Source organism: Acartia tonsa, chromosome 13, assembly GCF_053477335.1.
Source record: "Acartia tonsa isolate MP-2025a chromosome 13, ASM5347733v1, whole genome shotgun sequence".
NCBI classification, from domain to species: Eukaryota; Metazoa; Arthropoda; class Copepoda; order Calanoida; family Acartiidae; genus Acartia; species Acartia tonsa.
In genome coordinates, this window is record NC_137272.1 from 43,768,157 (window position 1) to 43,840,245 (window position 72,089).

The window sequence follows — 72,089 nt, forward strand, 5'->3', positions numbered from 1 at the left end:
TTTTGTAAAAAATAGTTGAGACATCTTTAGGGAATAAATACAACTAAATCTTATAGCTTTTTGTTAACACTTTCACAATTTCATATTTAAAGAAGATTTTAATATTGCATGTAATATTGTTCGTAAATTCTAACTTTTTAGAATTATTGTATTTAAGCTGAATTTAGTCAAAACATTGGACTTTTACAATTACATGTCAGTTTCTTTGTTACTTTCAGTTTTTAATAAAAAAAATTGGTTTAGTGGACAAGCCTAGAGTAATGGTTATGGTAATAGAAGCCAAATGCCCCAATCATATGTCACTTTAAACATCATATCAGGGCTCCAAATAAGTATTCTACCATTTGTAACAACGATACATCTATCTCTATGAAGTGATTTTTTTATTTTATTTAATTAATTTCTTTTTTTTAGAGATCGTATTAATTTTAAAGCATTTTTATTTTCAAATACCATCAAAAATAATAACAATAAAAAAACTTAAATAAGTTTTAGATAATAATAAAAAATATATAATGTTTTTTTCTAAATCTACATTTTTATAAAGAAAATTAGAGACACCTAACGTCTTTAATTACAACTAAAGCTCTAAGTTTTTTTACACTTAAAAAACTAAACATTAATCATTAATAGATGAAATTAAGTGTTATTTTTTGTAAACTTTAACTTTAAAACCTAATAAATTGTATATTTCATTAAATTTATGTTAACTATATAAGAATCACAAATTCACTGCCTAGAGTTAGACTGACTAAACACACACACACATACGCGCAAACACACACACAAAACCGTCTGCTATAGAATAGAATGGTAGTATAGCATACAGGCAGTTAATAGAGTTATCTGTAGAGTATAAATATTTTCCTTATCTTGCTACTGTAAAAGGAGCTGAATTTAGTTAAAAATATGTTTAACAAGGATGACAACATTCAAACGTAGCGAAGAGCAGATATTCAGTGGTCATAAAGGAAAGGAAAGAAAAAGAAAGAATATGAAAATTTAAATTCACAAATGCTTTATAATATACTAGAATCTAAGCCCCTTGCATCTAGGCTTGTCTAAAATGAAGAACCATATCGGTTCAGTAGTTAATGAGATCTTAAGCTTCAGACAAAAGAAACTTTACTAGGATACATATATAGAAAAAGTCTTTTGTAGCATGACCGACAAACTAACAGTCCAAGTAAGTTGTATGAAGGATGCTCATTGGAAAGTTGTATCTTAAATAGTTGCTGAAAAATTTACAATTAGCCCATAGCATTACATTTCCACTAAAGAATAAACAAAGTGAACTACAGAGTAGCTTCGCTACTAAAAACTAGAAGTGTCCATATCTTTTAACCAATAACTTTAACCTACAGAAGGGATAATTTTCATTTACCTCTTTACTTTACGTTAAAGTCTCCCGTATTTAAAATTTTTTTCGATTTTTTTTGTCATTTCTCTTGGGAGGGTGGTGGTACCCTCCCCCAAAATAGTTGTAAACCTTCCCGGGAACCATGAAAATCTACCCTGTTAAGGAGAACCCGATCGGTTCAGCGGTTAGCGAGATCCTTCGGCACTGACACACAGATACACAGACACACAAACAAATATCCTGTTACTTGAGTATAAGGATTATCTTATCCCTTAAGATCCTTGGTTTTCATATTAAGTTGAGAAATCCAAATAATCCCTATCTATAATAACTCTCTTGTATACAGGCAGACTGCATGAGAGACGGTCTTTAAAATCTTATGATACCATTATAATCACAACAAGATATTTGGTTGGAATAGGTCAAAATGTATTGTGATACTAATGATTTTATTAACCATGGAAACCTTAATAACTGCATGAAATTTCTACCTGTTGGTTTAGTTACCCCTTTTTTCAATCCCCCCCTCTTAATCTCTCCTAGCCCCCTTTTTGTTTCCAACCTAACGCATAAGGCTTATGGCTCTTACTTTCATTTATTAGAGAAAGCGAAGCTTTTTGAATTGTAGTGTTTCCGTCTGTCCGTAAATTTTTAGATCCAAAAGCATGTTATAAATTTCCTGTATGTTTAAAACTTCTTGTTTTGTTTTTTACCCCGCCCTTTCCCCCCTGACGAAAGCATATAAGGCCTATAGCTCTTACTTTCATTTATTGAGAGCAAAGATTTGTGTCCGTCAGTGTGTCTTTTCATAGTATATGTTATAATCTACCTATATGTTTAAAACTTTAAAACTTTTTGTAAATCTCTTCCCCCCCCCCCCCACCCCCTAATAACGAAAACAAATAAGGCCTATGGTCCTTTATTTAAAGCGAAGATTTTTTCTTTATAGAGTGTCCGTCCGTCTTTTAGCATCTTTCCATATGTTTAAAACTTTAAATTTTTTTTGTATATAAGGGGGGGGGGCTTAATAACGCACACATTCAAAAAGGCCTATGGCTCTTACTTTCATTTATTAGAGAAAGCGAAGCTTTTTAAATTGTAGTGTGTCCGTCTTTACGTCTGTTTGTGTACATATTTTTAAGCTTGTTATAATCTTCCTATTTTTTTCAAAATTGGAATTTAAAGTATAATAATGAAAGTAAAGTAACTAGAAACAACTTAAAAGTACTTATTGGGTCATTCTGCACAAGGTTTACATCCCCTTGCCAAAACTCTGTGCACCCCACTGATACTTTTTTGTGGGACATGGTTCCTTAATTATCCTTATACTAAAGTAATAGGACGTTTGTCTGTTTGTTTGACTGTACCGAAGGATCTCGCTAACCGCTGAACCGATCGGGTTCTCCTTAACAGGGTAGATTCTCATGGGTTCTGGGAAGGTTTATAACTATTTTGGGGGAGGGTACAAACCACCCTCCCAAGAGAAATGACAAAAAGTCGAAAATTGTAAAATATATGGGAGACTTAAACGTAACATAAAGAGAATTATAGTAACATAAAGAAGTAACGTAGAGACTTTAACAAACAAAAACATCTAAAGTGCCACTAGAGGCCTCTGGGGGGCGTAGCCTCTAGCTGTATTCTATTAAGTAGTAAGGTTTTTTTTATGTGCGTTAACATCTTTCTAACTGCTGAACAGATTGAGTTCTTTATAGAAACTTTACACACTGGTCCCGAGATTGTTTTAAGCCATTTTACTTCCCCTAGATGCCAGGGCGCATCTACTAGTACTTATGAAGAAATATAAATTTCTATTTTTTTATTTTTGTAAATATGTGTACATCTGAGCAACCTGTGTTCTTTATTTTGAGTATTAGATAAAGTTATTTCCAGTATGGCTTCGAAACCGATTAATATCCACTGGATTAGAACTGGTTCCCAACCATATTAAAAACTTATGCATTGCATTGTATTACAGACTATTTTAAACTAATAAAATTAATAAAGTTTTGCTACCGGTCCTTCGGCCCATTGGATCTAACAAAACGGGCATTAATCTTATAATCTTAAATCTTAATATCCGCGAAAAGTTGTCTATAATACGATGCGATAAATAACTATCATGAAATTTGCATTCCTCTTTTAGCTTATGTTAAAGTTATTCAATTATTTTGTTATCTATGAGAAACTCCTAAATTTTATATAAAGTGTATGTTTCTTTATATATATGTTTTAATACTGATTCCTAAAACAACAAAGTACAATGTTTTAAGCGAATCATCTCTAAAATCAAGTCCTAAAAATGTAAGTATGTCCTTAAACATTATCCTATATTTATTCAGTTTTGCAACAAATATACTTACAATTTCGACTTTTATACATTTATATTCTGATTATTGAGTTCGGACACTCTACAAGTGTTAATGTTTGTTTGTCCTATCGTTTAAGACCTTTGCTCTTATGGATGTTGTGATCCATGTTTTTTTAGCAAATGGGCGACGAAATTAAATGCTCATCAGGATTTTTGAGGGAAAGCCCTTGTTTTCTGTAAGTCTAATAGTACGCCGTACAAAAAGGTAAAGTTATTCTATGGCAACTAAAAATGATAACAGCACGTAGAGCATAAGTGATAACTTTTACTCAGAACCTATTTAGTTATTGTTTGTTTTCTCGGTGATAACATAATACCTTTTTATTTTACGCGGTTATAAAATGACTCATACTATTTTATAAAGGCGGTTTCAGGCTATTTTATTAGGCAATTTTTCCACCCCCTCCATACCCCTTTTAATACAGAGCCTCTAGATGCAAGGGCAAGAGTCGTTAGTTTGTATTTAAGAGTAAATCGGTTTCACTTCGAAGTGCACAGAAAACCCTACCTCTTTATTTTGAACAAAATTGAAAATAAGGGGGTAAGTTTACTGTTTGTTTATTTATTACTTTTTGATAGGTTAAGTTAGGTTATATTTTATTGTTACAGTGTCTGCAGGGGTTCGGCATAGGAAAAAATACCGCTACATTTTTGTTTGTATAAAAAGGGTGGGGTTGAGGGTCAGTGCTCGATAGGTACTTTGATTGAATGTTCCAAGAGTAGTAAGTTATTCGAATTTCTAGCTGTTATTTCAGTTTTGACTAGCTTATGCTTTAAAGTGAAGCGGTGAAGCGTTATAAAAGCTCTACGTGTAGGTTTTAGGCTACTATTTGACCAGGTTAGTAAATACAAAATCTAAGAAAAAAATTTTCTTTAATGAAAATTGGGACATTTTTTACTTTTTATTTGTTCAGTTGGAAAAGTAAAAAATAATTTTTATAATCTTCAAGCTTTAATATTAGATTATAACTTATATCACCGATAGAGGACTATTATTGTATGTCATATATGTGCCTAGTGTCTTATAGACCAACCTTTTAACTGCACGACCCTTGTCTGGATGTCTGTACAGTGTATATAGTTTTAAGTTGCAACTATTTTGGGTCAAGGCATTCCCTTTAAAATATAGTAAATCTGACAAAGCAGTAGAAGGAGGTCTGTAGTTATGACGAGATTCAAACTAATTACCTAACTCACAAAATTTGCCAATTTGTACTTTAAAAAATAAGAATATTGGACTGTAAATTATACTTGTACCCAAAGTTTTATAAACGTGTTGTCTCATTCATTAGCTTGAAAACTTTGGGGACTTTTTAAAGTTTGAAGAATGGTAAAATTAGCAGTGTCAAAACTTTTTTTACTAATAGTCTAAACAAGGGGTAAATTGTGAAACATAATTGGGGCGGTACATCAATTTATCCCCCATTGGCTTGGCCCTTTTTCTTATTCCTTCTTTAAAATTTCAATCGCATTTTTATAATTGATAACTAATTTTACTATTTGAATGAAAGATAGAGAGAGAGGGAGAGAGAGAGAGAGAGAGAGAGAGAGAAGGAAAGAGAGAGAGAGAGAGAGAGAGAGAGAAAGAGAGAGAGAGAGAGAGAGAGAGAGAGAGAGAGAGAGAGAGAGAGAGAGAGAGAGAGAAAGAGAGAGAGAGAGAGAGAGAGAGTTAAGGAACAAGTCAAGGCGAAAGAAAAAAAAGATAAGGTTTTTTATTTGCTTTAATCATGGCCTTTCTTTGACTGGAGTCTAGAAATAAAGTTGGAAAATAGTGGGTTCTTTGTGATAGCAAAGAATGTCTTAAACTACAGGGTGTCTGTCGCAAACTGATTTATTTTTAAAACACTTATTACTCTATTTAATATTTAAAATTTGACTGCCTACTTCTGACCGTTTTATAGGAAACAGATAAAAAATCCGCAAAATAAACAGGAAAAAAATCTTCGAGACAGTACATAAGAGGTTGATTTTATTGAATTTAGACTTTGCTTTGTGAACTTTAAGATGAGTTAGGCACATTGACTATAGACATCCTGTTACTTTTATATGAGTATAAACAAACCTTTATTTAATTCGCCTTATATAAAATCTACATATTTACAAAGTATATTGAAAAACATTCAAGCTAAAGATAAAAAAATGCTACGGTATTTCTAGTAGCGTAGCTACTCTATACTTTATTTGTCTGATTGGTGACTCCTAAAATGGTGGGTCCACGTATTACGTGCATGACAAATATCTCGAGTTTTTTCCGTCTTAATTTCTTACGACTTTTTATACAGTTTTGTACTGTGGGAGGCGTAGTTAGACAAATTAGTTGGGGGGGAAAGTACAAAGTTTATACTGTGTTAACACTTTAAGGACAATAGGGATGAAAAGTAGAAAATGTTATTTATGAAAAAAAAATTATATTTGAATGTTGTAGATTAAAATGTATATCATAAATTAATTTTGAAATGGTATATAGAAAAGTAAAATCTTTAAAGGTTTAAATATAGATGTAACAAACAATATGATTCAAACGGCAGATTTTAAAAACTTTCAAAATTTCAACAATTGGACATGAGGGAAGTTAAAGACTTGAAATCTGATTTCTTTTAAAGCTGAGTAATAATTACTTAATGCATCGTATTATAGACAGCTTTCCTCGGATATTAAAAATGAAAAATTATCAGATTAAAGCCCTGGAGGCCCTCCACAGTGGTGAGGTAAAGTTAGAAATAAATTTAGTAGCCCCGATGAGTTAGGGCCTCCTGCACGGGTAAGGTTAGGTTAAACAAGGTGAGGGCTCTCCACAGGGATTAGTTTAGATGAAATTGAGTAGCCCCATAGGGTCAGGGCCTCCCACAGGGTTTAGATTAGGTTAAACAAGGTTAAATTAAATTAGGTTAGGTTATATTGAGTTGTCCCGCAGAGTTAGGGCCCTCCACATGGGTTGGGTTAGGTTAGGTTAGGCTATGTTAGGTTAGTTTAGTTAATGTTAAGTACCCTTGAAGGGTTAGAGCATCCGTAGGGTTAGGTTAGGACAGATTAAGTCAGATTAGGTTAGGCTAAGCTAAGCTAGGTTATGTTAGATAATATTGAGTAGACCCGTTAGGTTAGGGGTTAGGATAGAGTTAGGTAGGGTAGGTTTAGTAAGATAATCTTGGGTAACCCTGCAGGGTTAGAGCTGCTTCCAGGAGACAGGCTATTTTAGATTGAATTAGGTAAGGTTAGGCTAGTTTAATTAATATTAAGTATCACAAAAGGGTTAGGGTCCCCTGCAGTGGTTAGTTTAGGTTAAGTTAGGTTTATTTAGATAGGAATAGATAATATAGAGTAGCTTAGCAGGATTAGGGCTCCCTGCAGGGTTTAGGTAAGGTTAGGTAAGGTCAGATAATATTGAGTTGCCTAATGGGTTTGAACTCTCCGCAGGGGTTAGATTCAGTTTGGCTCAGTAAAATTAGGTTAGGTTAGGTTTAGTTATGTTAGTTATAACAGAAATCCTCCAGGGTTTACCCCCCTTCCCAGGGGTTAGGTTAGGTTAGGTTGAGTTAGATTAGTTTAGGAAATATTGAGTAATCCTGGCAGGGTTAAGGCCCCCCAGAGAGGTTAGGTACGGTTAATATTATTGGATATAAATTTGTGCATATACAATAAATTATAATAACATTATGATTTTATGAAATGATAACAAGGTAGACAACATCCATAAATACAAAGATCTGAGGTGGTAGGTCAAACGCACATCAACATTTGTAGAAGATAAAACTGCTTAAATACAGGATACTGTTTAAGGACATACTTACATTTTTAGGACTTAATTATAGAGAAGCTTCGGTTATAACACTGTACAATGTTGTCTTATGAATCATTATTCCAATTATCGCCAACTATCGCAAAAAAAGTTTAAAATCAACATGTTATGGACATACAGAAATTCTAGTAACATTTACTTGACAGATGCTATGCTTCCTAAATCGTACTTGACTTATATAGGAATCAACATACAAAATTCTTAATTGATAAGAAAAAATGTCTAAATTAACAAAAAGAGCTAACCGTCACGGCCGGACAGACAGACTGACCGATCGACCATAATTATAGAGAAGCTTCACTTTAAAAATTTCAGAATTCATTATTTTCAATTTATTTGTAATTAAAAGTGTTGGCGGTGTTCTTTGCTCAACTAGTCCCTTTGAGGAAAACCATAATTTTTCCATAAAAATTTAGCCATCTTTATTGTGTAGCAGTTAAAATCTTTAGCTTTTTCAAATACCAATTCTTACAGACGAACACATTAAAATTTGAGTTATAGAGTAGTTCTTCTACTAAAAAATTTATTTGGTACAATTAATTTGTCTTAACTAAAGCATTTGTTAAAAGCGAAGCTTTTCTATAATTAGGGTCGGTTCGTCCGTCCGAGATAGATAGCGTTTATTCGTTAATTTAGGCATGTTAGAATTGTCCTATCGATTTCAACTTAGCATGATGACTCCTGTAGTAGCTGGGTACGATTTAGAAAGCGTAGCAACTCTGTAATCATTACCAGAATGTCCGTACGTCCATTTTAAACATGTTGATTTTTCTACTTTTTTAACAACAAATTTTCAAGTGTTCTAATTATACGTTTGATCTGATTTTTTGTACATTGATTCCTGGGACAACAAAGAACAATATCATAAGCGAAGCAACTCTATAATCAAGTCCATTAATGTAAGTATGTCCATAAACATTATCCTGCTTCAAGCAGTTTTTTAACAAATTTACTTACAATTTTGCTTCGACTCTAAAACTTTTAAATTCTGATTATTCAGTTCAGATACTATACAAGTGTTAATGTCCGTTTGTCTTACCGTTTTAGTGCTTCACTTTTATGGATGTTGTCATCCTCGTTTAAAGTCAAAAATATATAACAACATTCATTTTGTATGTTTACTCACTGAGAACTATCGACAAAATTTCAAAGAATTTAATTAAATAAAAAAAATCTAAAAATTATTATTGATTAATATAATCTCGAAAGGTTGTTATTAAATTATCTTTTAAAATTGAATTTCTTTTTTCTTTTAAAAAATCAATACAACAATGTACCTAATAACCTTGTGTACTATTATCAATTTGAATGTAGAATAATAGAGGCGTTTCAAGGGGGGTGTACCAAAAAGTGGTTAATTCACCACCAATAATTAAACAGTTTTGATTGATTGAAAAATATTGATTTTTTATATATGTAAATTGTAATCATATTTTATTTCTGATTATCTTTCATTTCAACAGTAACGAGTGACTTTAGCTTAAGCGTCAATTTATTCGCAGGATATAAAATGTGTTCACTTTAAAGTAAAACGAGGATGACAACATCCATAAAAGCAAAGCTCTTATATCAGAAGGAAGGACAGTCAAACAATAAGTCATGAACATTAATTTCTAAGTCTAAACAAAATTGTACATACATTTTTTGTAAAATTGCATAAATATAGGAAACAGTAAAAGGACATACTTTCATATTTAGGATTTGATTATAGAGATGCCTTGCTTATAATACTTTAACTTATTTTCCTAGGAATAATTATTCCAAATACCAGATGAAAAGGATAAACAGCATCTTTTAATAGAGTTACTGACTTTCTGATAGATAATATAGAGTTGCTACGCTTTCTTATTCGTACAAAACTGTTCTAAATTGTGCCTAACTGTCATAGAAATCATCATGCAAAATTCGAAATTGATAGGACAATTCTAAAATGTCGATTTTTATGATTATATCATACAAAAAATGGTGTCAAAAAAGTTACAAATCAGCTTGTTTTAAATGAACGTACAGACTTTCTTGGTAGAGTTGCTACACTTTTTAATTCGTATGGACGGACGTACGGGCGGAGGGACCGACCCAAATTATAGAAATGGTTTTTTTTAAATGTATGCAGGAATAAATTAAGCTGAAAAATGAATCTTTTATTTGATTGCAATTTACTCTATAATTTAAAGGAAGCCTGCAAGAAATACCACGCTTTAACTGCTGAAAGTCTGCCACAAGTAGACCAAATACCCCAAATTTGAAGCCTTCAGCTTCTATAACAAAAAAGTTCTAGGCATTTTAAAATGACATTTTATGTACAATGGAAATTTTGAAAGAATTGCAATGCTCATGTTGAAAACTTTAAAATTAAACTACGTAGCCTAGAAACAAAATTAAAAGCTTATTTTTGTCATAAATTTAGGTTTCCAGTAACTAATTATATTTTTAAAATAAAAATACCCATTTTTATAGTCAAAATCATTAAAAAAAATTAAGTTTTACTTGCGTTGTACCGAATGTACTGTAGCCAATCAGAAGGCTGCATCAGCTTAACAACCAATCACAGCTAAGCTTGTATTAGTTTACCCCTTTGTTTCCGCTATGATTTTCGTTTAAAAATGCAATTTAAATCGAATTTTTTTCATAGATTTTGACTATGAAATGTGGTGTTTTTATTGTAAAAATGTAATCAGTTACAGGCAATCTAAGTTTCTGACAAAGATAAGGTTATAATTTTATGTCTAGGCAACGTAATTTAATATTGTTTTTTCTTTTATGAGCATTGGAAATCTTTCAAAAATTCCATTGTACATAAAATGCTATTTTGAAATGCCTAGAACTTTTTTGTTATTGAAGCTGAAGGCTTATAATTTGGGGTATTGGGTCTTCTTGTGGCAGTCTTTTAGCAGTTAAAGCGTGTTATTTCTTGCAGGCGTCCTTTAAAATGTCTTTTAGTCCGTCTAAAAGAGTGTTTGTTTTATAAAGAATTTCTGTATTTCCTACCCTTTTACTCAACAAACTTTGTTTTTAGTAGCGAAGCTACTCTATAATTCAAAATGTCCGTATGTCGGTTAGAGACAAAGTGGGGGGAACGTGATTTTCTCGGCTCCTATGACAGATAGAAGGCTGAAACTTTTTGTCAACATTCCCATCACTAACGAGCATAATTAACTTTAACACATGCATGGCGGTCGGACTGCTTTTAAGCAGGTTTTAGGCTATATTTGAATTTTTCAAATTTTTCACCATAACTTTGGTGTTTATGGTCCGATTTTCAAATTTTTTTTAGTTATGGATATCTAAATTAAATCCAGCATGTAATTTACTTTGACTGTTGGTATGTCAATCATCATACAAAATAAAATAAGGTTTTGTGTTTATTTTTTCCAGTGAATCTTTTCTTGATTTTAAATAATACTCTTTCATTCTACTTGTATGTAATTCCATCCACGATTTTTGTGCCACGCTACTTATGGATGTTGTCATCCTTGTTAGGTCCTTTTTAAAGATTTTAAGCTGCTGTAGTTTTCTTTATTTTTGAGGGTAGAAGAGCAATTTTTCCCAAAAAAAGTTTATTTTGTATTAGAATTCTCAAAATATAAACTTCAGTGGTGTACTTGGAAGCTGTCTGCCACTGCAGTTAGCGGTTGGTGGGAAAATAGCGGCAGATTTTTATGACATTTTAATATGTCATGTTAACATGTTAGTTTAAGCTTGGAGTTTAAAAATAGAATTATCTTATTCTAAAATTGCTTTCATAGGAGCCATTTAAAGTTTTATGCAGGTCATACCCAAAACCTGAAAATGACTTTAAAACCAATATTTTAAATTGAGATGGACTACTATAGAATCTTTTAATATATTGGTAATGTAAATTGCTTTGTTTAAGTAAAAAAAATATTTTTGTTCTTCACCTGTATGATCCTGCCTTGTTTGTTCACATCCTGTAACCCCAAGGATGGAGATGTGGACTCTCAGTTGTTTGTGTTTGTTTTATCAAGGTAACGACTTACGGTCGGAAATTTTTTAACAACCAGGGAATATGCACACAACCTTCTTGCAGTAATAGAAGATGATATAAAAGGTTAAAGGAAGCGTTCAACGCCCGTCACCCTCCTCCCCACTCAAAAAAGGAAGGGGTAAAGCTACCTACAACTGCCATTGTTTTCAAAAATGATTATATGAATGGTGTTAAGAAGTTTCAGGTGTCTATCTTGAATAGTAGCTGAGAAATCACCTTTCCCCTACTCCATTTATGACAAAGTTGAGTATAGATGGACATTTTGGAAATAGAGTAGCTTCGCTACTAAAAAAAGTGTCATGACATCCTAGATGTAACTCGAATTTTTACATTAGTTTCATACGAAGTTGTCTGCGATGTCATCGCTAATTTTTAAAATCAAATTGATATTTTTGTTATACAAAATTAAATTTCTTGATAATTTTAATTGCTTTTTAATACAGAATGTATATATTCTAAATATGAATTAATTTATTTCTACTAAGGCGTTGCAAAATTTTAAGTTTGCCAAATTTGAGATGTGCCAGAGAGCCGGACCCACCATTTTAGGGGTCACCGTCTGATTGTCATAGTCAAAATAGATTATAGTGTTTTAAATAACTAGCACTTAAAGGCCTTCTATTCAAAGGGAAAGGGAGGGGCAGAAAAAATAGATTTTAAAAAGTACCATGCCTTGAGCCATTTTATGCTTCCCCCAAAAAATTTCAATTCAATTGGTCCAGTGGTTAGCAAAATCTTGGTAGATAAACCAAAAAAAATTACTACTTTACATTAAAGGATACATTTGGCTGTAAATGATACTAGTACCCAAAGTTGTATGAGACATTTTGCTCCTTCGTTTTAAAATTGTGGGTATTTTTGTTTAAACTTGATGTATAAAACTAGTATTGTCAAAACTTTTAAAATATAAATGAGTTTTGTTTTTTATGATCAAATTAACGTAAATTGGCTTATCCCTTAAGATCCTTGCGCTTGGTTTTAAACCTACAAGTTTATCTAGTTCTCACAAATGGCAGAATTATCACTGTATCAGTATCAAACATTGCTGAGATACTAATGTATAAAATTATTTAATACCTATATTTGTGACAACAACGAGAACGTCTAATATCAAACATTTACAACACGTCTTGCTTAATTGCATCAAGATCCATGACAGATCTATAAAGGAAATAAACGTCTATAATTAAGCTCGAGTTCTCCAAGCATAGATTGTTTAAAATTCTATTTCAATTCTACTTTTTGTATCATAAATACAGTTTTTTATATCCTTGTTATTAATCATTTTATTTGCTTTTTAAAAGCTAAAGAAAGATAGAGATGTGTGGCGTCATTGATGATTACAAAATTAATTATTTTAATTTGAAGCAAAAGTCAAAAGTATGTTTTAAAACAAATATTTTTAAAATCTTATATAAAGAATGTATTTTTGTCTCAAGCTTAAAATTAATTACTACTTATATGATTGAGTTTCCCTTTATAGGGTAACTTCACATAGGTCCAAGGTTTTAGGACTTAGGCCTCTTAGGCCTTCATTTTTAGACCTAGGTCTCTCTGAATAAATTTTGAAAACAGGGCCCCTAGATACTAGGACCGCATGCGCTGGTATCTTATTTCAGACTAGCAGCTGCGAGGATAGTGGTACCCTCCCCCAAAATAGTTTTTAAAAAAACTTTCCAGGACCTATGAGAAGCCACACTGTAAAGGAGAACCATATATGTTTAGCGATTAGTGAGATCCTTCGGTACAAACAGACAAAAAAGGATATATATTTACATTACTTTATATACTCGATTGTAACATAATGCCTACTCGTAGTAGGAATCAAAATTTAATTAAAAAGTAGTAAAAAATTTAAAGATTATCATGTTGAAAATGGACATACGGACTTTTAGGTATATGATTATAGAGTTGCTTTTCTCTATTATTTGTACCTAGTTGACAAAGAAATCATCATTTAAGGTTTGAAATCGATAGGACAGTTTGAACACCCCAAGAGCTTTCCGTGCCGTAAGGACGGACGTACAGACAACCCTAATTATGGAAAAGCTTTGCTTTCAGAAATGTACTTAAAATATATCATGTAGTTTATAATTCAAATGTACATTTCTGTGGTCTGTAAAATTAATAGTTTTTCCAGTATGGCTTCGAAACCGATTAATATCCGCTGGATTAGAACCGGTTCTCAGCCATACTGAAAAATCATACATAGCATTGTATTATAGACAGTTTTCCACGAATTAAAAAATTAAAAATCAGAAGATTAATACCGGTTTTGTTAACCCGGGTCTCCAGCCCCTCGCGGCTAACAATACTGATTTAAATCTTAAAATTGTTTATTTTATTATCCGCGGAAAGCTGTCTATAATACGATGCGATTATTAATTATTATTATGAAAGCAAGGAAATTTGGAACTAAAATAATTGATTAAAGCTAATAAATTAATTGTCATGCAGTTTTTTTTTTACAAAATATACAGAATAATTTTTTTTACAACAAGGATGACAACATCCATAACTTCTAAAATCAGACACACAAACATTAACACTAGCAGAATATTGAGTTTTAATATAATATAAAAAAACAAAGTTGTTTATAAATTTGCTACAAAAATTGTTTAAATATTGTTTAAGGACATACTTTTTTTCAGGTCTTATTGTAGAGATTTTTCGCTTATAATACTACACCCTGTCGTACGTAATAATAAGACAGCTTCGCTCACTTAAAAAATGATATATATAAAAAACAAGGATGACAACATCCCTAAATAGCGAAGCACAAAAAACCATAGATTAACTGACGGACAAAGTGAGATATAGAGTAGATGTTCTGAGAATCTCAAAACGAGTAAATCACGAAAACTTAATGTATGATTGTAAAACATTAATTTTGTAGCATGGGCGATAGACAGTCGGACCAAGTTAATTAGAAACTGGATGCTCATTGGTACAGGGAATCTTCAACAAAAAAATCAGCTGTCTATCTTGAATAGCATGCAATTAGACTACCCCATTCCGTTTTTTACATACTGACTGACGGCTGGCATTTCGAAATATAGAGTAGCTTTGCTTATAAAATCAATAAACATCACATAGGTAAATTTATTAAGTATGTATTTTATAAAAATGAATTACATTGTATACTACTTTTTTTACCCTTTTACATTTTAAATTCGTTTTTAATAAATGATATGAGCAGTTTCAGAGATCCTAATGCACAGACAATCAGTCTTTTAGCTACATAACAAGGAAATACAATTTACAAAAAAAATGTCTCGTAAAATTTTACGGTCTTTTTTTAACCACATTTGTAAAATTTTGGTCATTTTGCAAATATAGTTACTCTATGACTAACTTTTCAAGTATTGCATTTTATTCATTCAAAAACTTCAGAAAAGTCAATTACCCCCCCTCCCATATAAAATTTAAGTTGTAGGAAGAAAATTTGGGGGGAATGAATCTTTTAATGGGAGGTTGAAGATAGTTAAAACCCTTCCCAAGACCTATGAGAAGCTACCCTGTAAAGGAGAACCATATCGGTTAAACTATTAGCGAGATCCTATGGTCAATTTTGTTCTTGTTTATCGTGAAAACATATTTTATACGTCCGGGTTGGTATAAAAGAATTTGCATTACAATATCAGGGATCTTAAGGGATAAGACAATGGAATGTTTGAAATGTTTGGAAATTACCAGTTTGTAATCGACCAATTCACTCAGAGTATCCAAAGTTTTTTGTTTTAAACTTTGGGTACTAGTATAATTTACAGTCCAATGTCCCTTCTCCCTGCATTAAAGGATATTTTGCGTAAAGTCACTTTTTACGCTAGAATCATGTGGCCAAACCAATATATTATAATATTGTAAATTTTATAGGTACCCAAAGTTTTATAAATATTATTTGTTGGCTTTGATTATTAATTGGTTAGTACACAAACTAGCAGTGTACAGAACTTAAACGAAAAATTAAATCTACATGATTGGTAAATTTGGTTAGAATTGTTGGGGATGTATATCAATTTATCGTCCATTGTCTTATCCATTAAGATTATTGTCAAAAATTCGTTCCCTGAAAAGTACATCCCAATCTATTCAGTGGTTACCGAGATCTTAAGCTTGAAACAGACAGACATTCATCATTCTACTTTGAATCATAAATACAGCTTATTAATATGAAAAAATTTGTAAAATTTAATGTTTTTTTTCATGGCAACTCTGTATGTATGAGTTATTATGGAAAATATTATGAATTCAGTGGTTATCGAGATCTTAAGCTTCAAACAGATATACAAACAGTATCTTTCTACTTTGTAACATAAATACTGGATGTTTAAAATGTAGAAAAAAACAGCTTTAAACTTTATGAATCAACCAATAAAAATTTACCATAGTCTCCAAAGTTGTTAAGCAACGAATAAGAAAACGTTATTATAAAACTTTGGGGACTAGTGTAATAAAAAGCCTATTGTCCCCTCCCTCTTTTTGGAAACAATGACAAAATTTAAAGTTTTTTTCATGGCCACACTGTATGTATGAGTTATTATAGAAAATACGCGAGTAAAAATCTACCTGTTTTAGGCCACATGAATCAAAGGATAGGTAAATACACACGAAAATTTACATTTAATAACTGCCAGGTATCTAAAGGGATAAGACAATGGCCGATAAATTAATGTACATCCCCAAGGATAATACACAAAATTACATCTTCTGTAGATTAAAATTAGTGGTTGAAACGATTGAACACTTAACTTCATGAATCAAACATCAAAATTCAGTATTCAAAAGTCCCTAAAGTTGTTGAGCCAATTAATAAAAAAAATGTTATTATAAATCTTTGGGAGTTGGGGAGGGAGTAGAAAATAGCCTAAAACCATTACAAGTCTAATATAAAAAAGAATATAGCCTAAAACCATCCCAGGACAAACAAAAAGCTTTCTTATAATGAAGATCCCAATCTGTTTACTAAATATAGAAATCTTAAGCTTCATATAATAGGATATATTATTTTATTAGAGAATTTTTAAAATTTAAACATGATTTGATTGGATTAGCTATCTAACAAAGATGTCATATTTAAAGAATTATTGACATATGACCTTTCAAATTGTATGTCTATTTCTAGTATTACAATGATTTTCTAATGATTGTAATCAATTTTGAAAATTACACTTTTTTCTAAATATTTTCTCTGTATTTCACCTTATTGTTATTTTTCTAAAATATTGTTAGTGTTTTATAAATGCACTATTTATGGTATTTTTTTTTTCCTGTTTTAGGTCAATTTTATCTTTGTTCTAAGTAGGAGTTCTAAGTAAATTTTTGAACATAAATATCAATTCTTAAACCGCTGATTTTTAGCGCTTAGTTTTTTTCTGTAGTATGTCAAACAGTGCGTTAGAGCTAACATCGAATTTTTAATCCTTTTTTTTGTGTTGTTAAAAGTGACTTTAAATTATATCTTTAGTAATTAAATTAAATAAATATGCTATTTTAAGCATTTTAAAAAATAAATATATAATTATTGTTAGAATAAGCTTGTTACTTTTTACAAGTGAAAAAAATCTAGGAAAAAACTTTCACCAAAATTTTCCCTCTAGTTATGAGTGGATATATAATTACTTGGATGTTGCATTAGATTTTTATGTACTCTAATAAAGTGATAATCTAAGCTGGCTAAAATAAAGATACCCCTCTTCTACATCCTTTTACCCCATGCCCTCCCCTCCTACTGGATGAACCAATAAATTGGTTCATATTAGCAACCTAAATTGACGAAAATTTTCCCCTGTCTGTCAATATATATCCATTATCCAAGTATTCTATATCCATTAAGTTATAAAACTTTATATGTTATGGTGTACATTAATTATCTTGTCCTAAAAAAATCAACGAAACGTAAAAGAGTACAAAATGTCAAAATTAGGTTTTTTTTTGTCTGTACGTTAAGATCTCACAAACCACGGAACCTTTATAGCAGATAAATTGACGTACATCCCCAATTCTGATACACAAATTTACCCCATCTACAGATCACGATTAGTGTTTGAAACGTTTGGAAACTAAACTTAATAAACCAACCAATCAAACTTCAATAAAATCCCTAAGGTGGGGTAAGCCAGCGAAAAAGAAAAAAATATTATAAAACTTTGGGGACTAGTGCAGTAACCAGTCCAATATCCCCTCCCTCCCTGTGTATTGTATATTACATATAACTAGTAAATAGGTGTTAGTTAAAAAGTAAAAGTTTCCACTCTAGTTTCTACTTTTTAAGGCTTAGATAAGTTTCTCAAAAAGTAATTTTAAAAGTTTTTCTTAAAAATATCCAATGATAAACACGTTCTAGCGATTCAAGAGGGAGGGGACATTGGACTGTTAATTACACTAGTTCCCAAAGTTTTAAAAACATTGTTTTATTCGTTGGCTAAAAACATTGGATACCTTTCATTGGTTGGTTCCAATTTATAAATGTTTAAACTTTTCAACCAATGGTTTTGATCTGTAAAAGGGGTAATTTTGTTTATCATTATTGGGGTATATCAATTTATTGTCCATTGTCTTATCCCTTAAAATCCCTGGTTTACTTAGACTTTTTTTGCAATGAACTGATGCTTTTTAGCAATACATTTTTCTTTTAAACTTGTTACGTCAATAAATTTTTAGTTTTTTTTTCTTGATTTATCTCGCTGTAACTTGTTTTAAAGTATGGCTTCGAAACCGATTATTATCCGGTGGACTAAAAAAGGTTCTCAGCCATACTGAAAAACCCTGTACAGCATCAAATTACAGATAATTTTCCACGAATATTAAAATAAAAATCATAAAATGAATACGAATTTTTGTTAGCCCGGACCTTCGGTCCCTCGGATCCAAATAAAATAGTTTTTAATTTTTCTTTTAAATGTCCGCGGAAAGATGTCTATAATACGATGCGATAAATAACTATTCTTGTAAAGTCATCCAATAAGAAACCCAATAATTGTTGCGATTTAAACTTTTAAAGTATTAAATGATGCGCTCTATAAAACCCAAAGATTCTTAGGGATAAGACAATGGACGATAATTTGGCATACATCCCCAAGGATAATAAGCAAAAAAATTAGGTATGGAACCAACCAATCAAAACTTTTTGGAGCCAACTTTTAAGATAAAACTTTGGGTACCACCAGTTTAATTTACGGTCTTATTTCCCTATTAAGAATTAAATTGTTATTTTGTCTTCAGAAAGGGAAGGGGACATTGGACTGTAAATTACACTGGTACACAAAGTTATTTTAAAACTATCTGATCTGTTGACTATAAAACTTTGGGTACTTTCATCGAATTTTCATCCAAATCAAAAGTGTTTAAACTTTTCAACCAATGATTTTAATCTAGAGAAGGAGTAATGATGTTTATAATAATTGGGAATGTACATCAATTTATCTTCCATAGTCTTATCCCTTAAGATCCCTGTTTTTTTCCTGATATGAAAATACAGGTGTTACGAGCTAATATTTAAGAACAGAGACATTTATTCAGAAATTTTTTAGCCATGAAGTTACTTTTACGTTTGCTAGCAAATTCTTTTTTTCTCTTATTTAGCAACTTGGCTGTGTTAATATTTCCGACGGCTGATATTCAAATGCCCAATTGAAAGCCGGCACAGGGTTCCCACCCTCTGTTTATAGTTTCATATAGCTCGTCGTTTGGCAGATGGCGGGTTCGAATCTCTTGCCAAACTATGTAATAGCTGAAGTTCTTCAAGTTTTACCTACTGCTGCTATGTCAGATGCCCGACATTAATAGTAAGAAAAATGTTGTGCAGTCAAAGGGGTGGTTGGCTGTTTTTGATTATGTTTTTAAATATAACACTTTTTTGAAAATTTTTAAGGATTCTTAAAAATTTAATTATCTTAATATTTATCTTTGTACGTTTTTATTAATAGTATGCGGTTTATTCTAGTATAGAATTGACCTCAATTCAGGGATCTTAAGGGATAAGACAATGGACAATAAATTTATATACATCCCTAATGATAATAAACAAAAATACCCTTTATGTAGATTAAAATTATTGACTGACAAGTTTAGGTTTGTAACCTACCAATCAAAATTTTTGTGTCTAAGAATAAGAAGACGTGGTTATAAAACTTTGGGTACCAGTAAAATTTACAGAGCATTATCCCCTCCCTCCCTGAAAATATGTGATAAAATTGTACATAGTAACTTAAAAAGGTGTTTTTATTTATTATGCACGCTTGTGTTGTTATATATACCCTATGTTTACACCATTTTTTAAAAGCGAAGCTTTTCTATAATTAGGATCGGTCCGTCCGTACGTAACGGTTAGCTTTTTTTCGTTAATTTAGGCATGTTAGAATTGTCCTATCGATTTCAAATTTTGCATGGTGATTCCTTTAGTCGTTAGGTACGATATAGAAAGCGTAGTAACTCTATAATCATTACCAAAATTTCCGTACGTCCATTTTAAACATGTTGATTTTTTTTACTTTTTTCACAACAAATTTGTATGTGATCTAATCATCCGATTGATCTGATTTTTGGTATATCGATTCCTGGGACAATAAAGTATAATGTTATAAGCGAAGCAACTCTATAATCAAGTCCTAGATATGTAAGTATGTCCATAAACATTATCCTGTAGTTTTTTAACAAATTTACTTACAATTTTGCTTTGACTCTTATTTACTAAGTATATTTGCAATAACTTTTATTTAATGAAATCTTCCAATTTTTAACATGTACAAAACGGCCTGCTTAATTGCTTCAAGATCCATGTCAGATCTATATAGAAAATAAATGTCTATAATCGAGCTCAAGTTTTCCAAGGAATATATGTTTAAAACTCATAGTGCTCCAATAATCCATAATTAACTCTCATTGCCCAGAACGATAAGACCCATTATTTTACTTTATTAAAAATAAATTCATTTTTTTCATTTCATGTTGCTATTTACATTATACTGAAGTATTTAATTTCTAATCATAAAAAAGATAATTTAAATTTATAATATAATAAATTTAAGAAAACTCTGTTTTAAAAGAATTCGATAGTGGCGACACTTTTTGTGTTCAAATATTAAACTAAAATTGTAATCATATTAACCCTTTGGCGATGGTAATGTAAAAAATATATGAATTAAAAAATCTTTTTTAAAATCATTTAAATTATTAAATATTTACTTTCTTTTTGATAGTAATGCCGGGTGAGGAAAATAGATTTATTGAGAAATAGATATGCATATAGAAAACTAGCCAATTGGGAGATAGTTATATCGAGCCAACTCTAGTATATTTATATTCTGATTATTTAGTTCTGACACTATATAAGTGTTCATGTCCGTTTGTCCTACCATTTAAGTGCTTCGCTTTTATGGATGTTGTCATCCTTATTTCTACATAATTCTTGATTTTTTATGATATTTCAATCTTTTTTATTTGGATTTTTTGAGGGTGATTTATCTTGGTTAGAAAGAGGTATCTGCTCAAAAATAGTTTTAATAAGTGGATCAATTTCTGTTCAGTGGTAAGTGAGACAGAAAGCTAAAATATTAAATTATCAAGACTTTACAATAGTTATTTATCGCATCGTATTATAGACAGCTTTCCACGGATATCAAAATGAAAATTATAAGATAAAAACCAGTTTTGAAAGCCCCGAGGGCCTGTTCAGAAAAGTATTCATTCAGTGATTTTAATCTATTTATTTCATTTAATATGCTTTTTTTTCGTGGAATATTGTGTTTCGCATCAAGGAGGGAGGGGACATTGGGCTGTTTATTACACTAGTCCCCAAAGTTTTATTATAACGTTTTCTTATTAGTTGGCTCAACAACTTTGGGGACTTCAGTGAATTTTTTTGTTACTTGTTTTTAAGTTGATTGTTCAAACGTTTCAACCCCTAAGTGTAATATACAGAAAGGATAATTTTGTTTATCATCATTGGAGCAAGATAGTACAGATTTTCTAGTTTGATAAGGATTACAGCATTAATTCAGAATCGTCTAGTTAAAACTGGGAGTGAGGGGACATTGGACTGTAAATTACACTGGTTTTAAAGTTTTATATCTTATTATTTTATATCTTATTTGTTGTCTCAATAACTTTGGGGACTTTAATTTATTGATTGCAAAATATAGATGTGTCCAAAGTTTTTATGCAATATTTTTAACCAACAGAACGGTTATGTTTTTTTTAAGCAAATGCGATGACCCACCTATTTAAAGAGTGTGATTTTCATTTCAGTTTGATATTTGATATCTCCTCGTGAAAAGTGAAAAAGCATAAAATTAATTTGTGATTGATGGGCAGTTAATCAAATAGGGTAAAAATGATGACTTATCAGGGAGGGAAGGGATATGGAACTGTAAATTACACCAGTACCCAAGGTTTTATATGCAATTTATCTTATTTGTTAGCTAAATACTTAGAATACTTTTTTTAAAATTTTGATTGGTTGGTTCCACGAATATGTTGAAACTTTCCAACCAACAATTTTGATCGTCTATCCTTGATAACAAGCGAGTAAATTACCTCTTTTTATGATGATACACAAAATTACCCCTTCTGTAGATTACAATTAATGGTTGAAACGTTTGGACACTCAAATTAATGAATCAACCCTTAAAAATTCAATAAAAGTCCCCGAAGTTGCAAAGCCAACAAATATGAAAATATTATTCTAAAATTTTGGGGACTAGTGTAATAAACAGCTCAGTGTCCTCTTCCTTTCTGCAAAAATGTTTTAATATTATCTTTATCTTTCATTTAAGTATATGAATAGTTGTTAAAATTAATCATGTATTTCAATATGGGTGACGAAGAAAAGTTTTTTAACATTCGCTGAAATATGACAACTTTTTAGTTGCGAAGCAACTCTATAATTTGAATATAAATTGGTCAAAGAATGGGGGCAATGTGATGTTCACAGCTACTATTAAAGATAGAAGACATGTTTTTGTTTGTTTTTACTAATATTTATGATGTTTTTAAATATTTTTTTGCTTTGCTTCTTATGAATGTTCTCATTCTTGCTAAATTCTAATTGTGGCTATTTTTTTGATTTTCAGCATATTCAGAAATTGGTCTAAAAATCTCTACTGAAGATTAGATAAGGCCTGTAGTGAAACATAAATCGAGTTTCGAGTTGATCGGCAATACTTGGGGAGGGAGGGGAAATAGTACTGTTAATGACAGCAGTACCCAAACTTTTTATAGCAGGGTTATCTTATTTGTTGTCACAAAAACTTTAGTTTCTTTCATCAAATTTTGATTGTTTAGTTCTAAACAAGTAGTGTTTAAACTTTTCAACCAATAATTTTAATTTTCAGAAGGAGCAATATGTTTCATTTATCAAGGATCTAAAGGGATAAGACTATAGCCGATACTTTTATGTATATCACCAATGATGATACACAAAATTACCCCTTCTGTAGATTAAAATTAGTGGTTGAAACGTTTGAACACTCAACTCAATGTTCCCAAAGTTGTTTAGCCAGCGAATAATAAAACTTTGAGGACTGCTCGGTCTTATCCCTTTAGATTCTGTCTTTGCCCCACCGTGTCTTGTTTTAATTTACAGGGAGGGAGGTGACATTGGGCTGTTTTATAAATTGGTCCCCAAAGTTCTTGATACCGTTACCCAATTCGTTGGCTCACCAACTTTGGGGACTATATTGAATTTTGATTTGTTTGATCATTATTTCAGTTTCCAAACGTTTCAAACACTAATCATAATTTACAGAAGAAGTCGTTTTGTGTATCATCGTTGGGTATGTACATCAAGAATTTATCGCCCATTGTCTTATCCTTTTAGATCCTGTTTTAATTTTCCATACTTCAGGAAGGTCAAGTAATGACGTATACAATTTTTATCATTTAATTTTGTGTATGAATAATGTTTTCTAGTACTTTTAAATCATGTATACCATCGTATTACAGACAATTTTGCACGAATATAAAAATTATGCACGGGGCTAACAAATTTCGTTTAAACCTTATATTTTTTCTTTTTAATATCCGAGTTAAGTTGTCTATAATACGATCCGATAAATAACTATTTAGGATATTATGAATCATTTTGAAAATATCTTATTTCATATTTTATTCATTTTTTTATTACTATTTTTTCCAAGCATAGATAACCTTGGTAAAATTGTAGTATGTTTGTCTTTCCATCAACAAACATTTTGTTTGTTACTTGATTTTAGAAATATGGTATAATATGCAGAATCCAGATTAGAGTAAAACACTAGAGGGAGAAAGGGTTTAATAACTGTATCTCCAGATCGCAATCGTCTTTTGCAACCTTCCTATTGGGTCATTGAAAATTAACCAATGTTATCGCTTATATTAACACAGTTAAGTAGTAGAAAACTATAGATCTGTTATATGCAGCTTTAAGAAAGAATTTGCTTTTGAGTTAGTATTTTAAAAAATAGGCTATTAGAATTAATTTTTCTTTGGTATAAAGCAGTAAGGATTTTTGGGTATAGTCCCTTCCGTGGCAACGCACCTTAAGGGGCGATTTTTCGTATTTTTCACAGTAGATTTTCTAATATTTCTAGCCCCTGCGGGGCCAATTGCCTAACCCTGTGGGGCAATCACCTAACTCAATATAACCTAACTTAACCTAAAATAAGTTATAAAAGCCATTTTTAAAATACGACGAATGGCCCCTGAAGGGGCGTTGCCACGAAAGGGACTATTCCCGGATTTTCTTTTAATGCTAATTATGTCAATATTGTTTGACCTACTGTATTGTTCATTTCAGAGAAGCTTCTTAAATGCTAGACTAATTTCCTCAAACATAGCATTATAGAAGCTAGGGGCGAAGTCACTTAAAATTATGTTTCTAACATTAATATCTTTTATAAAAATAGCGGCTACGCCCCTAAAGACCCTGAGTGACACTTGAGAGGAGGGGGTTATTTTTTTTGGTGAGGGTCATTTTTTCTAGGGTTGATTTTTTCTATTGGTAAGGTGGTTGTACCCTGCCCCAAAAACCTTAGAAACTTCCCAGGACCTAAAAAAAGCTACCCTGTAAAGGAGAACCACAAAGGTTCAGAAGACAGACAGACAGGCAGACCGATAGAGATACTGTTACTTTAATTTAATGATTTTTATTAGTTGATTAAATCTTCATGTTATTTTTTTAGTATTTGAACTATCATGATTTTCTTTATGGTTTTAGTCTTAACATGATTTAGTTTTAATAGATTCAAAACAAGAATATTAAGCTGTGAAACTTTTCATGACAAGTTGAATATCGAAATTTAATTCTCGATGTACTGTTATATTTATCAATTTTTAAATCATCATTTTCTATTATTATTCATATTTTTATCTTTTTTTTATGACTACTGCTCTCAGTTTATAACTCACTTTGTATGTTTGAACATCCATTTTTGTTTGGGCTTTGCTATTTTTTGATGTTTTCATTATGATTTTGATTTTCAATGCCTTCTTAATCAGCCTTTAGACTTGTAGTAGAGTAGCTTCGCTATGTAAAATTATGAAAAGTTTGTTGGGCGTGGCGGATTTTTGCCACGCAAGTAAAAGGGTAACAATTTTGGAGAGATAGTATATTGGCGTTAAATTTAATCTATAACTCCCACACCCCCAAAGGACGTCGATAAGATAAGAGGGGTCATTACCCCCCCCCCCCCCTGAAAAAATTAAGAGATAGGCTAATTTCATGTTTATTGTCATATCCCATTATCCCTTGTAAAAATGGGTGTTTTATATTGGTTTATCTACCCATTACAACAGATAGAGACTTTTAATAATAAGTTTTAATCTGGTTGAATAAGAATAAATTTCGTGTAAAACAACATAATATAGTTCAAAATATGGAAAGATTGGGTCTTTAGAGTTCGATCAAACAATTTAAGGGAAATATTTACATTATCTTATAAATCAAAATAGCTGATTAAATGATTTTTATTTCTATGCACCCATTATTCAAAATACTATGGTAAACACAAAGGCATGAAAAGCTTTAAATGTCAAAGTTCATTCATTATAAGTTCATTAAAATTGACCTTTCTGTAGCAGCCCATTATTTCAAACTTTCTAGTTGTAAAGCTATCCCATAATTCACTTTTTCTTGTACGTCCGCAAGTTAGTACCTAATTCTACGTAAGAATGTGATTTTCTTGGCTACTATTTAAGATAAACAGCTGAATTTTTTTGTTAAAGAATCCCTGTACAAATGAGCAACCAGTATATGATTTACTTGGTCTGTAGGTCTAGATTGTTGTAGCTTCGCTACTTATTAATGTTGCCATACTTGTACATAGAAGAATAGTTATTTATCGCATTGTATTATAGACAGCTTTCTGCGGATATTAAAATAAAAGCTTATAAGATTAATTCCAGTTTTGTTATTATTATTATGATTTTTTATTAAACGTAGAAAAATAATAGGCGAGGCATGATTTTTTAGTATGGCAAAGAACCAGATCTAATCCAGCAGATATTAATTTGTTTCGTAGCGATACGGGAAACAAGATTCTTGAATCATTTTGAAAAATCCATTTGACAAAGTAGTGTATTTTTCAGAAAATAAAAAATATTTAAAAATGAGGTGACAAAAAGAAGAGAAACACAGAAGATAGAAATAGAAAAGTGATAAAATGGATGATCTAATAATAGATAAGGTAAAAAAATAGATAGAGCGAGGGGACAATGGGCTGTTTATGACACAAGTCCCCAAAGTTTTATAATAACGTTTTCTTATTTGTTGGCTCAACAACTTAGGGCTCTTTTATTAACTTTTATTAATTGGTTTATTAAATTGAGTGTCCATATGCTTCAACCATTTATTGTAATCTACAAAAAGGGTAATTTTGTGTATCATTATTGGGGATATACATCAATTTATCTTTCCTTTAGATCCCTGCATAATATGTACATTATAAAGATTTTATCACTTGTATTATCGGAAGGAATCATATGTGATTTAATATACATAAATAAAAAACTTTGTTTGCTATAAATTCCTTTTAAGTTTGATTGATTATTGTGTTTGATTGACCATCTAGGTAATACATCTATCAGTAAGAGTATCTTCCCAATACCGAAGATCTTTATAGTGCCTAAAAAAATGACGTCATACAATACAAATGACCAAAGATAGGTCAATACACAGACTAAATTACCAATGGTATGCCAGTATACATTTAATTGACCAATGACAGGCCATAATGCTTCCCAATACCTCTCGGAGGTGTTTATGCTCCTCGAGTATTAGGCAAGGTAACACCCAACGGACAACCAACACTTTGATTGCACGACCTTCTTTTTGGAAGTTCTAACTGTGCATAGTAATCCGTTGTGCCTGTTGGCCAAGGCATTCCCCAATAATTTTATTTACACTAGTAGTAATACTCAGGAATTTACATCAATTTATCGTCTATTGTCATATTCATTAAAATCCCTATCGCTAATATCTAATAATCTATTGAAAATCCTCTGTAAACCAAACTATCATTAAACCTCTTTTTAATTGTACAAATCTAAAATTAATATTGAGTATTATTCATTTGTATTTAATTTGTTATCATTCGACTTTTGTTCAATTTTCCAGGGTTCGGAAGCCGCGCCTCAGCCGCGCATAAGCCTCAGTTTTAAACCTGCTTGTGAGCAGAAAAAGAAATTTTTGAAAGAAGGATTGTCTACTAAAGAGACAGTTTTATACATCCAGCTAAATTTTATAGTGATAAAATGACGATTTCACTGAGGCTTACACGCGGCTTACTCGCGGCTTCCGATCCCTGCAATTTTCAATTCAATATCTTTGAATTATAAAACAAATAGAATATACATATATGTATTTTAAGTCATTTAATTTTTTAAGAAGAGACTCTTTATTTATAGTACAAGGATTCTAAGGGATAAGACAATGGACGATACATTGATACACATCTCTTAATAATGATGTAATAAATAGGAAAAAAATGTATTACCCCACCAAAAAGAATTTTAAAAAGTAATTACCCTCCCTAATTTTTTGGGGTGTAGGATAATATCAAGGGCTTTGTAACATAGCGCGATGCCTATTGCACCCCAAATTTGAGAGTAAAAACTTTATATACAAAATATTTAAAACCCTCTAAATTTTGTTAGGGAGAGGTTAACCACCCCTTGGACGTCCCTTACAGTCTTGATTGAAAAGAACCAAATGCACTTAGTTTTAAAGGAATAATAAAGAAAATCTTTGCAACTTATTTTATAAATCAAAATCAATGAGTATACTCTTTAATTAAACAATAAACTCCTCCAAAAATCATAAGGTATTGAACTTTAATCATTTCAAGTGATAACAATTTAATTAAGTAACAAGGACAATGATGTCCATTTAGCCCCCAAAGTTTTCTTATCTGTTGTATTAACAACATTGGGGACATTTATTGAATTTTAAATTGGTTCATTAGGTTGAGTGTCCAAACGTTTCAACCACTAATTTACTAATCTAAAAGAGTTAATTTTGTGTATTATCATAAGGGATGTATATAAATTTATCAGCCATTGTCTTATCCCTTTAGATCCCTGCCATTTATTAGCGCTGCTGCAGCAAACATATCCTTATTTAAAAGTAACAGGATGGGGGTTTCTTACTTCTACCCCCTCCCCCCCCCAAAAAAAAAATCGTTGCTTAAAAATGCTCAAATCCCCATTTTTGTTTCTCAGTTTTTTTTTTGTAAAACTAAAAATGGAGGGTTGTCTCCCCCCTTCTTCTTCCTCAATAGGTCCTAGAGGCCTCTAGGGGCGTAACTGTTAGTTAGAGAAGGAGAGAAAGAAAGAGGCAATGAGAAATAGAAAAATAAAAATAAAAAAGAAAGAAAGGGCTGCAAAAAGTTTGATTCATACCTGTAGTGTGGCCCCCCCCCCCTGTATCAACACCCCTTTTAAATTTGAAATAGACCTTTTAAAACTACCCTCTGGCGAATTGCTGTGCACACCACTGCTTCATAAAAAAATACACGCTGTTATTATTTATTAAAATCACGAAACCTCTAGAATTAATAAATCTTTAATAGTAAACTAAAATTTAATTGTTATCTTAATAAAGTTATTAATAATTATGATAACTTTTGTATAGGTTATACAGTGCGTATTTAAGTAATTTTTTACCTTACAGACTTTTTAAGAGACAAGACAATAACAATAAATTGATGTAAATGCCCAATTAGATATACAAAATTACATAAATTTGGTTGCTAAATTTGGACACCATTGATTTGTACCAACCAATGAATATAGAAATTTAAATGATAAAAAGGAGACAAAATATTTGTAATATTATTTGTGCTGTTTAAGATCTTAGGAATAATAAAAATAATTGAATATGATATTAGGGTAAATCATATAAAATTTCCTAGTCTAAAATTAAGGGTGTTCTTCAGGTATCTAAGGGATAAGACAATAGCCGATAAATTGATGTACATCCCTAAAAATGACACACAAAATTACTTCTTTTGAAGAATAAAATTAGTGGTTGAAACGTTTGAACACTTAACTTATAAACAAACCAATCAAAATTTAGTATGAGTCCCAAAAGAAATATTTCATACTTAGGAAACCCTAACTCCTATGCTAGCCTGAAATGTTTTAGGATTAATCCTATTTGTCAAAACTTGACATCTGCCTTTTTAAAAAAAAGTAATATTTATATGTCTCAGTAGTTTAGAAAATACATAAAAAATTTTCATAAGGGTTTCTTGATTTTATATTACTCTTTCTATTTTAATGATCAATGAGCATGTGCAATATGATAAATGTGCTACTTATTGATTTTTATTTCTAGCTCCCTGAGAAGAGCGACTGATCATAAGCTATATTCATGATGTGGGCTGCGATACTTATTAATGTTCTTATCCTAATTCTACAAATTCTTACTAATTCTCACAAAATCTTCACTAAATCTTGCTTATTCCTAACTCTCACAAATTCTTCCTAGTTCTCACAAATTCTTCCTAATTCTCACAAATTCTTCCTAATTCTCACAAATTCTTCCTAATCCTCACAAATTCTTCCTAATCCTCACAAATTCTTCCTAATTCTCACAAATTCTTTCTAATTCTAAAAAAATTCTTCCTAATTCTAAAAATTTCTTCCTAATCCTCACAAATTTTTCCTAATCCTCACAAATTCTTCCTAATCCTCACAAATTTTTATTAATTCTCACAAAATCTTGCTTATTCACATAAATCCTTCCTAATTCTCACAAATTCTTCTAGATCCCTGAGAAAAGCAACTCTGACCATGAATCTTGTTAAAGATGTAAAATGCGCAACTTATTAATCTTGTCATCCCTGTATTTATTCTAGATCCCTGAGAAGAGCGATTCTGATCCTGAGCCATGTTCAAGATGTGGGATGCTGGCCAATGTGATACTCAAAACAATTTCCCTGGCAATTTTTGTCATTTTCCTTATCATATCTATGTATATTTTCAGGTAAAGCTTTTATTCTGGTGTTTTATCCCCCTCCAAACGACCATACATCTGTAACACAACCAATTTGTTTTTATTGTTAAAAGCCCTTAATTTGCCTATAATGCATTTTTTACAGTTTCTTATCATATTCAAGTATTTCTTCATGGTAGAATAAAATAATTTATTGGTAAAAACACAGCATGCTAATCAAAATTACAATCTATTTACATTTTTTGCAATAATAATTATTATAAATGGAAAAAATTAATTTATCAACAAAATGGTTTAGTTATGCAAAACAAGAACAACAAGTATAAATACAAATAATAAGAGGAATGTTGACAATAAAAATCAAAGGTCTAGCTTAAATAACAGCTGAGTAAATATCTTTTCCCAAATAGCATTACAGACAGACAGACGGATGAACTGATGGACAGACATAGTAAATTGTAGAATAGTTTTGCTACTAAAACAACAATATAATATCATAAAATGCAATGGATTTCAAATTTTCAGAGACTACCTGAATGTAATTCTGGTATGGGCGGAGCAAGAGCCCATGTGGATGGTCATCATTGTTTTCACCCTCCTCTTCACACTTGTCTCCTTACCCTTCGCCTGGGGATACATCATCGTTAATATGGCCGCAGGGTAAGACAAACTTTTGAACACCCTTTTATCCCTTCTATTTGGGGTAATCATTCAAATCTTACAAAATCTTACTTGTTCTCAAAAATTCTTCTTTATTCTCAATAATTCTTCCTAATTCTTACAAAGTCTTCTTCATTCGCACTAATTTAACCTATTTCTCACAAAATCTTCCTTATTCATGCAAAATCTTTCTAATTCTCATAAATTCTCCTTTATTCTAAGGAATTTTCTATCTGTTCTCACAAATTCTTGCTTATTCTCACAAATTATTCCTAATTGTTACAATTTATTCTTATAAATTATAAATTCTTGCAAAGTCCTAAATATTTATATTTAGGTATCTGTTTGGAGTCCTGTATGGTTTTATCCTGACTGTAGTGACAGCCACTCTAGGTGTTCTTATAGCACATATATTTATCAAGGTAAAACTAAATAGAATAGAGGAGACAAGAGTTAAATAGCTGTAACCCCATTGACTCTAAATACTTTTGAGATTTATTAACATTTAAAGTGTGAGTTTGTTGAACTTAGTAAGAAAGAAAAATGATTGTTAGACAAAACTTTTTTCAAAATTACATGTCATTCCAAATTTTCAAATTTTACATTTTTGCCTATTTCCCCTTTTAGTTTTTTTAAAATTTTTCTGTAAATCACTGAATGCTTGACCATAAATTTCTTTTAAATATTTTAAAAGGCAGAATTAAATGAGTGTTTAAAAAAGATTTATAATGATTAAAGTAAAGTTTTTTGCGTCAACTAATTAAAATAGTTTAACTTGATGCATTCCAAAAAGTAAATAGATTCTGTAAGTACAAAACAATTATAAAAGAGTTTAAGATAAGATGCATATAGAATTTTTAATTTATGTAATATCATCAGTTATGTCCTAAGGCTTTAAAGGCTTCACCCAACAAAGGGAAAAGTGACAAAAACACTATGAAGATGATGGAAAATATCTTATAGGAAATTATTTTTTTTTCAGTTGTTCCTGAGTAGTTATGTAAAGAGAATGTTAGGAACATCAGAATACTCCAGAGCTTTCCTGGCGGTCATCTCCAGCTCCCAGGTAGAGATAGAGTTATTAATTTAAAGAGAATGTTAGGAACATCAGAATACTCCAGAGCTTTCCTGGCAGTCATCTCCAGCTCCCAGGTATACCTGGATAGGTAGATAAAATACTCTAGGTATAGATAGATAGGTAGTTAGAATACTCCATGTGTAGATAGATTGTAGATAGAATTCTCCAGTTATAGTTAGATAGGTAGATAGAATACTCCAGGTAGAGATAGATAGGTAGATAGAATACTCCAGAGCTTTCCTGGCAGTCATCTCAAACTCCCAGGTAGAGATAGATAGGTGGATAGAATACTCCTGTCCTATTATAGACAGATAGATTTCTCCATGTATAAAAAGTTATGTAGATAAAACACTCCAGGTATAGATGGATAGAATATTCCAGAGCTTTCCTGGCGGTCATCTCCAGCTCCCAGGTAAAGAGAGATAGGTAGATAAATGCTCCAGGTATAGATAGATACAATACCTTACAATACTTTAGAATACTTTAGGTATAGATAGATAGAATACCCAACCCATGGTATAGATAGATAGGTAGATAGAACACTCAAGGTATAGATAGATAGGTAGATAGAATACTCCAGAGCTTTAATGGCAGTTATCTCCAGCTCCCAGGTAAGGATAGACAGATAGAATAACCAGTTAATAACCTGTTAATGGTAATAAGATATTTAGAGGAATGGTTAAATATGCTCTTAAAGGGAAGGGGGAATTTACCTCAAATTTTTGTCCCTAAACTTTTTAGCTTATTTATATATCCCAATATGTTTAGAATCTAAAATAAAACAAAGTTTTGCTACTTCTTTCGCCATTGGTCGCATGTATGTTCCATTTGGCGTGAATTACTGTCTTTGAGATGTCGTCTTTTCTTTTTCCTTTTAAATAGCCATTTTTATTTTTCTAGGTGGCAAGAATTGTTATTCTTTCTCGTTTAACCCCTGTACCCTTTGGTCTACAGAATGCCATATTTTCAGTCTCTTGGTAAGTAGTTAATTATTATAGTAGCTACTCTATAATATGAATGTCTGTAAAGGGGCGTCGTAGATCAGGGGTAACGCACTAAGTTACTGTGATGATAGTTTGAGTTCTAGTCCCCATGTGACAACGCGAATTTCTCAGTTAAATATATTCACGCAACTTCCCCTGGTTGTGTAAGAAGGGGATTATTGAGTAAGTTTGGATACTCAATAGTCACATACATAATATCAGTACTACTCTTATCCCAAGCTCCTCTGCGGTGAGCGTCATTCATTACGGTGACTTAATTTGGGACACCTGCCATACTCGACGAGGGTGAGGTAATAATGAGTAGCTCTCATGAGATAGAGATGTGCTTGAACGTGGAGCTTGATAGCCCTAGTGTCTCAGACTACTTAGGTCCAAACCCTAAGAAACTATGGCTAATCAATCAATCAATGTCTGTATGTATATTTTGTAAACTTGATTTGTTCGTCCATCTGTCTATTACGCTGTGCTAAAGCTTAGAATTTCGGTAGTTTAGAGGGAAGGAGGTTTTACCTTAGGCTTGGTTAGATTGGGTTTTATAGGGTACAGCGGCCAGACAAATTTTGCATTGTATATTGAAAAAATTTAACATATATAAAATAAATGTTCTTTACTTAAATTTGTAAATATAGTAAGTTCTAATATGTTTTTAAAGGAATTTATATGAATAGATAGAGATAGACAGACAAATTCTACTTTTTTTTTTTAAATGGATAGAAACCAAATAAATGTTATTTTACTTAAAGTTTTGTATATATATATATGTACTATATAGGAAGCCCTAATATGTTTTTACTGGAATATATATAAACTCACAAGAATTGAAAACTTTTGAAAGCAAAGCTTTTCCTTATTTAATATATGTTATAGCAAATTTGTAGGAATAGTTGTAAGAGTATTCCTGTAACAATAAAGTATTACCTCTATTAAAGTGTAGGGTCGTTTTTGAATTGATAGCTTTTAACTCGCAACTTTAAAGATATATATTTTCTCAGGGAGGGAGGGGACATTGGGCTGTTTATGTACTAGTCCACAAAGTTTTATATTACCGTTTTCTTTTTCGTTGGCTTAACAACTTTGAGGTTAGTTATTGAATTTTAGTTGGTTGGTTCATTAAGTAGAGTTTTCAAACGTTTCAACCACCAATTTTAATCTACAGAAGGGAATATTTTTTGTTTCTTCATTGGAGATTTACATAATTTAATCGGCCATTGTCTTATCCCTTTAGATTCTTGATATTTTCCTTTGAATTTGATTTAATATGAATATTTCTAAGATTAAAGGGTTACATAAAGCATGTCTATAGTTAAGTATCCTGTATGTAAAGCAATTTAATGATTTTTTTTATATTTCATTTAAACTTCTGCTGCTTTTTAATTACGAAAGTTTCTATGTCTATTAATGTTTTTTGTTGATCTTAATTTTTGCGTTAAAGAATGTTATCATCCTTGTTTTTGGATAAATTCTTCTTACAGTTTTTTCTCTCTCCAAGTTTAGCTATAAATTCAGTCACATACACCAAGGAGAGAGAGAGAGGACAATGAGCGATAACTTGACACTATACATCCCCAATGATGAAAACCTAAATTATCTCTTCTGTGGATTACAATTAATGGTGGAAAAGTTTATAAATTGAAGATTTGTCCCAATCAGATTTCATAACAGTACCCAAAGTTTTTAAGCCAACAAATGAGAGTGATACCTCTCATGAAACTTTAGCTACAAGTTTGATATATAATTAAATATCCCCTGCCTCTCTGAAATTCAGTCATATGCACCGGGGAGGGAGAGGACAATCATGGATAAATTAATATACAACTCTTTCTTGTAGTATACTTCTCTAATATTAATATTAACACGCAAAGGTTTAAAGGTTTTTTAGAACTTGCGGTTGTGTCCCTAGCATCTTATAGAAGTTCTGTATCTGAAAGGGAAGGAATTACAAAATGGCTTAAATAATCCAAGACTGGAATTTAAACAAAGTAAATAGCCTAAAACTATACCGGAACCTATGTGAAGACTCCTTAAAATGAAGAACTGAATCAGTTCAGTGATTGACAATATACAAACACTAAAGAAACAACAAACACATTACTTAAAAAGGATTGTTGCCTTTATCCTCCTTATTTTTGTGGATTTTTTCCCATTTTTCTTATTTTAGATAAGGATTATAGATTATTCTCGCAGGTGTTATCATTTAATATTTTGTGTGTGGTATGACATCAAGCCAAAATTCTATTATCCTAACTTGACCGTGTCAAAGTTATTATATAAGTTAAATAAGTAAAATGCCTATCGATAACTGACCACCCCTTTCATTATATTTAAAATAAATCTAAAATTAGTTTTTTTTAATGCCTAACCCATTTGGAGTCCTAACCCTGCGGGACACATTACAATCTTTCCCGATTTTGTATTACTTTTGCGGAACATGATTCCAGTTACGTCATATTTTTCTTTCCCGAAAAAGGGAAGGGGGGAAGAAAATATCTTCAAAAGAGATGGGGGAAACCCCCCTTTTTTTCCATCTCTTTTTTCTTCCCCCCTTCCCCTTTTCGGGAAAGATTGTAATGTGTCCCCTGCGGGGTCTATAATTAGTACCCAAATAACCTAACTTGACCAAAACAAACGAAAAACTATTTTTTAAGTGTAGGGAAGGGGGCTTCTTTGCTCGACTACGCACTTTTAGGGATACCCAACAGACAAGACATGCACTTAAAAATATTAGTATCACTAGCAATCAAAGCTAAGGTATCAAATAAAAGAAATATAGTATTAAAAAGCAATGATACAATTTGTGGATAAAATATTTGGACACTCAACAAAATGAACCAATCAATCAAAATTCAATAAAAGAACCCAAGGTTGTTAAGCCAACAAATAAGAAAACAAGGCTTTGGGGACTAGTGTAATAAACATCCCAATGTCCCCTCTCTCCCTGATTTTAGCATAGTTATGATGATACTTCTAAACTCTAATTTACTCACTTTGGGTTGTGCAAAAGTTGTAAACTATGAAAAAATTAGGTGTGTGTGGTTGTTTCTGTGTGTGTTGGGCCAGGGGCAATGTTTGAGGTGGCTTTAGGGCATCTTCCTCCCCCCGTACTTTCTTCTTTACTTCAAGGCTTTCAGTGATATTGGATAGCCCTCAGGGAGAGATGGAGGGGACAATGGACTGTAAATTACACTTGTACCCAAAGTTTTATAACCACAATTTCCTATTCGTTTGCTCCAAAAATTTTGGGTTCTATGTTTCATTAAATTTTGATTGGTATTGTCCAAACTTTTTAACCAATAATTTTAATTTACAGGTTTTTTGGGTTTTCGTCATTGGAGGTTTTAGCATCTGTGCATTTGTTTTTGTTTTCTGCAGTTAAAAAAAAGATGTTTTGAATACTGATTTACTGATGATTTAATGTTGGGTTATATATTTATTGGGTTTAAATAGAGTAGGATAATTTTACCATTCTAAGGTCAGGCTTAGAATTAATGAATAAAAAGTTGGTTTCCCTCATGTTACATATAGACCACCATATAATTTTTTTAAAAAATATTTTTGATACTTATTTTGTCTATAGGCTAGCTAGAGAAACCCTTCATGAATAGTACCCCTTAGAAATGACCCCCCCCCCCCCCAATAGGGCCTAAAATTTAATATCTGGAAAATAAGGGGATTAAGGTAAAAGCACAGATGTATGATCTATTATTTAATGTGTTTCTAAGATTTTGTTGTTGAATGATCATTTCAAAATAATCATTGCTATTCTATGGTTATAAACTTATAACTCATCCCTTTACATGAAAACACTTAAGTGATTTATATAGTGAGACTCCCTCATCCCATCAAAACTCTACCACAACCCCTCACCTGACCATGGATAAACATATTGATCAATTTCTGAGGACTATATTAGCAACCTAAATTGACAACAAAATTACCCTCTCACAATATCCATGTATTCTATATCCATTACAACAAACAACTATTGTGCATTAACTTTCTATCTCCAACTTATCTGCAATTACATAAATGATTACAATTACAATTCTTGTATAAAAGAAAGTTTGCAGACAAATTTTAAGAATTATTCTGTGCTGAGTTAGATAAGTTTCTACAAAATGCAATTCATTATTTTTCTAAGGCTTTGTGAAAAAAAATTTTTTGTTTAAAATCATTTTTAAAATTTCTTTCCAAAGCTAGGTAACTAATTGTCAATTTCTCAATTTTCCTGAAGAAATAATAAAAAAGTCTATTAGCTGACTGAAATAGCAATTAATTCACTTTGTAGTGCTTAAAAATGTTTTTTTCAATTTGAAACTAAACCTAGTAGAATAAAAAAAACCTACAATTTTTTGTTCAAAAAGTTTGTTTGTAGTCCAATGAAAATGCTAAAAATTTATTAACTTATATTTTATTTTAGTATTCCAATATCCAAGTACCTGGTGTTTAGTATGGTGGGACTATTCCCTAGTCAACTTATAATAATAATAATTATTATTTTAGTATTCCAATATCCAAGTACCTGGTGTTTAGTATGGTGGGACTATTCCCTAGTCAACATATAATAATAATAATTATTATTTTAGTATTCCAATATCCAAGTACCTGGTGTTTAGTATGGTGGGACTATTCCCTAGTCAACTTATAATAATAATAATTATTATTTTAGTATTCCAATATCCAAGTACCTGGTGTTTAGTATGGTGGGACTATTCCCTAGTCAACTTATAATAATAATAATAATTATTATTTCAGTATTCCAATATCCAAGTACCTGGTGTTTAGTATGGTGGGACTATTCCCTAGTCAACTTATAATAATAATAATTATTATTTCAGTATTCTAATATCCAAGTACCTAGTGTTTAGTATGGTGGAACTATTCCCTAGTCAACTTATAATAATAATAATTATTATTTCAGTATTCCAATATCCAAGTACCTGGTGTTTAGTATGGTGGGACTATTCCCTAGTCAACTTATAATAGTAATAATTATTATTTCAGTATTCTAATATCCAAGTACCTAGTGTTTAGTATGGTGGAACTATTCCCTAGTCAACTTATAATAATAATAATTATTATTTCAGTATTCCAATATCCAAGTACCTGGTGTTTAGTATGGTGGGACTATTCCCTAGTCAACTTATCAATGCATACATAGGTTCTACTCTAAGAAGGTAAGTTTTTTAAAGAAATAATTAATATGTGACTTATCCTTATAAGAATACTTTTGGTCTTTTTATAAACAAATTGATGACTAAACTCCGTGTGCATCTGAGTCCCAACTTCAGAGAATCATGGCTACAACAACAACAACAACATGACTAAGCTAAAACCTGGAAAAATATATGGTTACCTATTTATGTAACCAAATGCAGAATAAAATTTTACTATACCATTAAAGGAAAGCTACCTCTAGCCAACTTTAATATCATTTAAAATGTCTTTTAGTTCCCATTTCATAAAAAAAAATAACCACAATATGATTCTAATAGTCATGATTTCATATGTTTTAATTCAGTATGGAAGAAGTTTTAAGCAGTGAAAGTAATGAAAATACATTTTGGGCTGGTTGGATTCTTCTAGCTTCACAGTTATCTATGAGGTACAATAGGCTTAGCCAATTATAAGTTAGTTACAGTAGTCTGAATACTATTTGAAGATATTTATATCTACAAAACCTTAACCCTGCTGGAAACATCTTAGTTGTTGCTCTTCTGAACCTAACCTAATTTTTACCAACAATGATCCTAATCCTATAAACTTTTATTTCAACTTAGATAAAAAGGTAAATTTAAGACTTAGGAAAACCTTAACTCTTGGGCTAGCCTAAGAATTTTTGAAGTAATTGGCCCAATAGTTTTCACTGAAGATATCATTCTTATTGCAAATGTTATTTTTTATTTTAGTATACTTGTTGGAGTTGTCATACTGAACAGAGCAAAACAAGAACTCAACAAAGCAGTTGCTGACAGCCAAACTGAGACTGCTTAGCTGTTGCAACCAAATCAAAGCTGTTAGTTCAACAGCTGAATTCCTAATGGAAACTTCCTGTTTGGGTTATTTTTAGCAACTTTTTATTGTCTTTGATGCAACTACATCATAAGGTCTAAAAGCATCAAAATAAGAGTATATCAATCAACTGAGATTTATATATTTCTTATGGAAAAAATACACTTATGTTGAGATTGATATACCTGTATATTTTAAAGTTATGCCAACAGTAAAGTCAAGATCAGTTTGGTATTGATAAAATAAACAATGAAAATAAAAGCCAAGTATCAATTCTAGTTAGTTTTAAATCAAGTTTTAGTCAAAATAAATTTTGATTTAGTATCATTGAGAAAATTTATCATATTATTAGAAAAATTTTTAATTGATTATAAGTTTGTTAACTTATTTTGCTAAAGATTATATTTTGATTTTGTTATATTGTTCTTTGCAAATTAATTTAGAAAACTTTTAGATTTAATATATTCAATAGAATTTACTATTTGTGTTAGATAAATTTGGGAATCTAAATGATATTAGATTGTTTATGTAAAATTTGCTAATAATATGTTACAAAAAAATGTTTTATTGTTGCCTAAGTCAAATATCAAAGACTAAATCTCAATAATCTTATTTTCAATTGGTTAAAAAAGTTGTAATCAAAGCCTTTTAATAAGCTAACATAAACTTTTTCATATTATTTAAAAAATCTAGAGTTTTTGAAACTTGACTTAGGCTTTTTAAAAACTAATAAAGTGTATTAAAACAATAAAAATGCCATATTGATATAATCAAACATTTTGTTGATATCATTTATAAAGAAAAAAATTGTATTTCTCTATGATTTATTTTGTAATTTTGATAATGATTTTAAAAATGATTTAAGTTCTAAATGATGAAAAAATTTAATTGCAGTATGACAAATTTAATATGTTTCATAAGCATTTTAAAATGCATTTAGTTGTAAAACAGTAGTTTTAAAACCTTATTTTCAGACCTTTTTTTTTAAATTTTCAATCTTAAATGTCCTTTGCATCAAAAGACAATTCTTTCTAAAGACTTTATGTTCAGGGATATATAGAGATAGAACAATGGACGATAAATGAACATACAACCCCAATGAGAATAAGCAATTTTCCTCTTTCTGTAGTTCAAAAATACAGTGTGTTTTTTTATGAGATCTTTTTTGAAAGCAATTTTACCCCACTTATAGTTATCAGAATTTAATGATTAATGGCTTATTTTCTTCGTTTTTTAATGCAATTAATAGAACACCAAAAAAATATTTCAGTTTTTATTTAAAAAGTACAGTAAAATCTAAAAATCAAAACTTAGGTGTCAACATCTAAAAATGGTTTTAACGCATTTTTCTTATGCCTAAATCTTCTACCCTTTGCAAGAAAAAAATTGGATTTTCTGTAGTCGACTTTCTAGGTCCAGTACTCCCTCACTGGTTGAGATATGACCTTCAAACTTTGATATTTTCTAGTTCATGTCCCCAATAGTATCTGTATACATTTTTAGCTCTATATCTCAACTTTGAAGTGTTTAGCAGCCATTCTTACAAAAGGTTGAATATTTGAGCATAAGAAAAATGCGCTAAAACCAATTTAGATGTTGACACCTACGTTTTGAATTTTGAATTTTCTGTACTTTTAAAATAAAAGCTGAAATTTTTTTTTGTTGTTCTATTAATTGCATTAAAAAACGAAGAAAATAAGCTATTAATTATTAAATTCTGATAACTATAAGTGGGGTAAAATTGCTTTTTAAAAAGTTCTCATAAAAAAACACACTGTATTTGTTAAAAAATTTGAACAATACTAGTTAGGATCAATCCAATATACATTTAATGAAAGTACCCTAAGTTTTAAGCCAACGAATAAGATAAAGTTGTAAAAAAAATATTTTGGTACCCGTATAATTTATAGTCAAATGTCTCCTCTCTTCCTGCTTTTTGGTAAAATCCTATATTACTTCAATAAACCCATTAAAAAAAAAACTCGTTTCGAATTTCATCCATGTGATATAATAAGGTTCATTAAGTTGAGTGTTCAAACGTTTAAGCCAGTAATTTTAATCTACAGAAGGGGTAATTTTGTGACTCGTCATCTGGGGTGTACATCAATTTATCGGCCACTGTCCTATACCTTTAGATCCCTTGATTTTTTTGGTGATGGTAAAAAATGTGGCAGCAATTGAACAATACTTTCGTAGAGCAGCTACTCTTTAAATAATCTTTACATTTAATTTTGAATTAAATTATGTAGATTTAGAGTAAATTTTGAAATTTATTAAGATTTAGTTTAGCTGTGCTACTTATGGATGTTATCATTCTTAAATTTATTGTCCTGCCTTTTTAATAAGAAAAGACTTAGTTTTTATCCTTTCCACTAATTAAATTTTTTGATGTACACGTGCAGTGGCGGGTTTGGAAAAAAAAGTGAAAGGCAGGTCTTCCAAATTTTAAATTCAAGAGGGTTTTGATACCCCCCTCTACACCTCTGCATTTGTAACATTACCTTTGCCCTTTTTCATCAAATTTGAAATATTTTTCGGCAAAAGCTTAGAAAATAATTTTCAGTATGGCTTGAAAACCGATTAATATCCGCTGGTTTACTACCGGTTCTTAGCCACACTGGAAAATAATATATTGTATCGTATTATAGACAGCTTTCCGCGGATATTACAATTAAAACGTATAAGTTCAAAACCAGTTTTGTTAGGCCCGAGGGGCCAAAAGCCGGCCTAAAAAACTAGAATTAATTTCAGAATTTTTTTAGTATTCATGGAAAATTGTCTGCAATACGATGCTATACATGATATTTCAGTATGGCGGATAACCGGTTCTAATCCAGCGGATATTAATCGGTTTTGAAGCCATACTGAGAAAAAAAATTCTTGTTAAAAATCTTGTTAATTATTATTTTTATACCTCATAATCATTGAACGAAAACCGGTGTTTGTTATTTTTTTTCATAGATTTTTCATTTTGTAATGTATAGTTTTGTAGTCAATAAATATTTATACTATATTTTTTATAAGTTGCATCACTCCTAGCCTCGAAAGAGGGTGGTAGAGGTCAGGAAGTTGCCTTAAATCACCATTTATAAAGCTTCCATGAAAATTACAGCCAATTCTAACCATCGTTTTCTTTAGCTATAAAATGAAATTTTGACTTAGAATTGTCAGAATCATATTCCCTTTTCCCTGATTAAGAGTTAAAGTCTATAAAGTAAAAATCTTTTTTATGATTACGGTTGGCACGTTCTTACTTCTGTACGTCCGTTTGTACGTACGATTTGGTTAACTCATTTTGGTAAATAAGGCAAGTTAGAATTTCTCAATAAATTTAAAACTTTTAACAAGTCATCTTTTTTGTAATATATATTATCTGATTTTTGGAACAATGATTCGTAGGACAACAAGGTACAATATTTAAGCAATCTATAATACAAAGTAGAACGATGTCTGTCTGTCTGTCCGTCCGTCCCTTAAGATCTCGGTAACTACTTAACCGATCGGATTCTACTCTTCAGGGAATATACCTACTGGTCCTGTGGTGGTTTCAGGCTATTTTCTTGGGGGGGGGGGGGGGGGTGGGACACCCCCAACCCCCCCCAAAAACAAAAAATTCCCCCCATATTTTTTTTTTGTGGGGGATTTCCTTGGTCCTATTCGCCCAAATTTTTTTTATCGCCTCTTGGGGCAAAGCCCCTAGAGGCTAGGGGCGAAGCCGCTAGTGTATCTATATAATAAAGTCATAAAAAGCAAATATGTCTTTAAACAGAATAGTTTCAATTCAATTTTCTTTATACTTAAATAAAAAAAACCATAAGGAGCAAATAGTTAAGATTCCATAATTAGTTAGCGAGATCTTAACGGACAAACAAATAACCACTCGTTTACTCGTTTACTTGTCTAACTTGACCCCGAAGTTTTATAATTTGTTGACTTGACAACTTTTGGGACTTTTATTGAATTTTTATTTTTTTTGGTTTGTTAAGCGTCCAAACGTTTCAACCACTAATTAAAATCTTTAGAATTGGTTGTTTTGTTTATCATTATTGGGGATGTACAACATTAATTAATCGGCCATTGCCTTATCCCTGGTCTATTACACACGAATTATAGTTGACATATTGAAGATTCTCGAAATTTGTATTATATGTAGTTCAAATATTTGCCGCAAGGTGACTCAAATTAATTTGTTTTTACAGAATTTTTACAAATTTAGACAAAAAATTGATTTTAAAACTTATATTTACAAAATTAACATATTTTTTTGTGTTATTTAAACCAGTAAACAGTATATATTTCTGTAAGATTTACATAAGATGTGAATTTTTAAATAGTTTAATATATATTCGGATTTTTGTCCCATTTTATTACCATGAAAACAGTAAGTCACATATGATGTCAAACTAAGCTCGCCTGGCATACTAGGCTTATTTCTGTAGACAGTGGTGTTAAATATCTACTGTCACTAAACCTCAAGAAGATTTTACTACCAGCCCACTCTTAAACGTGTATGTAGGTAGAGAAAAAATAGCATTAAACCAACCCAAGCAAATATCAGTTAAAATTTTTGAAGAAGTATTAAATACAAATTATCCGTGCGTCTATTAGTAACTACATTCTCAGAAGAATAAGGCCCAACTGGTTCAGCGGTTACTGAGATCTTAAGCTTCAGATAGACGGATATATACATCGTTCTACTTCATATCCTTATAATAAAGTAACAGGATGTATATTTGTACCAAAGGATTTCGCAAAACCGATATGATTCTCCTTTACAGGGTAGCTTTTCAATGGGGGGGATATAACTCCCCCCGGCCCCCACCAAAAAAGAGTATGAGGTTGGGGTGTTGTTTTCTTTTTGACACTAAAACTAGAGGGGGTTGGGTCCAGGGGCGTCCAAGCTTTTTATTTTGGGGGGGGGGTAAAAATTTTTTAAGGGGGGGGTAATTCGTTTTTGGGGGGGTAAAATGGCGCGCGAAGCGCGCCACAAATATTTTTTTACCCCCCCCAAAATTTTTACCCCGGGGGTAAAATTTGCTTGGGGGGGGTAATTACCCCCCCTGAAATCTGTTGGCAGGGGTAAATTTAGTTTTATATATAAATATATAGTATTAAAATTTTTTTTATTAGAGATTTTTTATTTTGGGGGGGGTATTTACCCCCCCCCCAAATTGTTGGGGGGGGGGTAAATACCCCATCCTAAATGGTTGGGGGTGCCTACGGGGGTAAAATGAAAAATCGTTTGGGGGGGGGGGGTAATCGCCCCATTACCCCCCCCCCCTTGGACGCCTATGGTTGGGTCAAATTCAATTCATTAACTCTAAAAGTTCCCTTTAGCGCCTCTTGGGGCGTAACCACTAGTTATAGATATTCTGAATCTGCTTGATAAGTTTTGACACTCTACAAGTGTTCATGTTCGTTTGTTAAACTGTATGTCTGTCATCGTAGCGCAAGGTACTAGTACCACAAATGTATAGCAATATTGGCTCAAAAACTTTGGGTACTTTTATCATATATTGAATTGATTGGGTCCTAACAAGTAGTGTCAAAACTTTTAAACCAATAATTATAATCGACATATGGAGTAATTTTGTGCAATGTGGTGCATGTATAACAATTTTTCGTCCATTTTCTTATCCCTTAAGATCTAAGATATTATCTAGTCTTAGGATAGTGGACAAAAAAATACTACGGTCGTAGCGGTTATGCGTCTTGCGTCAGGTTGGAAGGGTGACGCAAAATTCAGACCCAAAATTTGGCGATTTGTTTTTATATTATAGCGAATAAGATAATCTAGTAATCTTATAGAGAAAAATAGTAAATTTAATAGCGAAAACTGAGATCTGAAAATTGCGTCACCCTTTCAATATGACGCATGACCGCTACGACCGTGGCATTATCTTGTCCACTATCAGGCTTAGAGGGAGTGGTGTTTATACACTAGTCTCCAAAGTTTTATAATAACGTTTTCTTATTCGTTGGCTAAAAACTTTGGGAGACTTTAGTTAATTTTGATTGGTTGATTCATTAAGTTGAGTGTTAAACATTTCAACCAATCTAAGTTTAGAAAAACTTAGCCTTAAAAAATTGAATAAAAACAAAGATGACAACATACATGAGTGGCGAAGCTAAAAAATTATGGATGGATATCAGGGAAAATGAACCATAGAGCAGTTTCATAATAAAATAAACATTCTACTTGATAAAATATAGCACAAAAACTTTAATTTTTGATAACATGAAAATCTAGGAATCGATCTATAGAACACCAACTAATGGTATCCAAACTTTTAACAGTCCTGGGACAAACGTCAGATTGGACACTAAATCTTACCTAACCTGTGTAGAAATACTTCGACGTTTGTCACTCCTAAGTTTTCCTGAAACTTTTTAAACCAATAATTTTTTGTATCTAAATAAGGGCTAACATCATTGGGGATATACAATTCCCATAAATTTATCATCCATTGTCTTATCCCTTGATATCCATGAAAAATAAGAAAAGGTAAAAGATGTAAAAACATAAATCTTGAAGTAGAGAGAAGAAATTTCTTTAACTTGATTTATATCCTATATCTCTTTGCAAGGAGGGAGTGCGTATAAAATAGCAATATAAAAAATTGCAAAAATAAAAAGCTTTTAAATGTAAAACAAGTTACCCGATTTGTAGCTTAAAACATTGGTGGAAAAGCTAGGGCACTAAAAGCTTGCATAGCCAAATAAAATTTAATTAGTAAATTACACAGGTAACCAAAGTTTTTTAAAAACAAGTCCTCATATTCGTTTGCATAAAACATTGGGTACATTTATTTAAAAATCATGAATTAAGCTTTTGTAATGTTGAATCTTTTTCATTATTAATTTTGTCTATCATCATTGGGTACGTGCATCAATTTACCATCCATATTGTCTTATCCCTTCCTTCAGATTCCTGATATATTTAAGGATTTTGTTTGACTATTTTATTTTATGTGTGAACGTTTTTGGTATGGTATTTAAACACCATTTATTCTTACATACAATCCACTAGAAGGGTCAGCTGAAAATTGATTTTCCATTTGTTCTCAAATTTCCGAAGTTGTACGACAGATAACCTAACTATTGCAAAGGCTACATTATCATATGAATTTAAAAATAAATAATAAGACGACTAATTATACATTATACATTCAAATTAATAATTTTTCAAATTTTGATTTTTTTTAGAAGTTTGAAACTTTTTTTAGCTAGTAGTAAATATTGACATGGAATGAGGGTGATACGTACACAATCAGAAACTAAAATTCAGCTGACTACTAAAAGAGCTCTTATATGAAATTAAAATATATAGGTATTAAAATACATATAGTATATTTATTACGGAATATGGGTGCCTTCCCTCCAAATGTCTCCCCATCTTTATAAAAAACAACAAATTGAAAAGAAAGAAGGGGGGGGGGGGACTTATGCATAAGGGATAAGACAATGGCCAATATATTTATGACATTCTCATTGATGATAAACAAAATTACACCTTCTGTAGGTTACAATTAGTGGTTGAAACGTTACAACACTCAACTTAATGAATCAACCAATCAAAATTCACTAAAGTCCCCAAAGTTGTTAAGCCAACGAATAAGAAAACGTTATCATAAAACTTTGGGGATTAGTGTAATAATTAGCCAATTATCCAATCTCTCTATGGGCACATATACATGCGGTGCCCTAAACCTGCAGGACTACCAATGTAAACTAACCTAATCTTACCTGCAGTAATAATCTAACACGTTAGTTAAGATTAGCGGCTATGCCCCTAGAAGACTCTAGGAGCGTTTTAGGTTGGAAGTGAATTGAATTTGAACCCCCCTCCCTATTGTTTGTTTAAAAAATTCCCCCTGATTTTTTTTTGGGGGGGGGTCATCCACCCAAAAAAAAATCGTTACAAACATTTCAGAGACCTACTCTAATAAGGAGAACCCGATCAGTTCAGCGGTTAGTGAGATCCTTCGGTACGCACAAACATCCTGTAACTTTATAGTAAGGATATAAATGTATAACATACCAACAGACAAAATAATACAGATAGAAACAAGGATAAACAAACACATCGAAGTATTACCGACAGACTGACGGGCCACATAAATTAAATATATACTAGATATACATTATTAGAAAATCTTTTCCGAAAAAATCAGCCTTCCATCTTAAATAGCAGCCAAGAAAATCATGTTTTACCCTGAACGCAGCTGGCTGACGGACAGACGGACAGTTTTAATTAAGGAGCACTTTCGTATGTCTGATACAAGAATATCAATGAAATACTATTTTTTTACTTTGTTCCTAAAATATACAAAAAATGTAGCTTCTGGCTTAAGTCATGGAGGTTAGGGACATTGGACTGTAAAATCACATTGGTATCTGCAGATTTATAACCCTTCTATCTTACTCTTGAGCTCAAAACTAGTAGTGTCTAAACTTATAAACCAATTGTTTTATTAATTACAGAATGGGTTCTTTTGTTTATAATCATTTGGGAAGTATGTAAATTAATTGTGCATTGTCTTATCCCTTAAGATCCCTGATCCTATGTGTATTTTATTGAGATAAATGTTCTTTCCCACAATGCTTAGATAAAGTGTGTTTTTTTTATGAGAATTTTTTTGCAAGCAATTTTACCCTACTTATAGCTATTAGAATTTAATGATTAATGGCTTATTTTCTTCGTTTTTTCTAAAACAATTAATAGAACAACAACAAAAAATATTTCAGTTCTTATTTAAAAAGTACAGTAAAATCTAGAATTTAAAACTTAGGTGTCAACATCTAAAAATGGTTTTAGCGCATTTTTCTTATGCTCAAATCTTCTACCCTTTGCAAGAATAGCTGCAAAACGCTTCAGAGTTGAGTTATACAGGGATAGAGATATAGAGCTGAAAATTTATACAAATACTATTGGGTACCGAAAGTCTGTAGCTCCTTTTAAGGTATGTTAACTTACGGGGCTAAATTTTTCTTTACCTAACCTAGTCAGAATTGTGCTTCAGAAACTACGCTATAATAATCTCTTTTGATGTTAGATATAAGGATTCTAAAAGTTATTTCATAACAACGTAATTATAAACATATCAAAACAGCAACTAACAATTAAAGTCTGTAAGTTTTTTATATGTTCTATCATGTATTTGGTCATAACTCTGTCAAAATGCTTTCATGAAATAGAAAGATATTACAAAACTAATTACATGGGCTTATAAAGCAACTGTTTTAGTATCTTAGGTCGAAAAAAGTCTGTTTTGAAAGCATTTTTGACAAAGTAATGGCCAAATACATGATCGAACATATAAAAAACTTACAGACTTTACATACAAACAATATCAAAATTATACTATCCCATCGGTTTTTATAGAATGTTATAAAAAAACTCTAAGTTTAGAATGAACAAATTAATTGTAAAGTGTAATAGGCATAAGCTGCGAACACGACGGGCGGACGGAAGAACGTTACACGGTTTCAATAGTTAAAAAAGCTTCACTTCTAAAACCAAGAACACATAGATTATATTCACAAGTTTATTGGTACAAAGTTTTAACAATAATAATATTAATATCTACACAATTAGGTTGGGTTAAATGCGATAATAATAGATTCCTTCTTTTATATATATAGGGGGGAGGAATCAATAGCACAATAGCTATACAAGTAAAAAATATGGTTTCGTAAATAAATCTATTCTTTAGAGGGGGCGCAACCATTCTTACTACAGGTCTGTCCGCTACATTTCATTATGCAAGATTTAACTTACAGTACATGTACATTGCAAAATTATAGGAGTGTTGTTGTTGATCCTCCTTACTTTCAAGCATAGATACTTTAGCCTTCCAGTAGGAATTCCAGCTCGTGGAATCTTTAAGTTCAGGCACAATTTGGTATTCTTCACCGTCTATGGTTCGAACCATTTCACCCTCAATTTTACGTCCAGTTCTAGGGCTACCATCAACAGAATATTGCTGCCCACCCCAGACATAAGCAACATATTGCCTTTCATTGCTACCTCCAGTAGGTAACTTTCTTTCACCGTCAATTGGAGCAGGGATCCAGTTTTGGAATCTTTGAGACATATTTGTCAAGTATTGAATAATGCCATTTTCTTGTTCATTAACCAGACAAGGACAAACTTTTTTTATATTCAAATTTTTCTGTTTAATATCTTTATACACCTGTGAAGCCATATTCCACATCTCCAACATGTGCATGTGGTGAACAATTTCCTCCAAGCTTGTCAGCCCTGATGCACCAAATTTGTCAGTTTTGTCGTTATTTGACAATACATAATCTACAATTGCTCCAGCAGGAAATTTGAATACAGATGGTCGTGTTGGGGCAAATAAAAGAACTGGGGTGGTGTCAGTCAGGTCGAAATTAATTGTAGGTACAGTGTTGTTGATTGGGAACTGGTCATCAAAGAAGTATCTGATGTCCTCGACTGATATAGAATGTAGATGATGGGCAACACTTCTTGAGTATGATGTCATGTTGACCCCTACATTACTGGATGGTGCACAAAGGTCATTGTTGGGTACCGTAGCGGAGAGCACATAAGCAGGTAGTGTAAACAGCAACAGCCACATCTAAAAGCAATTAAATATGATCAAGATAGAATTTAAACCATTTACTTGAACAACTAAACAATTAGGCAAAAATTAGACAGTTAATAGAAAATGCCAAAATACCAATGGCAGGCCAGTATACATTTTAATTGACCAGTATGACGTTGTTTAAAAATTTTCAAATTTCCCTAAAATCTACATAAACCTTAATACTAAATTTTAATCTTAAAAAAATATCAAATATTACACATACCTGATAACATTAAAAAGATACTTACGTTTTTTTCAGTTGGGTATTGAGCTCAGTAAATGAAATCTTGGTTTAACTGAGCACAAATAAATAACTAAGCGGTATTTATACATCCATAATCAAACATGCTTTTTTCCCTTTGTAAATGCTTCCCCCATTTTTCATTTTATTTTACAAATCCCCTCCCCCCAATATTGATTGGTTTGAGGGTTTAATCATCGATGATATCACGTTGCTCTTTTAAGGCAGGTAAATCATAACACTGTACAAAATAAACCATTAAAATGTTTTCTCGTATTCATTCGAATCCGGTGGATAGGAACCGGTTCTCATCCATACGAAAAAACTATGTCTAGCATCGTATTATATCCAGCTTTCTACGAATATAGAAATGTAAAATCATAAGATTAAAACCAGTTTTTTTTAGCCCGTGCCTTCGGCATCACGGGGCTAAAAAAACTAGTTTTAATCTTATAATTGTACATTCTATATCCGCGGAAAGCCGTTTATAATACGATGAAAGAAACAACTATTAAAACCTCCCCCCTTTTCAAATTATTGATCATGTGTTAAATATCATGAATTAAACCTTATAAAATTGGAACCTTTACATATACCCAATCTCTTTAATTTGTACCTATTGATAATAATGTTTTTGGAATGGAATCTCCGCCCAGTTAAGATTATTAATGTATTTATGTGATAAATGTCACATACAAATTAACTAAAAACTTTAACATTAGATCAAGATATTACATGTACTATTACTATGGACATGCGGCGAAAATTTAAAACTTAATAACAGTGATGTTTCCCTTATAACATAATGCCCAATCATCCTAGGAATCAATACTTAATAAAAATCACGTGTTCGGGATTAATCACAGAATAATATATAAACAAAATATAATATCTTTAGAACGTTGCAAGGAAGGTCGGACCGACCAAAATGTGTAAAACATATGCTTTCAAAAATTGGAGAAATAAGAACTGAAAAATGATTGAAAAATCTTGAAAAATTTAAACAAATATCCAATCTAAAAAAAATACTATTTATTTTGATATGCCTAGAAACTTTGATATATGGGTATTGAATATGTAATTCATATACTAAGATATAATGCAGGGAGGGAGGGGACATTGGGCTGTTTATTACCCTGGTTCCCAAGGTTTTGAAATAACAATTTTATATTCGTTGGCTAAACAATTTGGACCTTTATTTAATTTTGACTGATTGTCCCAACGTTTTAACCACTATTGTGGCTTACAAAAGGGGCAATTTTGTGTATTATCATAGGGCATGTACATCAATTTATCGGCGATTGTTTTATCCCTTTAGATCCCTGGATAAAATGTACATATATTTCATATAATCTTTGCATATATGTAGATTCTATATAAAACAGCATAATATTACAAGGCCATTTGATTTTTAACATTATTTAGAGAAAATATATCAAAAAAATAAAATTGTCCATAATTAGAGAAATAAGTTTAATCTAAATAAAAAAGAAAAAAAATTTGTAGTGATAATAAAGTAAAAATATGATAAAATTTATACGATATTAAAATAACTAATGAAATTATAATATTCATACAAATTACAAATCTACCTAAGTAGTATTGTGTCAATACTGCATAAATATATTGCTTGAATGGATGAGTCTATCATGAGAATTTATACATCTGCTATACTCTTTGGATTAATACTATAATTGAGGTACTAGAATAGAGTGACAATCTTTATCACACATTGCTATACTCTTAAAATGATACAATAATAAAGGTATTAAATAAGAGTGGCACTCATTAGATAATACACCTGCTATGCTCTTTAGATTAATACTTTAATTGAGGTATGAGATTGGAGGGAAAATTTTTAATACACTTCTATAGCCTTTGAATAGATATGATAATTGAGGTACTTGAAAAGAGAGACAATTTTTGGAACAAAAATCTGCTATAATCATAATATTAATACAGTAAGTAAGTTATCACATTAATGGAACAATCTTTAAGTTGGATTACATATCTGCTATTCTCTTCAGATTAATATTACAAATAAGCAATTAGAGTAAAGTGACAGTATGTGCATTTCACATATGCTATATTTTTTGAATGAATGCTATAGTTAGGGTATTAGAATAGAGTGAAATATTTTTTATACTGATTGTATTAATACTTTAAAGTATATAAAGTATTAGAGTAGCAAATTTTTGATTTTATGCCTACTATGTTCTTTGGAATTGACTTAAGCTATATTTTATGGATTAATACAGTAAGTAAATAAAGTAATACAGTAAGTAAATGAGAGTGTCACTCTTTAGATAATACATCTGCTATAATCTTTAGATTAATACTATAATTGAGGTATTAGATTAGAGAGAGACTTCTTGGAAAATACTTCCTTTATACTCTTTGAATTAATACAGCAAGTAATTATCATATTATAGGGACAATTTTTGATTGCACAACTTCTATACTCTTTGAACAAATACAATAATTGAGGTACTAGAATGGAGTAATAATTCTGGATTAGACAATTGTTATATTCTTTGTATTGATAAGGCAATTGAGGTACTTGAATAGAATGAAAATCTGTGTTGATAAATATTAGATTTGGATTTTACATCTGTTATAACTCTTTGAACTAATACAAAAATTGAGGTATTACATTTAAGTGACTATAATGAAGGTACTAGATTATAACAATATTATAAGGGTTGGTTATCTGTTAGATGTTACTTAAGCTAATATTCATTAGTTGTCATTAGTTTATCATATCTGATTTATAGGTAGATGATGCCCTTAAGTTTTCTATATCAAAAGAGAAATTTACCTCTAACAAAATTTTGAAATTGATTCTTAATTCAATTCTTAATAATATTTCTTTTCCATCTACAAATTCTAGTTTCTCATATCATAGTTCTCTATATCCAATACTTTAATTATATTCCTTTTCCTCCTCCAATTCCTAAATCTACTTTCTCTTATCATCAAACCAATTCAGCATAAATATAATTTGTTGTAAAAACATTTACATTTCATGTATAAAGAATAGAAATTTTTGATTAACCATATATCACATTTGGACTGTTATACCAGGATATCTAGAGATAGATTTGATAGATATTTAATAAGATAGAAAATGTATATCTTTAGGAGAAGTTCATTAAGGCTCCTGAATCTTTTGTAGAATTATGAAGAAATATTTTACATATGATAAATTAGAAACAAAACAAGTTTATATAAAAATTTATTCAAACACATTTAGATAATTTGTTAAATATAAAACAGTCCTTCAACCTATAATCTTAACTAACCATCTTAACTGCCCATCTTAACTAACTATCTTAACTAACCATCTTAACTAACCAGCTTAACTAGCTAACCATCTTAACTAACCATCTTAACTAACTATCTTAACTAGCTAACCATCTTAACTAACCATCTTAAATAACCATCTTAACTAACAATCTTAACTAACCATCTTAACTAACAATCTTAACTAACCATTTTAAAGGAAGCCTGCAAGAAATACCACGCTGTAACTGCTGAATGACTGCCACAATTAGACCTAATACCCCAAATTTGAAGCCATGAGCTTCAATAACAAAAAAGTTCTAGGCATTTCAAAATGACATTTTATGTACAATTAAAATTTTGAAAGATTTTCATTGCTCACGTTAGAAATTTTGAAATTAAAATATGTGGCCTAGAAACAAAATTATAAGCTTATTTTTGTCATAAATTTAGGTTGCCAGTAACTAATTATATTTTACAATAAAAATACCCATTTATGAAGTCAAACAAAAGTAAGTATAACAACAACAAAATACTATTGCATTATAAATAATTTCATAGACTTGATATAGAAACAGATTTTAGATTAAGCAAAAAAGTTTTTAATGATTATAGAACATTAAGTAAAACACACATATTTTAATTCAATTCATTATAAACATAGAGAAATAAAAAAAATAATGAATAATCTGTTAAACTTGTTATGGGGACAATTTTTAGTTTCAATCAAGAAAAAATTCTTGCAGCCAATTTTGAATAATTTAAGCTTTAATTTAAAAATTGCCTTATTATTCTTAATTCACAACATTATTTAAAACAGATATTTAAGTACATTACCATGTTATATCAAAATAAAACTTAAAAATATAATTATGTTTACAATATTGACACAAATTTTAAATTAAATTTCTTTCAAACTTTAATTTATTTAAAACTTAATTAGATGTCAAATTATACTTCTGGCATAATTAATCTTATGAAACAAGAAAAATATTTCTTAATTATATAGTTTGAATAATAAAGCACACATAATTGAATATAGAAACATAGAGCAATTAAAACTTCATTGACTTGATATTGACACAGTTTTTACTTTAAGCTGAAAAAACTTAGTAATTATAGAAAATTGATAATAAAAACATATATTCTTAAATACAATAACATTCATTATCTAATGTAATCTAACACACATCTTTAAATACATTATAAACATTTAGAAACAATAAAGAAATGTTATGAGGACAGTTTTTAGTTTAGATGGAAATAAAATTTATTCAGCCAATTTTAAATCATTTTAATTTAAAAGCTTTAAATTTATATGTCATATCATATATTATTGTCCAACTAATCTTAAATCCTTACATTAATTTACACAGGCATATTTGTACATTAACATATAATGTTAATCAATAAATTAATATATTATAAATGATTTCTTAGAATTGATTTTGAGACATTTTTTATTTTAAGCTCAAAAAATATTTTTCAACTTGAAATTATTTATACCTTTTTAGAAGTCATATGACCCTGACTATACTTAACAGAAAGGCCTTGAGGAGAAGAATCAGGAAACTTTGTTCGTTTCAAATATCTCGTTCCATGCCTTAGAAATGACTAAAAAACTACCATTTTTTAGAGTTTATTGAGAATTTCCAATTTGTAGAGGTTTTCTGAGATTTTCTCAGGTTAGAAACGTGATATTTTGAAATGGGCATAAAACATAGATCAATCAAACAATGAGTACATTATACATAATTTCATAGACTTGATGTCGAGACAGTTTTTAGATTAAGCAAAAAAACTGTTTATAATTAGAACATTAATTAAAACACATATTCAAATACATTATAGAAATATAAAAATAAATCATATTTAAAAATTCAATAAACTTGTTATGTGGACAGTTAAAACAAATTTCTGTGGCTCTTTCTAAATTGATTATATATCACATATAGTTGCCCTAATTCTTTCCTTTATTTCCTCATTCACCTAACCTAAATTATAAATCTTAGTTACAAAAATAAGTAATACTTTTCATGATATTAGAAAATTAAATAATACACATATTTTAATTCATTTACATTAACATAGATAATTTTAAAAAATGAGTACATGAAATATGTATTAAAAGATACATTTTTCTGTCCTTCACTTATTGTAGTGTTTTTATTTCTCACTTTTTCGAAGTCTGATTTTAGTTGTGTCATTGAAACACCATTGAGTTTCTTATCTGTGATTACAGATATTAATGGTAGTATTTTCTTTTTGTTGCTGTGTAGAACTCCACCAGAGTATCAAAGATACTCAGAGCACTGAGACCTAACCATAGGCCCAGAGAACTTCCCAAGTCAACAACAAGATTGAATATATCATATGCGTAAACATCTGTGTTAACTTTTATTTCATCTTTTATCTTCACTGTAAGAGCTGCATTGTTGAGTCTATTTGTGATATGTGAAATCTCATTCAACTTGAAATGCATGGTCACACATGGGGGCAAACATGGCTTTAGAGTGTCCATTGTCATAAATTGGATGAAATTCCAAAACTCATTAGTCAGTGTTGAGTTAGCATCATTAATTTCCATGACTTTGCCCATTTCACAAGTAAGAGAGCTGTTTTTGGAAAACCAGGGTGGTAAACAATTAAACCATTCAAGCAAGAATTTTTCCATCTCATTTTGAACACATAAGTCATAGCTTGTTCCCATCCTTCCATAATCCATACAAGTTTTACCATCATGAATACTTAAATCATGGATTTCAACTTCAATTTCAACAGCCTTATCATCATAGAAACGCTTAACTTTATCCGAATTTTTTTTTGTATCTGTATGTGTAGGACCAAAGTCGACTTTGACAGCATTTGATTTGTACATACTGAATTTGTTAGCTCCAGCTGGATCCACAAGAAAAAGATCAGATTTTTCTTTGATTTTGCTGACATAGATTTTCTTTTTTGTTGACATAATATTCAAACAAAAACCAAATAGTGGAAAGTAAACCTCTTCAGTATCAGCATCATAATAATCAGAGACATCACCAGTTTGTGAATTCTTTGCCTCTACTTTACTATAGTTAGTTTTGTAAATCCTTTTCTGAATCTGATGATAAGAAGTATTACCATATTCTCCATTCCAAGTATATTGTGTTGTGTTTGTAAGTTTTCCATTTGTAAATTCTCTCAAATTTTGATATCCATTTTTTTTAGCCCTAACAATGTCAAACTGTTCTTCCTGGCATAGGTAAATCAGAGGCTGTTGGATCTCATCAAGAGTTGTGGTTGAAGTTTGTGTAGTTATTGGTCCTGTTATGTATTTGATGATTGAGTTCTGAAATTGATAAACAAACAATCCTAGAGCAAACAGCTGAAACAATGTTCTTGAAATATTAAAGTTTCTCATTTTTCTATTCTTTTCTGAAACAGTGAAAATTAAAGTTTTTATAATTTACTTTCATAATTTCTAAGTGAAATATCAATGCATTTCATACTATATCAGATATATCTATATAATTTCACCAGCTAGAAGCAAAGTTATGAGCTTAGTTTAGGCACAAAATTAGAATTCAAATGTAGCATGGTAAAACCTTGCCCTACAAATCTTTTTGGTGCTCATTCTGGTAATCTTTAGTAAGCACTAACTAAAAACTGCATCTAACCAAATATAAACCAATCATGAGAGAAGAAAACATGAACAACCAAAGAACAAATTTAAATGTAATTCCTGTGATTCTAAATTTCCATACAAATCTAATCTGATTGTATAAGAAAATGCTGAACTGGCCTTGCAGCTAGATTCAAGTATGAAAAAATGTAACAAATTTGGAAATGAAATTTCTTATAGCAATTTAGTAATACACTGAAAAAAACTGTGCTTCTGATCAAGCAAATAACCACAAAAACAACATAGTTATCAGAATAAGATGCATATATGATTTATGTGGAAAGAATATTTCATCAAGTAAACTGGCAAGATTATGAAGACAGGGATTATCTCAGGAGATAGAACACACAAGATGAGACTTGACACTAGTAGACATGCAAACAACTGAAGAAAGGAATATAGGAACAGAGCAAAACATACAACTCTTAAAAATACAATTAAAGAAGTAGATGATGAAATGGCAATACCATTTAGAGAACAAACAAAGGCTTTAAAACACATGAACAAAACCCAAGTTGAACAAATCCAAAGAAATAAATAAATAATACAATAGATTGCAGACATATAAGAGGATAGCAGTAGCTCTTAATAATACTTCAGGATGCAACTGCAAACATCAATAATGATAATTTAAAAGATAGTGCAAGCATAAAAAATGATCCTCCGAAAGATTTAGGAACATTTAGAAACACCAAATATTTCTAGAGGAAAAAGATTGGAAACCAAAGCAACATTAATATTTTCTACTCTAACAACATACATTAAAGTCTGTACATGGTGAAAGAAAAAAGACAGTCTATGTTAAACTGTTTAGATTAGAAGCTGATGATGATGAATTAGCATCAGAAACAGCCAGAAGAAAGTCCTCTACACTAATTAAAATCTCAAAGGTCCAAGCCCATGGAGAACATCCTCCAACAAATTTCTCACTCAAATTATCCCTATACCACAGATCACATGAGGGATTAAGGGATTATAGGCCATTCTACTATTATGTTATTTTGGGACTTATCAGTTCAATTAAAAATTGAACACACTGTGAATAAGAAAATGCTACAATATTCAGAAGGAAAGACGCAGTCATATAAATTTTCATCTTTCTGATATAAAAAATCTATGATAACTCACTAACAAATAACTAAATCTATAATAACATTAGGTAAGAAACAACATTATTTGAGGTTTTCAGCTAAACTGAATTCTTACTTATTATATGCGGCCATATTTTATTTTGAAACTACTCTACAATACAGAAATAATGTCTAGACTTCATCCAAATGATGTGCTCTACAAACCTAACGCTTTTTTTCATTACATGCAGCTCCCTGGGCCATAACTGAACCCTCTAATTGTAATTTTAGCTTTAAACCTTACAAGTCAGGCTCATTTGACTTTGACATCCTGTTACTTTTCTATAAGGATTTTTTGTACCATTTTAGAATTTTAGTATCTCTTTATGATCATATTTCTCTACAACTATGAGTATGCTCTCATCAAATCTATAAATTACTTTTACATACAATTATATGCTCTTAGCATAATTAACTGATCTTTAGAGAGTAATAATGTTCTTCTGCCTATGATCTAAGTGCTCTTGTTATGGCCTTACTCTATTCAATCGATTAAATTATCTATAATTCCAATATTTACACAGTTAGGCACTACAATTTGGGTTTTTATATTTAAACAAATTTAACGATAATATACACAATTGTAAAAATGTTTAAGCAATTGTTAATTTATGAAATACTATAAATTTATACTAATTTAAATAAACTTGAAATTATTGAATATAAATGATGATATACTGGGATAAAGTGAGTTTAGGTTAAAATTTAAGAGCTGAATACTAAAACGAGTGTAGAAAAAAAATATTGTTTAAAGAACTTCTACTTGGATTACGCATGTCCTACCTATATCATGTTAAAATTTTAGGAAATTGTTGAACCCTCTATTAATCAGAAATTATTATAGTTATAAATTGGTTTCCTATGAAATTTATTTATCATTTTTGAAAATTTACCTTAAATTTACGTGAAACATTAAATAAGGTTGTAACTTTATAAATTTTGTTACCTTTAATTTAATGAAAGTGCCATTAAAAAACATTTCTCACCTATTAAAAATATAATGAAACATTAATAAATGGGTGATAAATTCATTTATATCCACAATAATTATAAACAAAATACAGATTCTGTAGTTTTTACAATTTTAGTTTATAAAATTGCAATCAGAATTCAGTAAGAGTATCCAAAAATAATGAGCACACTTATAAGATAGCTTAGTTATTTAAGAACATAGTAATTTATCTTGTAATGTCCCCTCTCTCCTTGTTTTACCTGTCTGAATAAGATTTATTTAAAGTTATTTGTCTATTTATTTTTATTTTGTTAGGAGGATTTCCATGTAGACTTCCTGCTTTGTACAAATTTGATTGAAATTATATATATTTAACTTTTTATAATATAGAAACAAAGCAAGATTTTATCAAAATTTTATTAAAACATTTAGATCATTTTTTAAGTATAAAACAGTCCTTCAATCTATAATCTTAACTAACAATCTTAACTAACCTTCTTAACCAACCATCTTAACTAACCATCTCAACTAGAAATCTTACATAATTATCTTAAACTGTTTTTAACCTATTTTTAAAACGTATATAAAAAATATACTATGACACCCTTAGAATGAGACTGCAGAGCCTAAATTTGAATTAAGTCCCCAATAAACTTTTTTGGGGGGATTTAAATATTAATTTTTACTGTTGCCGTGATTATTTTGACCGAAGCAAAAGGTTTTTTTTTTATTTGGGTAAAATTCGTAGCTTTTAGAGTGTTTTGCTTCATAAATATTGTATTCTGGTATAGAGTAAAATTAGGCGTTATGATTTTACTATAAAAATTCAGTAAAAAGTTAAATCTTTACAATATACCAATGAATTAACATTAACATGTTTGTGTTCTCTCACTTATTTTAAAAACATAAAAAATGGCTGTAAAGGGTTAAATGACAACAAATGTTTATGCAATACAACAAATTTATTTTTGTCACATATACAAATATGTTATAAAATAAAATTATTTAAACTTATCTTTTAAAATAATTTTAAAAAGTATGTATCTTTTAAGTGTATGGTTTTCATTCTTTTCATTTTAATTAAATAAAAAATATTTACATACATTGGAAATACGTCACTTTGTGAAAACACTCTTTTTTTGAATTGTAAAGAATTATATAAAACAAGACTTCTTATTGGTTAGATTTCAGAATTATTTGTTTTATTGTAAATGTTAGATTTTTCAATGAAATTAATTGTTTTGGAAAAAAAATTATTTCAAATGAACAGAGTAATGTTTTTTTGTTGTATCAATATAAAGTGAATTATATAAAAATGTTCTGTAAGCCACAATATTACCCAGGTAAAAAAAAAGCTTTTGCTTCGGTCAAAATGATTACAGCAACATTAAAAATTAATTTTTAAATCCCCCAAAAAAAGTTTATTGGGGACTTAATTCAAATTTGGGCTCTGCAGTCTGATTCTATAGGTGTCCTAGTATATTTTTGACCCCCCATTCAAAAATAGGTTAAAAACAGTTTAACTAACCATCCAAACAAACTATCTTAACTAACCATCTTAACTAACCATCTTAACTAACCATCTTAACTAACCATCTTAACTAACCATCTTAACTAACCATCTTAACTAACCATCTTAACTAACCATCTTAACTAACCATCTTAACTAACCATCTTAACTAACTATCTTATCCAACCATCTTAGCTAACTATTTTGAAGGGGCAGTGAACAAAAATATTTCTCATCAGATTTTCAAACCTTAACTTCATCTCATTCATATAATATCAAACAGGGCATGTAACTTTAGTATCTCTGGCCCACCTTTAATTACAAATTTGTAAATAATAAAGGTGCAATATTTCTTGATAAACAGTCTGATAAAAGTGCAAACTAATTCTCCTAAGTGGGTTATTTATTGTCCAACACATTGTCCAATTACTACGTTATTAAAAAACTAATTGGCAACTTTATATCATAAAATAAATCCTTAACAGTAAGTAAATTGTTTCAACTATAAATGACAAGTTAAATATTTCTACAAACGGTACTACGTCAAACCCTAGATACGTCAAACAGTAGATGCGACAAACGCTAGACAGACAAACAGTAGATGCGTCAAACGCTAGACAGACAAACGATAGATACGTCAAACACTAGACTACGACAAACAATAGAATTTGCCATTTCGCGACAAACAGTAGAATTTGTAAAGTGCGACAAACACTAGAAGCGACATACGCTAGAATAGAAACTTTATAAAATTTATAAAATATTTATAAATTTTTTCGTTCAGTAATACTAAATTTATATTTCTATTAATGCAGGGAACTAACTGGATAAGATAATTGCCGTAAAAATCTATGTACATCCCCTATAGCAAAAAATAAGTGGTTGAAACGTTTGAACACTCAATTTATTAAACCAACCAATCATAATTCATTAAAGTAACAAAAGTTGTTTAGCCAACGATTAAGAAAACGTTCTTATAAAACTTTGGGAACTAGTTTACTAAACAGCCCATTGTCCCCTCTCGCTCTGCTATCATTGTCCCTTCCCTGCAGAAAATGTGATATAGCAATGAAAAGGTGATTTTGCAATACAGTTAAAACTAAACCAGCATGTGTTATTTTTTTGTATTTATAGTCATTAACAGTTATAAGATACTTCAAAGAAGGTTTATTAAATTAAGTCTAATATAATTAAAGAGATAAAGAATTTTAGTAATTTAAATATAATTTTTATTTAAATGACATGTTTACATAAAGTTTTTTTTACAGTTGCTTTGTTTAAACATCTAAGGGAGATATAAATGGGCGGAGTAATAAAGACTAAGGATAAGCAATATTTTATGAGCATTAATTATTTGACCATTTATGACCTTGCCTTACTACACTTATTCAACAGCGCAGCTATTTAGACGTAAGTGTATGTATGTATATCTATAATTCTGACAATCCGTTGCTTGACTGAAACGTTTTACAGAAATCTATTTCACCTAGGCCGTGGGTTAAATTAAATAAATCTAATAAATATAAAATAATTTCAATTGTAATGAAATTTTTCTTTTTAGATTCATACTTACAATACTTGTTTATTACAAATGAAAAAAATCTTGCTTTAATGTTGCTGCACTACTTACATATGATATTGTCCTTGTCTTTGAATCAGTGCAGCGATTCATCTGGGGTCATTTTGGGGGAAAATAGGGGAATGCAGGGAATACTAATTCAAATATAAATGGAGGTGTTGTCACCCCTACCACAGGCACTACTTTAAATAATAATCACCTTATAATTTTAGTCAGTAATAGGCAATATAATTTAAATTCCACTAAATTAGTTTAAAACCTTCTGGACCTATATGAAGCTTCACTTTAAAGAAGAACCATATCAGTTCAGCAGATAGTGAGATCCTTTGCTACATACAAAAAAGATTATTTCATTTTCTTTTTAAAACTTATATATATTTTTTTTTTTTGGGGGGGGGGTAGATACCCTCCACAAAATTAGTTAAAAACCTTCCCTGGACACATATAAAGCTTCACTGTAAATGAGAACCATATCTGTTTAGCGGTTAGTGAGATCCATCGCTACAGACAAAAAAAGCGTATTACTTTACATAATAGGATAAATTCTAGCGTTTGTCGTATCTATTGTTTGTTGCCTTTAGAAAAAATCTAGTGTTTGTCATATTCTAGTGTTTGTCGCATTCTAGTGTTTGTCGTATCTAGCGTATGTCGTGTCTAGGGTTTGTCTGTCTACTGTTTGTCTGTCTAGCGTTTGTCGCATCTACTGTTTGACGTATCTAGGGTTTGACGTAGTACCCTACAAACATTATAAGAAACAAAAACGTTCACATTTTCCCTGTTTTTTCCTTTTTTCCTCCCAAAATACCACAAAAACAAGGCATTATTCCTGGATATTTTTGTTAATAGGACGTTTTGGGTTGATCATTGTAGTGAAATGTGCTTAGAAAATTATAAGATTTGATAATCAGATGAGAAATTTCTACGTTCACACTCCCTTTAACTAACAATCTTAATTAACCAATCCAACTAACCATCTTAACCTTATCTTACATTACAAAAGATGGATCATGGAAAGAAAACAAAGTTTCCAGTTTCGTTTTCTTTCCATGATCCAAAAAAATATTTATAATTACAGACATCAATAAACACATATTCAAACAAATTGACTTGCATAATTTTAAAAATGTGAACATTTTAAATAATTTGATATTCATAAGTTTTCAGTTAAAGCCAAAAGTTTTTTGAAGCTAATTTTTAATTATTTAAACTTTCATTAACGTGTAATATATAAAGTTACCCAACTATACTACAAACCTACCCAAAAAAAACTTAGCATATTTACAGACACTAAAAAACACACATTTAATTGCATTAAAATATTGAATTTTTAAAAATTAGAAGCTTATATATGGACAAATTTTAATTTAAATTATAAGAATTGTTTTGCAGCCAATTTCAAATCATTTAACCTTTAATTATAGATGTAATATAATTGTCTAACTATTCTTAATTCATTACATTAATTAACACAGATATAATATAATATAGAAAACAAAAAATGAATACATTTCATATAGAGACATTTTTTCCTTAAGGCAAATAAAAACTTTTCATCTTTATAGAACATTGATAAAAAAAACACAAATTCAAAAGATTGGGCCAAGAAAAAGATTTTTCCACTTTGATTTTACCTTAATTAGATGTCATGTTAACCTGACTATACTTAACCAACCTAAATGCCTTATCTGTAAAACATACAATCTTATATCTAAGTTTACCTAACCTAAAAACAAATCTTATATAACCAAAAAAACTTCTCATGATTACACTCATTAATAAAACACAGATATTTTAATATTTTAACATACAGCAATAAAAATGGGTACATTATAAATAATTTTATAGACTCGATATGAAGACAATTTTTAGTTGAAGCCGAAATCTTTTGATAAATATAGAACATTAATTAAAACATTTATATAAATAATTTTAATTTTAAATATGAAAACATTATAAATAATTTCATAGAATTAATATTGAGACAGTTTTCAGTTTAAACTAAATGATTTGAATTATTACAACGTTAATTAAAGATGTCATAAGTAGCCTACCTAAAGTTAACCTTAATGAGTAACCTAACTTTACCTAACCTATCTACAAATCTTATGTAACCCAAAAAAAAATTTATAATCATAGAACATTAATAAAAACACTGATATTTAATTACAATAAAATAAAGCAACAAAGAAGCTTCATAGAGTTTATATAGAGACAGGTTTTAGTTTAAGCAAAAAAATGTTTCTTAATTTTAGAACAATGATTAAAACACACATTTAAATACATTAACTAACTAACTTATCAAAAGCATCCATATCAATTCAACCTACAATTATTTTCTTCACATAACCTAAACTACAAATCTTATATATAAAGATAAAACTTTCAAAATTATAGAACATTAATGAGTACAAATATTTAAATAATTTATAAATATTTGATGTAAATAAAGATAGATTTTGTTTCCTTCACAGTATAATTTTCTGTCTAACTTTCTTTTAGTTTGATAGTAATTCTTTTTAGCTGTGTCTACATGCACTAATGGTAGTATATCCTTTTCATTGCAGTGTAGAACTCTACCAGGGTATCAAAGATACTTAGAGCACTGAGACCCAACCACAAACCCAGAGAACTGCCTAAGTCAACAATAAGATCAAATATATCATATGCATAAACATCAGTGTGAACAATCATTTCATCTTTAATTTTGAATTCTACAATTGCATTTTCAATTCTATTTGAATAATAGCTAGCCTCATTCAACTTGAAGTGCATGGTTACACATGGAGACAAACATGGCTTTAAAATATCCATTCCTAATCCATTGATTAATTTTACAAACTGGTTTGACATTGTTGAGTTATAATCATCAATCACCATGACTTTACCCAATTCACAAGTAAGAGTGCTGTTTTCAAGAAACCAAGGAGGTAAACATGTAAACCATTCAAGCAAGAATTTTTTTAGCTCATTCTGAACACATAAATCATAGCTTGTTCCAATCTTTTCATAGTCCATACAAGTGTTACCATCATGGATACTCAAATCTTGTATTCCTACCTCAATCTCAAAGACCATTCCAGAATATAAACCCATATCATTTTTTCCAAAGTTAATTTTGGCAACATTTGATTCATACATACTCAATTTGTTTGCTCCAGCTGGATCCACAAGATAAAGTTTAGATTTTTCTGTGTTCCTGACATCAGTAAGCTTTTCTGTTGACAAAATATTTAAACAAAAACCTAATGGTGCAAAGTAAATCATTTCAGTATCAGCTTTTTTATAATCGGAATCATCTCCTGTTTTAGAATTCCATACCCTTACATTGCTGTAATTAGTTTTGTAGATCCTATCTTGAATCTCATGATAAGAAATATCACCATATTTTCCATTCCAAGTATATTTGTTTGAGTCAATAAGTTTTCCCATAGTAAACTCTGTCAATGCTTGATATCCAATGTTTCTAGCCTCTGTGTAGTCAAACTGTCCTTCTTGGCATAGGTAAATCAGAGGCTTTTGTATTTCATCCCAAGATTTGGTTGAAGTTTGTGTAGTTATTGGTCTTGTTATGTATTTGAAGATTGAGTTTTGAAATTGATAAACAAACAGTCCTAGAGCAAAGAGCTGGAACAATGTTCTTGAAATATTAAAGTTTCTCAATTTAACTATTCTTTTCCAAAAAAATAACATTTTGGTTGTAACAAAATTCTTCATTTTAATGGTATTGCTGAGGTTAAATTGTAATTACTAACAGTCAGAGCAACAATGTGCAAACATGGGAAAGTTTAATCATTAAATACTTATAGTTCATTATATTTATTTTCATTATCAATGAAAACTGATAGAGTAAACCATTTGAACTAATTTCATCTTTATTAAGAATTATGACTTAATGTTTTAAGATAGAAATAAAGTATTCTTTTAAAACTTTCTAGCCATTATATGAATTTCCTATCATATGAAATTAAACATAACAAAATAATAAAATAATGATTCAGCAAAATGGTTTTGAAATGATTTTTTTTTACATTTGAACATCTTATCATAATTAGGGTATTGACAAAGTCCAAAAACTGGGTCTAAAGAAATCAATATTTACGATAGTGACATAAAACATTTTAATAAATAAATTAAATTTTTTTTAATGTTCATTTTCATTCTATAAAATTTACTCTTTGAAATATAGACACTGAAATAATTTATATATAATCAAATATCATAAAAGGAAGTTTGTAGGAAATATGCTGCTTTAACTTCAAAGAATGCCACAATTAGACCCAATACCCTAAATTTGAAGCCTCAAGCTTGAATAACCTTAAAGTTATAGGCATTTTAAGATTTCAAAAATATTAGGGGCAAAATTCTGGCCGTAAAATACATATTTTAAGGCACCATTCAAAAGATTTTTATCAAATTGTCAAAGAAAACTTAATTTTTTTCTTTTTTATATATAAATATAATAATAAAAGTTCTAAACAAAATATGTGAGGTTACTGGCATTCTAACTTTATGTCATAAATATGCATTAATATTGCTTCTGGCTGGTGAAATTTGATAATGAGATTTTCAACTTTCTAAAATTTTATTTAAAATGGTGATAATTTTTTTGTTATTGATGCTGTAGGTTTCAAATTTAGGATATTAGGTCTAATTGTGTCAGTCTTTTAACAGTTAAAGGAAGCCTGCAAGAAATACCACGCTTTAACTGCTGAAAGACTGCCACAAGTAGACCAAATACCCCAAATTTGAAGCCTTCAGCTTCTATAACAAAAAAGTTCTAGGTATTTTAAAATGACATTTTATGTACAAGAAAATTATGAAAGAATTGCAATGCTCATGTTGAAAACTTTGAAATTAAACTACGTGGCCTAGAAACAAAATTATAAGCTTATTTTTGTCATAAATTTAGGTTTCCAGTAACTAATTATATTTTTACAATAAAAATGCCCATTTTTATAGTCAAAATCATTAAAAAAATGTAGTTTAACTTGCGTTGTACTGAGTGTACTGTAGCCAATCAGAAGGCTGAATCAACTCAACAACCAATCACAGCTGAGCTTGTGTTAGTTTCCCCCTTTGTTTCTGCTATGATTTTCGTTTAAAAATGCAATATAAATCGAATTTATTTTTATAGATTTTGACTATAAAATGTGGTGTTTTTATTGTAAAAATACAATCAGTTACCGGCAATCTAAGTTTCTGACAAAGATATGCTTATAATTTTGTGTCTAGGCGATGTAATTTAATATTGTTTTTTTATGAGCATTGGAAATCTTTCAAAAATTTCATTGTACATAAAATGGTATTTTGAAATGCCTAGAACTTTTTTTGTTATTGAAGCTGGAGGCTTCAAATTTAGGGTATTAGGTCTAATTGTGTCAGTCTTTCAGCAGTTAAAGCATTACATTTTCAGCAGTTTTCCTTTTAGCTTAGAAAGAATACATTTGGTTGTAAGTGTTTGTCAAACAATGTTAAGTGGACAAAGCTTAATTAAAATATGTTTATGAGCTATTGAAAAAGAAAATCCAATTTCCTTAAATTGACATTAAATAAACAGAAAGTATTTGCTTTACTAACTTTTATCAAATATTAATTATTTGAAACATTGAAAGCATATACGTCCAAGCTTTTTTTTTGGGGGGGGGGGGGGGTAAAAAATTTTAAGGGGGGGGGGTATTTTTTTCCCCCCCCCCCAAAAAATTTTCAACCCAGAGGTAAAATTTGCTTGGGGGGGTTATTTACCCCCCCTAAAATCTGTTGGCAGGGGTAGATTTAGTTTACCCCCCCAAAATTTACCCCTGGGGTAAAATTTGTGGGGGTGGTAATCGCCCCATTACCCCCCCCCCCTTGGACGTCTATGATTAAAAGTATCTATATTTTATGATCAACTTGTTTAAAGAAAGATATTTGATTATGTTTCCATTTATTTTACCTTGTATTTTTCTTTTCTTTTGGTAAAGTATGATAAAAGATGCAGATTTGAAAAATATTTAAATACTTAGTTTATTGCCAGATTTTGAATTTATAATTCTAATATCTGATAATACTTGTATTTCATTCTAAGGAATTAAGATTTCATTTTTATGATAAAACATCTCCAAATTCTGATGTTGTAAGTAATGTATAGAGACAGGAGCAAAGCAGTTCTATAAATATGTTGTCCAAGTAAAACTCCACTGTTTAGACACTACTAATTTGTAATATAATAATCAAAACCCAAAGTTTTGAATCAGCAAAAAAGGATAGATATAAAACTTTGTATACCAGCCTCCAATGTCCTCTCTCTCCCTGCCTTTTACCTATGTAAAGTTACTTCTTTAAAATATTTTATCTAAATATTTATATATTCAAAGAAGGAATCTTTATAAATACTTGCTGTTTTGCACAAATTTGATTAATATAAAAATATTTTTCTTCTTATAGTAGAAAAACAATAATCAAAAACAATGCAAGTTTATATTAAAAATTTATTCAAACACATTTAGATCAGTTGTTAAATATAAAACAGTTCTTCATCCTACAATCTTAACTAACCATCTTAAAGGAACCCTGCAAGACATATACCGCTTTAACTACTAAAAGTCTGTCACAAGAAATGTCTGTAACTATTTTGTTATTGAAGCTGGAGGCTTAAAATTTTGGGTATTGGGTCTACTTGTGGCAGTCTTTCAGCAGTTAAAGCGGTGTATTTCTTGGAGGGTTCCTTTAACTAGCCATCTTAACTAACCATTTTAACTAATCATCTTAACTAACCATCTTAACTAACCATCTTAATTAACCATCTTAACTAACCATCTTAACTAACCATCTTAACTAACCATCTTAACTAAACATCTTAATTAAATCTTAACTGAACATCTTAACTAACCATTATATCTAACCATCTTAACTAACCATCTTAACTAACCATATCTTAAATAGCCTGACTTTACTAACCTGCTAACCAAAAACATGATTAACTAGAAGTCAAATAAAAGTAAATAAAATAGCAAATAAAAAAACTATTACATTATAAATAATTTCATAGATTTGATATAGAAACAGATTTTAGATTAAGCTAAAAAGTTTTTGATAATTATAGAAAATTAAGTAAAATACACATATTTAAATACATTACAAATAAATAGAAATAAAAAAAATAATAAATAATCTCTTAAACTTTTGATGAGGACAATTTTTATTAAAATCAATAATAAAAATTCTTGCAACCAATTTTAAATAATTTAAGCTTTGATTTTATAACTATTTTCAATTCATAACATTATTTAATACAGATATTTAAGTACATTAACATATATTATATATAATATAATATTTTCATGTTTATGATATTGACACAATTTTTAAATTAAGTCCAAAAAAATTTTCTTTTGAACTTTAATTAATTTAAACCTTAATTAGATGACATATTATACTTCTGGCATAATTAATCTTATCAAACAAGAAAAATATTTCTTATTTATAGAACATGAATAATAAAACACACATATTTGAATATATTAACAAAGAGCAATTATAAAATTTCATAGACTTGATATTAAAAGAGGTTTTAGTTTAAGCCTAGAAAATTTTAACTATAATAGTGCATTAATAATATAAACATATGTATTAAAATACATTATAAACATTTCAAAAAAATAATAAAGAAATATGTTAATAAACTTGTGATAGGGTCAGTTTTTAGTTTAAATTGAAGGTAAATTTTTGTGGCCAATTTTAATATTATTTAAGCTTTAATTTTGCAATTGCCTAACTATTCTTAGTTCATATATTTAATTATCATATATATTACATAATTAACATTAACATATTATTGGAAATGAAAAGTTATAAATAATTGTATGTTTATGATATTGAGGCATTAGTTAAATTAAGAAAAAAAAAGATTTTTCAACTTTTTAAACCTTAATTAGATGTCATATTAGGCAACTTACCCTAACTATACTTGACCCTACAAATTAATCTTAACTCTAAAAAATATAATTTTTTACCTCAGTTTACTTTGTAACATAAAAATTACTATTCATAAGTATAGAAAATTAATAAACAACATAATTAAATACATTAACATAAAGCAATAAAACATGAGAACATTATACATAATTTCATGTCTTATCTTAGCATAAAACAATTATTCATAATTCACTACAATAACATTCACACAGATATTTAAGAACATTAACATATGATATAAAGGGTGTGCAAAAAAAATGCGGAAATTTTTAAAATTGAAATTGCGCAGCTTGTGTTAATAGTAGAAAAATACTACGCATACCATTAGAACTGCTATGAAGTCTTTTTTTAGGAAATACAAAAACGATTCCTGTGCTACACATAGTTTAGGAGATACGTGTTAAAATGTCCCAACTGACTTAAAACTTGACTTGCCACTAAATTTTGGGACATTTTACCATCTGGCTCCTAGATTATTTGTAGCACAGGAACTGTTCTTATATTTCCAAAAAATATAGATCATAGCGGTTCTAACGGTATGCGTAACATTTTTCTACTATTAACACAAGCCGTGCAATTTAAAATTAAAAAATGTAGGCATCTTTTTTTGCAAAAATACCTTCTCTAATTTTCAGTTATATTTTTAAATTTACTCGCAAGTCAAGTTTTACATCAGTTGGGACATTTTAACACGTAGCTCCATAACTATATGTAGCAGAGGAATCATTCTTATATTTCCAAAAATAGTCTTCTGAGCTGTTCTAACGGTATGCGTAACATTTTTCTACTATTAGCACAAGCCGCGCAATTTTAATTTTAAAAATGTCCACATTTTTTTTGCACACCCTTTAGAAATCATAAAATTAATACATTAGTTTTCGTTCAAATCAAAAGAATTTCTAAATTGATTAAATAATGCATATAGTTGCCCTAATTATTGCTTACTAACCTAATGAAATAAATCTACAATTCTTTACCGCACAAATCATAACCTCAACTACAAATCTTTAAAAAGATAAAACTTTTAATAACAATGGACATTAATACAGATACACATAATCAGTACTTTAAAAATAATTTTATAGACTTGATATAGAGATAGTTTTTAGATTAAGCCAAAAAAAATTTTAATGTTTATAGAACATTAATTAAAACACAAATCATAATACCTTTTAAACATAAATAATAATATAAAAAAACATCATACATTTGATATTAGGAAAAGTTTTCAGTTTAAGCCAAAAGAAAATTTATTTATCTGTTTTTTAATTATTTAGATATCACATTTAGTTACCCTGATTTTACAAACTACTCTAATCAACTCAAATGTCAATTATTCATCTCACTACCAAACCTAAAGTACGTTAGAAAAATATAACTTCATAATTTTGGAACAATAATTAACTCACATATTTACTATTTACATTGTTTTATTTCCCACTTTCTTCAAGTATGGTTGTGTTTGTGACCTTATTGAGTATCTCATCTGTGACCATGGGAATTAATGATAGAATTTCCTCATCTTTGTAATGTAGAACTCCATCAGAGTATCAAAGATACTCAGAGCACTGAGACCCAACCACAAGCCCAGAGAACTTCCTAAGTCAACAATAAGATTAAATATATCATATGCATAAACATCAGTGTAAACAATCATTTCATCTTTCATCTTCACTGTAAGAGCTGCATTATTGTATCTATTTGAATCATGTGAAATCTCATTCAACTTGAAGTGCATTCTTACACATGGGGACAAACATGTCTTCAGAGTGTCCATGCCCATTAATTTGACGAAATTCGTAATCTGGTAAGACAGTGTTGAATTATCATCATTAATCTCCATGTCTTTGCCCATTTCACAAGTAAGGTTGTTGTTATTGGGAAACCAGGGTGGTAAACATTTATACCATTCAAGCAAGAAAGTTTCCATCTCATTTTGAACACATGAGTCATAGCTTGTTCCCATCCTTCCATAATCCATACATGTTTTACCATCATGGATACTCAAATCATGGATTTCAACTTCAATTTCAAAGGCCTTAGAATCATAGGAACGCTCATTTGTTGGACCAAAGTGGATTTTTGCAACATTAGATTCATACATATTCAATTTGTTAGCTCCAGCTGGATCCACAATGTATAGATCAGAATATTTTGTAACCCTGGCAACAAAGGTTTTTTTTTGTGTTGACAAAATATTCAAACAAAAGCCAATTGGTGGGAAGTAAACCTCTTCTTTAACAGCTATTTTGTAATCAGAATAATCTCCAGTTTTTGAATGCTGTACCAGTACTTTCCTATAGTCAAAGTTGTAAATCCTATTCTGCATCTCATGATAAGGAGTAGTACCGTTTTTTCCATACCAAGTATATTTGTTTGTGGATATAATTTTTCCCATTATTAATTCAACCTCATTTTGATATCCAAAGGTTCTAGCAGCTGAAA

At 30.1% G+C, this 72,089-nt stretch overlaps 2 protein-coding genes across 2 annotated transcripts; one reads left to right on the forward strand and one right to left on the reverse strand.

The window, feature by feature from the left end:
* Window positions 1-26,096: 26,096 nt before the first annotated feature.
* LOC145335470 (transmembrane protein 64) lies at window positions 26,097-41,730 on the forward strand. Its single transcript, XM_080181231.1, has 9 exons — window positions 26,097-26,196; window positions 29,869-29,996; window positions 30,492-30,626; window positions 30,964-31,048; window positions 31,609-31,692; window positions 32,605-32,681; window positions 37,793-37,882; window positions 38,227-38,310; window positions 38,615-41,730. Exons 1-9 carry the CDS (start codon window positions 26,173-26,175, stop codon window positions 38,697-38,699), a joined length of 792 nt encoding a protein of 263 aa, XP_080037357.1. The 5' UTR covers window positions 26,097-26,172; the 3' UTR covers window positions 38,700-41,730.
* A 6,521-nt stretch (window positions 41,731-48,251) lies between these two features.
* On the reverse strand, window positions 48,252-49,635 carry LOC145303938 (uncharacterized). The gene is made up of 2 exons (XM_080145603.1): window positions 49,582-49,635; window positions 48,252-49,324 (listed from the first exon to the last, which is right to left on the reverse strand). The coding sequence occupies exon 2, from the start codon at window positions 49,322-49,324 to the stop codon at window positions 48,479-48,481; it is 846 nt and encodes a 281-aa protein (XP_080001729.1). The 5' UTR covers window positions 49,582-49,635; the 3' UTR covers window positions 48,252-48,478.
* Between the last annotated feature and the right edge of the window lie 22,454 nt (window positions 49,636-72,089).

Bases quoted from the DNA above. Each gene is read 5' to 3' on its own strand.
- LOC145303938 (XM_080145603.1), bottom strand. From the start codon at position 49,324: ATGTGGCTGTTGCTGTTTACACTACCTGCTTATGTGCTCTCCGCTACG.
- LOC145335470 (XM_080181231.1), top strand. From the start codon at position 26,173: ATGGATGATCTAATAATAGATAAG. The intron at 29,997-30,491 runs GTAAAGCTTTTA...TCAAATTTTCAG, and splicing joins ATATCTATGTATATTTTCAG to AGACTACCTGAATGTAATTC. The intron at 37,883-38,226 runs GTAAGTTTTTTA...GTTTTAATTCAG, and splicing joins ATAGGTTCTACTCTAAGAAG to TATGGAAGAAGTTTTAAGCA.